This window comes from Cornus florida, unplaced genomic scaffold (assembly GCF_030987335.1).
Source record: "Cornus florida cultivar Cherokee Brave unplaced genomic scaffold, ASM3098733v1 CherokeeBrave_3.0.0_Hap2_Chr01, whole genome shotgun sequence".
In the NCBI taxonomy this organism is placed as follows: domain Eukaryota; kingdom Viridiplantae; phylum Streptophyta; class Magnoliopsida; order Cornales; family Cornaceae; genus Cornus; species Cornus florida.
The window spans coordinates 79,281,913-79,354,001 of record NW_026775571.1 but is presented as its reverse complement, the minus strand read 5'-3'; the positions used below and the strand labels follow the sequence as shown (position 1 = coordinate 79,354,001).

Here is a 72,089-nt window from a genome sequence, read left to right as displayed (position 1 = left end):
AAGTAGGGACCTGAGAATGACTTCCGATACAATTGATTATTGATGATAGAATATTTGGCTACGGTGAGCCTGAGCTTTTGTGCCTCGGCTTTCTGGTTCGGAAGAGTTCCATGCTTGAGGTAAGCTTCCAGCGGATCCATCCAGCATAGTTCTCGTGAAATATCTAGGATCACCATTATCTCCTACCGAGGGCTTATGCTATGTTCATCCAAGATGTCAATTGGTATTATCCGGACCAAATCTTCGTCTAAAGAAGATACTGCGGCAGCCAACTGATCTACTTCAGAATTCTCATCACGAGGTACTTAGTGGAATTCGATTTGATCGAATCCTCGTGTAGCACCCTCCACAGCTTCTTTGTATGCTTTCATTCTTTCTTTTTTGGGCTGATATTTGCCTGTCACCTGATTCAAATAAGTTGGGAGTCATTAAAAACCTTTAGACACCTTACCTGGAGCTGGTTTACTAACCGAAGCTTGATAAGCGCCGAATATTGCATATTCAAGCGCCCTTAATTGCATTATTTAAGTCCATTATTTGTTTAATTATGTAGATTACCTTCATATGCATGTTTTTGCATATTTTCAGGTTCATTGGCCAAAAAGAAGCAAGAAGGATGCTTTGTGGAGTTTTGAACATCAAAGGTCACAATGCTGAATTTCTGGCAGCAGTGGAACCTGGACTTTGCTCGCCATTTTGACCTTGAAAACTCGAGAACTGGACTTCCCTCATAACATGACATATTTAGAGCTCTGAATCAGCTTTCCAAATCTTCAAGCGGTTCATTATTCAGAGTTCGGAGCAGAGAGTTATGATCTTCTTATCATAGGTGCTCAGAACTGCCTGGCAGCAATGAATTTCTGCCTTTCTCTTCAATTTCGACTAACCATCCTTAAGAATTGGATCTCTACCAAAACATGAAGTTTTTAGAGCTCTAAATTAGCTTTCCAAATCTTCAAACGGTTCATCATTTGGAGTTCAGAGCACAAAGTTATGGCCATTTTACCAAAGTAGGTCTGGGCAGAGCAAACCAAGCATAGGGCATTCTGGCCAATTTTCGAGTGCTCGAGGCCTTATTTCGAGTGCTCGAAATTAAGGCAGATTGCTTCACGAGATCAGCAGTGGAGTCAGGACTTTGCTCGTCATTTTGACCCAGAAAGCTCGAGAACTGGACTTCCATCATAACATGAAAGATTTAGAGCTCTGAATTAGCTTTCTAAATCTTCAAACGGTTCATCATTCGGAGCTCGGAGCAGAGAGTTATGGCCTTGTTACCAGAGGTGCGCAGAACTGCCTGGCAGCACTGAAGTACTGCCTTTCTCCCCATTTTCGACCAACTAGACTTGAGATTTAGGTCTTCATCAAAACATGAAGTTTTTAAAGCTCTGAATCAGCTCTCCAAATCTTTAAACAGTTCGTCATTCGGAGTTCGGTGCGCAAAGTTATGGCTGTTTAACCGAAGTAGGTCTGGGCGGAGCAAGGCAAGAATGGAGCATTCTGCTCCAATTTCGAGTGCTCGAGGCCTTATTTCGAGTGCTCAAAATTAGGGCAGAATTGCATCCGTAAATGGCCCATTTTCAGCCACTTGTATCTTGGGTTCCTCAATTCTAATTTCCCTCTTTAATGGTTGGTTGGAGATGTTGGTTGGTAGGGATTTTTTGAGCCTTATCTCTAGAAGATAAGAGAGGGAAGCCACACAATACATTAAGCTTCATTTTGGGAAGATAGAGGAGAGAGAAGAGAGCAAAAAAGGTGTGTTCTTGGAGCTAGAAGAGGGGAGCTCGAAAATGGAGGTCAAGGCTTTGCTTCCTCCTTCCTCTAGTGCATCAATGGGTAACTAAATCTCCATCTAGGGAGGTGATGAAGCTCTACCTTGTAAGCATGTCTAGTTTTTGATTTATTTTGGGGAATGAAATGTATATTTGGCTAGTTCCATGGTCTAGAGCATGTTACAAATTGTAATGAAGATTTTGAATGTTTGAATGACTATGTTGATTTACATACTCTTGTCTTAGATTATTTAATCTCATAGTTGTATGGCTTATAGTTTCATAGTGATAATGGAATTAAGATTATGGAACGGTTTTAATGGCATGGTTTTGAGTAGTTTGTTAATCCATAGCTTAAGAATTTCTTTCGATGAGTTAATCTTGTGACTTGATATCATGTGCTTCCACCAATTGATTAATTGTTTGACAATCTCTAGCTTAGTGAGCATGTCTAGGGTTGCATCTTAGTTTAGGTAACTCAACCATGTGAAGCTTTGATAGGTTGTTCTTACTCTTTAATTAATTGAATTTCTTGAAGATATTATAGTAGTCATGTATTATTATATATCAAGGTCATTTCTACATTAATTCCCCAAATCAATCATATAATTAGCTTGTGTAGAGGTTTGGAGTGGATTCACTTCCCTAGACTTCCTTCTCTAAATCTTCTCTTTTAATCTCCTTCAATTTATTGTTTTATGCATTCTGAATTTGTAGTTTAGTGACAAACAAAACAAACCCTCTATGAACACCCCTTATCACTCTAAAATGACTCTAGACACTTAGGTTGCCATAGATTAGCGTAGTCCCAGTGGTTCGACTTACCCGACCAATAGCCCTATTTTACAATGATTCGTGCTATTGCGAAGGTTGATGTTAGTTGATCAACCGATCAATTTTTGGCGTCGTTGCCGGGGACTGCAAACGGTTTAGCGACCAAAGTTCTAGGGTTAATTTTAGTTTGATTGTGAATATTGTGTCTTGTGAATATTTCTTGTGTGTTTTGACCATCTCAATGTTTTAAGTGTTGTAAGATTCTAGGGACTCAAAGCTCGCCGGGGGAATGCTAGCAAATTGTAAGTCTAGAGGACCCCAGGTAAGTCTCGTGACTTCTAGTTTCGAGTTGTGAATATTGTGCATGTGTTAAATTTAGTTTTAGTTTAGTTATGAAGCCCTTGTTGAGGCTCTTATCCTGTTTTAATTTCGTGTTCAAGCATCGGTCCTTGTCGTGGCCATTTATTTTCTGTCTTGATAATTGAGGAGAAAGGGAACATCGTATGTGGAGTTGTGGTTGATGAATTGCTTTGTTGAGTATATGCTTTGTTGTTGATGTTCGGTCGTAGGTCACTTTCCTTACCCACAATCGATTCTCCCATTGATATTAACTCTCTTGAAAGAACTCTTAGACGGAACCCTAGGAAACCTACTCTTACACGGGATCTTGAAACTGAATTTAATACAATGGGGATAATATAGGAAATCCGGGGAATGAAAGGGCTGAAATTCCTAATATCGAGCCAATGACTCTTAGAGATCATTTCATCCCTACCACCTATGCTTCTCCATCTTGCATAGTGATGCCAAACATCGATGCAGCTCAATATGAGATCAAATCTAGTACCATCCAAATGCTTCCATCTTTTCATGGTTTTGATAATGAAGATCCATATAAGCATCTCGATGAGTTCCTTGAAATCTGTTCGACCATCCGGTTGAGAGGATTTCCTGAAAATGCACTCCACTTACATCTTTTCCCATTCTCCCTAAAGGATAGGGCAAAATATTGGTTGAACTCCCTCGCTCCCAACTCTATTACTTCTTGGGCTCAATTACAACAAGAATTTCTTAAGAAGTATTATCCGGTGAGTAAAACCAACCAAATGAGGCGTTCCATTCTAAGCTTTTCTCAAGTTGATGGAGAACAACTCCACGAGACTTGGGAAAGGTTACAAGATCTTCTTCGGAAGTGTCCTCATCATTTGATCCCAAAATGGCAATTAGTGCAAGCTTTCTATGCCGGCTTGACCGACACCCATAGATTCATGGTTGACTCTTCTTGTGGTGGGATGTTCATGTCCAAGAATGCGGATGAGGCTTGGACCTTACTTGAGAATTTGAGTGAAAATTCACTTCAACACAATTCTCGTAAGGCTCCGACCTCAACCACTCCAAAGAACACCAATCCTTGTCAACAAAAATCAATAAGGGAGGAATCATCTCAAGTGGATGCCATTGCTCATAAATTCTACCAATTGATGGCACCACATCTTCCCCCTTCATTGTCTCAAAATTCGGCAAGTTCGGTTTGTGCTTCATGTACTAGTCCATTCCATCTCTCGGAAGATTGCCCCACACCGGAGCAATTTCCCAATCCCAACCAAGAGCAAGCTAATGCCATGTTCTCAAGGCCCGGGCATAACCCGTATTCCAATACATATAATCTAGGTTGGAGGGACCATCCGAATTTTTCGTGGAGGCAACAAGCCTCACAAAATTCCCAACTTCAAAATCAAGGGCCTCAAAATCAGCCATCTTCTCAATATCAAGGTAGGCCTTTCCAAGCCTCTTCAAGCTACCAACCTCTATACAATCCAAATGTCTCCACTCAACCTCCTGTGAATCCAATTGATGAGATAGTGGCTGCAAACAAGCAAATGATGGAATCATTAAATGTGCAAATGATGGAATCATTAAACAAGCAAATCATGGATTCCAACAAGCATTTCTTGACATCCTTGCAACCTACTCTCCAAATGGTTCACTCCCATACTCAATCCATAGCTAGGCTCGAAAATCAAATAGGACAAATAGCTAACCAAGTGAACCAACTTCTTCAAAAAGACAAGGGTAAGCTTCCCGCTCAACCATTTGAAAATCCTAGAGGAATGCATGTGATTGATGAAACCCCTCCTCCGAGTGGGCCGACTCATGAACAAGTTCAAGCTATCACCACCCTTCGGAGTGGTAGAGTGGTTGACAACAAGGTTGATGGAGACACAAGTGAGAAAAACCCTCCTTTGAAAAATCTGAATTCAAGCTCTTCAAGTCTAAATTCAAGCTCTTCTTGTCCAAATACCATTCACGGAAAGCCCACTCATGTCACCCCAAATGTGGAAACTTCTTATGAGCCAAAAGCTCCGTTTCCTCAACATCTCCAAGAGTCGACACATTTTAGGAATAAGAATTGCAAAATTCAAGACATGTGGGAAGTTTTCAGGCAAGTAAAGATCAATCTTCCTCTCTTAGATGCTATCAAGCAAATTCCTCCCTATGCAAAATTCCTTAAGGATTTGTGCACTCAAAAGCGCACTTCCAGAAGTCATTTACCAAAGAAAGTGAGGTTAACTGAAAATGTTAGTGCGATCATTCAGCACAGCACTCCTCTAAAGTATAAGGATCCGGGTGCCCCCACAATCTCCTGTGTCATTGGTGACAACAAAATCGAGAGGGCCCTCATTGACTTAGGAGCTAGTGTGAATTTGATTCCATATTCGGTTTACCTACAACTTGGTTTGGGAGATCTTAAACCAACTTCGATAGTATTGCAACTTGCTGATAGATCTATTAAGCAACCACGGGGAATCATTAAAGATGTTATCATAAAGGTGGATAGGTTCTACTTCCCGGTAGACTTCGTGGTTCTTGATACGGAACTAGTCCACGACCCAAGAAAACACATTCCCATAATTCTCGGACGTCCTTTTCTAGCTACAGCTAATGCTTCTATTAACTGTAGAACCGGATTGATGGATATCTCTTTTGGGAATATGAATGTTAAGCTCAATATCTTCAATGCTGTGCAACTTCCTTCAGATGACAATGAGTGTTTTGCAATCACTATTGCTGATGAACACATTCAAAATCCAATCCCACCTCCTTCAACGGAGGATCCCCTACATGCTTGCTTGGTCCCTTTTGATTTTGAGGATTTTGGTGTGAACAAATCCATTCGGGAAGTCAACTCCTTGCTTGATATTCCATCACCATTTTCCTCTCCTTTATGGGAAGCACCAAATCCATCTCTATCTTGGGATTGTCCATCTCCTTTCATTACTTCACCGGAGTTACCTCAACATTTTGAAGGTGAACCACCGGACAAGGGTAAGGAGAATGTTGGCAAGTTGCTGGAAATTCTTCCAATCATTCCGGCCCAATCTAGAATCATTGTCCATGATACTCAACCTATGAACAAACCATTTGAGTACAATGAGGTATATGACTTGGAGATTACAAATATGAAAGGTCATGATCCTCCCATTGTTAGTCAAGACAGTGACATTCAACGAGCCTCCATAATCTCGAACAAGCAACACCTTTGCTTAAATCTGAAAATAAAATAAATGAGATTAAAAGCGATGCTCAAATCCTCTAAGGCCAAACTTGTTTCTCTTCAGAAGGATCAATATCCCTCACCATTCATTGATCCAAGTTTGAGACCATATGAAGAAGGCAAGTTGCATACGAAGTGTTAAGGAGCCATCTCTCCAATGGATCCCGATCCTGGTTCGTCTAGCTATCGACATTAAATTTAGCAAAGCAAGGAAAGAAATTCTTTCGATGTTCCAAGCTTCCCTCCTTTCAATTGCCTGAGCCTTGAAATTTTCCGGGAAATGGTTTCGAAAAGCCAAAAATTTGATTTTTCTGGAATGCTCTTCAGTTGTGTTCCACAATTTTAGACCGGCTTCTTAGACCTTCTCAACTTTTGTTTTCATTCCCGGAAGTTTCCGGCTCTATCAGACAATTTTCTCGGACTTTCGATATGGCACTCACATACATAACCTCTCATCTTCAATGCATTGTTGAAATGTCCTTAATCTCATTCATGCATTGAAGAGATGTTCCAAAGCTTGAAAATTTCCTCAAAATCATCCATGCATTGTGTGAGGTTGCAAAAGTTGGGAAATCTTCTTGAAATCATCCATGCACTCATTGAAATTTTTTTTTGCACAGTTTGAAATATTTTCTAAATTTTCCATGCATTGCAATGAAGTGTGAGTTTGACAATTTTCCCTCCTTGCATTAGAATGGATTGAAGTTCAAAAGTTTGAAAATTGTCCATGCATTAGAACGAAGTTGAAAAGTTTTCAAAATTTTCCATCCATGCATTACATTGGAATGAATTTGCAAAGTGCTAGAAAAATTTTTAGAAATTTAATTCATGCATTGTGTGATGAAGTGCAAGGTTTAAAAAAAAAATTTCCTACATTCATCCATGCATTTGAAGAGACCAAATCCCATCCATGCATTGAAGAGATGTTCCAAGGCTTGAAAATTTTCTCAAAATCCATCCATGCATTGGATTGGAATAATGTGTTAAGTTTCAAATTTTCCATGCATGGCTTGAATTTAGGACTGACATGCAAATTTTCAAAAATTCTCTATGCTTAAAATTTTCATTTTTGAGAATTCTATCCATTTTGCATCATGTTGTAAAAAGCTTGAAAATTTTCTTAAACTCATACATGCATTGTGTGCAGTGCAAAGTTTGAAAAAAAAATTTCCATCCATGCAAAAATTTCAATCCATTTCATCCATGCACTCAAAATCTATCCATGCAAGATCTTCCATGCATTCAAGTTGGCTGAAACATTCAATCTCGAAGTGCCAATTCATTTCCAAGCTACTGAGCCAATTTTGTGCCCTCCAAATCCCATTCAGATTGCTCCAAATTACCACACCAATTTTGCATGCTCACTGCCCAAGTTTGGAGCGCTCTAGCTCCCATTTGGAGTGCTCTAAATGTGAACCAATCTCATCCCAAGCTACTGCCTTCATTTAGAGCACTCTAGCTCCCATTTGGAGTGCTCTAAATGTGAACCAATCTCATCCCAAGCTACTGCCTTCATTTAGAGCACTTTAGCTCCCATTTGGAGTGCTCTAAATGTGAACCATCAATCATGCAAGCTCACGATGCATCCATGCAAGCTCACTACCTTCACATTGCAACCATTCAATTTCCATGGTGTGCAACTTCATTTCCGCACCTACTGATGCCAATTTCGTGCACTCCAAAGTCCAGTTGAGTGCTTGAAAATTCCAACCCAAAATTTCGAACCCTCTGCCTCAATTTCGAGCAATCTCAGCTCCATGTTGAGTGCTCGCAGCTGCCCTCCTCCAAGTGCTGCACCCACTGCCGGATCTTCGAGCACTCGAAGATCCCATTCGAGTGATCGAAAAGCCTTCAACCCACAAATCCCGAGCCCTCGAACTCACTCTCGGCATCTACCAACTCATCCACCATACAAACCCCCGAGCCCTAGCAACCCTCACCACTCCCATCTCCCAACCTCAAAACAAACCATCTTGCCCGACACCAAACTCCAACCCATCAACCCCTCCCTAACCAAACCAACCCCTGCAACCCCCACTCAACCTCGGCCGCAACCACAACCCCACCACCTCACAATACTTCATCTTCCTCACTCCAACACCACCTCACCATCACCCACAAACCTTCTCTCTCTCCACCAGAGCCATGCCTTCATGCCAACCAAAAAAAAAATCTATATATATGTGACTGTTTTTCTTAAAAGCCTATGCTTTTACTTGTGTATAGTAGTTGTGTTTTGACAGGTCTTCCTGTCCAAGTTTGGGGGACGCTGTTGCGCACTCACATGGCTGCACATCTACGTCGTCGTCACTCCACTTGGTATTATTGTTCTTTTCCCCCCTTTGCTCTTATTTTGGTATGCTTGTCTTCACACATTGAGGACACTGTGTTATTCAAGTTTGGGGGTGCATTTATACATTTTTGGTTTTGCATTTTTGCTAAGCAATGATAGTATAACTTGACACTAGTTGGAGATGAAGCATATGTTTAATACCTTGTGTATAAAAGCAATGGACATTTTTGAAAATAAAGAAAAATTTGAGTTGAAATGATCATGTGGATTCAAATTAGTCTGTATAAATGTCTCAATTAGATTCTTGCTGGATTTGACACTCTTTTAAGCTTCACAATGCACAGATGCACATTGGAAACTTAACTGTGAGGCATGCAACTTAATCGACCTTGACCTTGGCCTAGTTAATCTGATTTGATGAACCTAATAGATGAATATCTTTGGCATGATTTAAGTTGTCTAAAAAAAAAAAAAAAAAACTGAGAAAGAAAGAAAAAATGACCAGTTGACGTTCGTAGCCTTTCCAACTCGAGCTATTAAGCCCTTTAGAGTGTCTCTTCACTTAACACCCTGAAGCCATATGGTTTGGGAGTTGTTGGCCTAACGCTTGCTACAAGGGTTGGTTAGAAAGCTTAAAGGACTTTAACATTGCACGGTCAGTCAAAAAAATTGTAATAAACATGGTTTGCTAGAGTTTGTAACCTTTCCAACTTGAGCTATTAAGCCCTTTGGAGTGTCTCTACACTTAACACCCTAAAGCCATCTGGTTTGGGAGTTGTTGGCCTAACGCTTGCTACATAGGTTGGTTAGAAAGCTTAAGGGACTTTAGCATTGCACAACCATTCTATGTTTCGCTTATGAGTTACAATAAATTGTTAACAGGCAACAAAAGTTGTTTTGAAAATAAAATCATGCCTTAAGGACTTCATGTAAAGGGGAATTCATTGATTTGAAAACTTGTGCCTTGGAATTGGAAAAGAAAGTAAAAGCCACATGTTGAGAATCCAATTCACTTTCACTGAAGTAGAGTTGATTTCCATTTAAGAGATGACAATTGAGTTATTTACATGGACGATAATGTTGATGCATGCATGTGGAAATGTATTTAGCCAATTTTAGTATCAATGCTTCATATATGCAAGGTAGTCTTCCCAATGACCCCATCTCCAGTTCTTTGCTGTTTCAAATTGTATTTGAGCTCTGTTTGCACTTCATTTCACCATGGATGATATTTTTGTGGTAGCATGCCCATGTTTGTATTTTCATTGAAGTATTCATTTTGGTTTTGCTAAGGGACTAGCAAAGCTTGGCGAGCAAGGCCTCATACTCGACTTCATTGTTAGTAGTAGGAAGAGTTAGATAGATTGATTGTTACAGCTTGGTGCCTTCAGGGGTTGTGATAACGACTCCGGCCCCGGCACTAGTTAGGTTCGAGAAACCTTCTACCCAAAGCTCCCATTATGGTTTGGGAGGGTTTGGTTCCTCGGGCTTATCTTCATACTCAAGGAGGAAGTCAGCCAATGCCTATCCTTTGTATGACACCTTTGGCTTATAAGATATATCGAAGGAACTGAGTTCGATTGCCCACTTAGTTTTTCTTCTGGACAAGTCTAGCTTGGAAAGAATAACTCGCATGGGAAAGTTGGTTAGAACTACGATGTTATGTGACTCAAAATAGTGTCGAAGCTTTCTCTTTGCATACACCAAAGCTAGTATGATCTTCTCTACTTTGTTATATCGTGTCTCAGCATCTTTCATTGTCTTACTAGTATAGAAAACCGAATGCTGATTCTTCCCTTCTTCTCTGATCAGTACTGCACTTGTGGCTATGCCGGAGATTGCTAAGTACATAATGAGAGTCTCACCAGGCTTCGAAGCAGACAGAATTGGAGGTTCAGCCATGTAGTACTTCAATTGATTGAGAGCCACTTATTGTTGAGGTCCCCATACATCCTTGTTCTTGGATCTTATTGCATCAAAGAACGGTTTGCAGTTGTCTGATAACCGAGAGATAAAGCAGCTGAGAGGTGCGATTCAGCCAGTCAGAACCTGTACTTCCCTGCGAGTTTTTGGTTCCTGATTTGGTATAAGGGCCTGAGCTTGAGCCGGGCTTACCTCTATTCCTCTCTTATTGACAGTATGGCCGAGGAACTGCCCTGAAGAGACTACAAAGGAACACTTAGAAGGATTCAACTTCATGTTATACTTTCTCAAAGTGTCAAATACTTTCTGGAGGTACTTGGGATGATCCTCATTTTTCACACTTTTAACCACCATGTCATCGATGTAGGCCTCGACCGTCTTTCCCAACATCTAGTTGAAGATCTTGTTAACGAGATGCTGGTAAGTCGCCCCAGTATTCTTGAGTCCGAAGGACATGACTCTGTAATAGTAAGTGCCTTTCTCTGTTATGGAAGCGGTTTTCTCTTCATCCTCTGGATTCATAGGGATCTGGTTATACTCAGAATACTCATCGAGGAATGTGAGTCTCTTATAACCAGTGGTAGCGTCGACCATCTGGTCTATCTTGGGTAGCGGAAAGCTATCCTTAGGGCAAGCCTTATTGAGATTGGTAAAATCTATACACACTCTCCATTTTTCATTCTTCTTCTGAACTACCACCACATTCGAGAGTCATTATGGATAGTGTACTTCTCGGATGAAGCCTACTTGAAGGAGTTTGTTCACTTCTTTAGCAATGATTCGATTGTGCTCAGGAGTGAACCTTCTGTGTCTTTGCTTAACTAGCTTGAATGCCGGATCCACCTTCAAGCTGTGGCATGAGATTGAAGGATTGATTCCTACCATATCTGAATAATCTCAGGCAAACGCCTCGGCGTTCCGTCGAATGACAGTAACTAACGCTTTTTTCTCTTCTGCTGTGGGGGAGGAGCCCATGTAGGTGATTTTCTGGGGGTTGCCGAGGATAAATTCAACAGCCTCAAGGGATTCCTCTGTAGGCTTTGTAGCTTCAGCTTCATCCTCCGCTTTCAGGTACTTAGACAGAGGGCTCTGTAATTGCTATTTGGACATACCCCAGGAGTCGCAATTGGTTGGGACTGCTTAACTATCTTTTTTGCCTCATTCTGTGTCAACATGTAGCATTCTTTGGCAGCGACCTAATCTCCCCAAAGATTAATAACCTTCTTACCGTCCAGAGATAAACATCGCATCACTTGATGAAGGGTAGATGGAACCCCATTCATTCGGTGGATCCAGCCTCTTCCCATAATGAGATTATAAAGAGGATGAATCTCCGTTAGAACAAAGTTCTCCTTCAGTGTCCTCTTTGCCACGGTAACTGATAAATCAATCACCCCAAGGGGGTCCACCTTTATGCCATCAAACCCCATCAAGGGACTGGAAGTGGGCTGAATTGATGATGACGGGATTTCCAGCTGCTCAAAGACCGCCTTTGTGATAATATTGGAGCTATTACCTGGGTCTATCAAAACCCTTTTGATCATGCAATTTGCCACCAGAAGGCTGATGACTAGTGGATCCTCGTGGGGGAGTTGAACTCTGGATAAATCTCCATCGCTGAACCTAATACTGATACTGCCCGAAGTGATAGTGTTCACCGAGGATAACTTCCTTAACTTATAGGCTGCCCTCAGTCTGGATCTATATACTTCTTCCGACTCTTGGTCGTCCTCTGATCTCCCATGTCTTGCATGGATGACCTTTACTTGATTACCTTCCATTTTCTGAGGATTGATCTCCCGAGGCTTCACGTATGCCTTTGTTGTAAGGTATTCTGCTAACTCACCCTTGATTATCATGTTCTCCACTTGTCGCCTAAGGGATCTGCAATTATTGGTTGCATGCCCATAGTCTTTATGGCAGGCGCAGTGCTTGCTCTTGTCCCTCTACTTCAAGGGTTACCTCATTGGATGAGGGGCTACAAATCTCATCTTATTTTCTTGGAATAACCGAGCCAAGGTGGTGTGAAGAGGTGTGAACCTTTCCTCTATCTTCTGCCTCTTCTCAGGTGCCTGAGCGACTGGGGCTGAGGCATGCTGGCTTTTTTGGCTTTTTGAATTTGAAACTTTTTCCCGAGGCTTATTCTCCACTGTGACGAGGGTGGCATGTTGCGCTCGGTGGGCTACATTCTCCTCAAGTCGGATGTAGATCTGTGCCCTAGCATTGAGAGTTTGCATATCCGGCGGGGAATATTTGACTAGGGAGGTATGGAATTTGGTGCTCTGAATCATTGCAAGTTTGAACGTTTCGATTGCAGTCGCAAGATGGCAATCTACTATTTCCGAGGCCTCCATGTTAAATCTGGACAAGAAATCCTGTAACGTTTCTCATTTCTTTTGCCTTATGGCGAAGAGGCTAGCGATACTCTTCTTTTGCTTCCTGTTTTCGCAATACTGTGCTAGGAACATGGTGCATAGAGTTTCGTAGTCCGGGATGGATTTGTGTGGCCTATTCCTGAACCACTCCAATGCAGCTCCTGTTAGGCTAGTCGGAAAAACCTTACACATGATTGGATCGTTGTGAACGTTCAGAGCCATCTTTTGTGCATAGTAATCGAGGTGACGAGAAGGATCTCCCGTACAATTGAACTGAGTAAAGGAAGGCATAGTGAATTTCTTAGGTCTATCAACAAGGTATATATCATCGGTGAACGCAGTCTTCACTAGAGAGTTCTTATGCTCTCTGGCTATCTCGACGGGTGTCTGAATCCTCAGTTTTTTTTTTTTCTTTAAAGGCCTCCTGTACGCCTGCGCTATCTGGAATGCCATTAAACCATACCGTAAGCTTACGGTTGGACTCGGCCTGTTCATCCTGCGTACGACGAGGAAGATTTTTCGAGGCAACTGCCTCAGTCCTTGTCCTCTGTTCTTGCTGAACTTCATTAGGCCGAGCTTCACTGGGATGTGCCCCATTGGCTTAAGGCTTATTAACTGGAGGAACGTTTTGGTTGGGAGGAGGTGCAGTTGCATCAACTAGTGGTAGCTGTGGTGTTAACTGAGCCATCGTCGTTTGAAGGGTGTCGTTTTGCTGTTGAAGCAATGCAATCTAGCCTACGCTGGCTTCATTCGCCTGACGAAGCGTTTCGACCTAGTGCAAGAATTCTTCTCGTATCTTTTGCATCAACTCCATCTGTTGATTAGCCACTGGTGTAGATCCTCCATTCGACATTCCAGATCGTAGTAATAGAAATGATTTGAAACAAAAGTGAGAGTATATTTCTATACGTTTCTCATAGACGGCGCCAAAGTGTAGGTGCAAAATTTCTCTCTAATAAAAGAAATAAAAAGAAAAATACAACGCATTTAACACAAACAATTATCATACTCAAAGAAAAGCGTATATTGCTCGATGATTTTATTGGAGGTCTAGGCTTCTATTTATATACAAAAAGGTGGTGGAATTATGGTAGGATTTTGCATTGCTTGTCCTCCAATACATTCCATATACAATCTTCCTTCCTATAATGTTGTTTCCTTTTATACTTCTTTCCATGCCAAACTTTCCTTTTTACAAAACTTCCTTGTACATAATTTACCTTCTATGACGAATCCTTCATTGGCAAGACTCGTTTATTCTCATATAGCCTGGGCTGTATGCATCTTGAACTGGCTGTGCTTGAATAATGGGTTGAAAGACAAATGTCAGCGATCTTAATAGAAATGAAGAATCAGCTTGGGCTTGTTCCGGATTGGGATTTTCCAATTCGGGCTTGATATGGATTGGGCCCTCGTAATATAAAGAATATAAATTTACAGTGTGATGATGTGGACGATCTTCATTAAAGGGGGATTTTTCCCTCCACAATGGCCCATCCAATAAAAAAAGCCATGAACTTAATTGTAAATACATTTAATAGATTTTAAAATTTTAAAAATATATATATTGAAGGTTTGCAAGATTTAGCCTCGAAACAATTCTCTCATTCTATTTCTCTCCTATATATGGGAATTTACATTTTTTTTCTCTATATTTTATTTTATAGTACAATTATATATCAAACAGTATCATGATCTTTTTCATTTTTTTTTTATTGACATTTTTCAATTACCCCTGAACTATTTTTTTTTTTTTGGGTTAATTCCACCTACACCCCCGACGTTTGCCCATATTCCACTTATACCCCCTCTACGTTTCATAATTCCACCTACCATCCTTGATGTTTCGGTTTGTGTGGCAAATTACCCCCTACCGTTAAGCAATTCACGGCGTGTGCTGATGTCAGCATCAGCAAATTGTTAGAAAGTCAATTTTGCCCTTCTAATATCTGAAATGACATCTTTAACCTCCTTCACTGATACGCAATTACAAAATTGCCCTTAATTTGTTAACTAAAGTATACAAGAAATCATCAGCCTTGGCATCAACCTCGTCGTCCACCTCCGTCACTTTAGCCTTCCCCTCTTTCATTGTCGCCGTCCAATTTGGACCTTCTAAATTCCCAAAAGCAAACTTCACACTCGCCGACTTCCTTATTTTCGCCGGTAGCTTAGGTAGAACTGATGGTCATCTGTGAGCTGATTGTAAATCTCATCCATTGTCCGTAAATCGTCTCCAATTTTATCAAATGATTTGTTTCGGAACAAAATGGGTCTCTATTTCTAAACCTTATTGTTTTTAAGGCATTGAGGATACATAATCTTCAAACATCGTTACTTAGAGAGAGAGAGGAGAAAGTCAGAAAGGACTGTGGCTTCTGCAAATGATTTTAGAGAGAGAAACAATGCTAGAGAGATGAAAGGAGAGACAGACAGAGAAGATAAAAAATAAAAATAAAAAAAGCATAAAACTTCATATATATATATATATATAAAACAAAGTCAACGCGACAAACCTACATCTACTATGACAAAAAAAAAAAAAAAACAAAAACAAAAAAAAAAAAAAAGGAAGAAAAAAAGAAAGAAAGAGGTAAAAGTGGTACAATCTGGCAATCCAAACATGTGCGCCTTCGATTCTTCGCCATCGACGTCCATTTCGACAGTGGTGGCGACGGAGGAGCAGACATCCACTTCGTTTTTCTTCACAGGAATGGAATTAGATTCTTAGGGTTGTGATGGTGATGGTTCGGATTACAGAGCTAGGCCGAATTCTTATATAGAGCTCTGGCATGTGTATAGCCGTTTTGAATTGGGTTTCACTGAGGTGGGTTAAGGAATCACTGCTCGCCAGACTGAACTGGGTTTGGTCGAACTTAGTTCGTTCTAGCTTTGAGAACGACTGAATCGCTGAACTGGGTTTCGTATGACTGAATCACTGCTCGTCGAACTGAAAAAGGAGGAATCCTTAGTGTAGTCCAAACGTCGGTCTTCAACGCCATCGAATCTACAGCCGTGTAGACACCGTCGTACCGCTGGACAAGAACGAGGTAAGCCGGATCAAAGACGACGGCGGCAAAGTTCCCAGCAATCTAGACCCAGTTCAGTTCGACGATCCCAAGTCCGATGAAGCTCAATTCAATCCGACAAAGCTTCGTTGCAGGCAACAATGAAGAAGAAAGGGGGAAAAAAAAAAAAGAAAAAAGAAAAATGTATATATATATATATATATATATATATAATATAGTGTGTATATATTTATATATATACTGGTGTTAAGGGTATTAAAGTCTTTTTCTTTCAGTTATAAATTTTAATATATAATTCAAGGGTAAAACGATAAAATTACATATTTCCGTTGGTAAGTTTGACGGTGGTTACTAACAGGGGGTGTAGGTGAAATTATGAAACGTAAATGGGGTGTGTGTGGAATATAGGCAAACATCAGGGGGTGTAAGTGGAATTAATCCTTTTTTTTTTTTTATCAAACCCCCCTTCCAACTATCTGATGGTAAAAGAGGAAATATTTGGACCAAAATGCCCTTACAACAAGGATTCCGGAAATTTAAGATTTATGTAACAAGCCACCATATCCAGAGAGAAATAAGCAATCTAAGAATTTGCAACAATCTTATTTTATTTTTTAAAAATAAAAGACTCTAGATATTTGCAAAAAAATTACTATTATTATTCATGCACATATGGAACATAACATATATATATATATATAAAGCATATGTTTTTTTCAACATAAATATAATACATATATATTCTGAAGAAAAAAAAAAAAAAAAGACATATGTTTTAGTTTTTATTTTTTATTTCCAAAATCCCAATATTTAGGATTCAAACGTGTTAGGCATTGTAAGTTGACACATCAAAAATCCCTATCATGAAATCCTGAGAGTTACATATAATCAAAACCTAAGAAATTTTTACAAAATTCAAAATTACATGATTTTGGCCGATCAGACCTCTCGATACGCAAGCAGAAATTTAAATGAAACGAACATATTTACTTGTGTAGTGATTGACCGGGATCATACAGTCTCGCTCCCCGGGCCATGTTAAAATTCCTCTAATATCCGAGCCAGGAGGACTCGGGCCGAAGTGATCTAAGTCGATGATCAAGTATTGCATTTACAACACTTATTCATTCTCAAAATCAATGCAATGGTTGGGCCTGGTAAGCTTTTGGTTGGGGGACCTTGTTTAAATACTCTTGTTTCACACTTTTGGGCTTCAGGCTATTTTTCTTGTAGGCCCATGGGGAGGCCCCATGCCCTTTGATAGTTTTCTAGCTTGCTTTTAAATTTTTATTTACGGGAATTTTTATTTCTATTTTTTTTTTTTTTTTTTTGCAAATTAACAAGATGGGCTTGTATATATAATCCAAAAAGAATATGTAAATGGGTGAAATTTTGACAAGAGTGTTGATAAAATTATGTGTCATATACTATAGTATAATTTATTTAAATATTATTTGTAAATAATATAATAATCTATATATATATTTATATAGTTTAATATCAAGAAAATAAAACTATAAAAGAACCTGATAAAGTCGAGACTAGAATTTAATTCTATAGCTTTAAGACAGATACGCCCCGCTACGGTACTAACGGACTCTTCGGCGTCTATCTCCCAAGATACAACGACTTTTCTTCCTTTGGTAGTAGCACTTCAAACCAATGGAATAGGCGAACCGGCTCGGTGTAGTACTCTCTGTTGAACTCAGACTCGGAGACCAAGATTGAACCCTAACTCGGAGACCAAGATTGAACCGAAACTTGGAAACCAAGATTGAACCGAAACTTGGAAACCAAGGTTCGAACCCAATCCAAACCAGTTTAGGTTGAACCCAAACCAGTGGCTGAACCGAACAAAGAAGAATTAGAAGAAGAAATTCAGAAGAAGAGAAGAAGATTTCTGAACTTGGTGTGTTTTGAAATGAAGACAATGATGGGTATTTATAGGCTTGTTGGTGCCTATTCTGAATGGGTGCACCCATAATCCGAATGGGTGCAACCATTGTTGACCAATCAGAATTAAAAAACTGTTGGTGGTTTTTTAATTTGTAAATGGTGCAACTCTTGGTTCAAATTCTGATCCAGCCCAGCCCTTTAATTTCGTCCAGTCCAGCAAGCAAATAATCCAACTCGGCCATTAATTCAGCCCAGTAAACAGGCCCATTTTGATAAGTCCAGCATCAAAATAAAATTACAACCACAAAGGCCCATTCCAACTTTGGGTAAAAAGTTAAACCCATTTCACAATCAAGCCCCGCCCCACCGTAGCCCGGACCGGACCGGGCGGGCGGCGCGCGCGTGTGGTAGTTGGTTCGGATCCAGGCTAGCCTAGGTCCTCCCCCTCTTAAAAACTTGGGTGCCCTTGGGCCCAAACCCAAATCCCATACTAGACATATATATTCTCAAGATTGCTTTGCTACTTTTTCAATGTGGGACAAGCATTTCCCACTTTATTCACACCCATTTAGGCTTTATAAATCACTTACTTTGGAGCCAATTTCTCATTCACCCGGAAACGGATTTGAGAAAATAAATATACCACGTTCATCTCCTCGCAGAGAGGAACGCGCTCATCAATAGATTTGCAAAAATTCTTAGCGGAATCCTTTTAAAAATCCTTCCAAAGTTTGCGTTTTCTAATGCCGTTTCCAACGATCCCCCACATGAATGAAAATTTTTGCAGATTACAAAAGGAGAAGATACAGACACTATAGAGAGTACTATTGGAAAGTTACTGCATCGGGATAGGTGGCTTTTGGCCTTGAACCTTCCCTAGTGTATTACTATCGGATTTACTAGCTAACCAGTGAACATTATGTCTTGAACTGTTCAGCCGTTGATGTAAACCAAGACAATAGCAAACACACAATTCCTTCCCACACAAAGTCGGTTCTCACGGTTGTGTTCATATGGCTCTGAACAACGCCTAGTATTTCATGAGCGCTCCAAAAAACTTAGCCTTAGAAGTTCTCATAGAAGCAGCCCCACTTCACACTCATATAGGTGACTTCTTATTAAGAGTATCCTACCATACCCCACTTGAATTTTCAAGGTATAAGAGTCATTAAAAGCATAGCTTATCCTACTCATCGCTGTAGGTAACACTGTCTCATCATAGAAATGGGTAGAAGATTGAATCTTCCCAGTGCTTCTGGTGAGCCATTCAGTATTTCTGTTGTCCCTTTGAACCTAGATCTTGGGATCTCCAGTCAACTAGGTTGGGTTTCAATTAAGATGACTCGTTAGCTTTCGGCTTTAATCCCATTCCCCTCGATGAACTATATACTTGCTCTCTTGTCAAACCTTTTGTAAACGGATCCGCTAAATTATCTTTTGACCTGATATAATCTATTGAGATTATCCCACTTGAGAGCAATTGTCTAACGGTATTATGTCGTCGACGTATATGTCGAGACTTACCGTTGTACATATTACTTTGTGCCCTTCCAATTGCTGATTGACTATCACAATGTATACATATCGCGGGCACCTGTTTAGGCCAATTTGGAATATCTTCTAAGAAATTACGAAGCCACTCAGCTTCTTCACCTGCTTTATCCAAAGCAATAAATTCAGATTCCATAGTGGATCTGACAATACAAGTTTGTTTTGAAGATTTCCAAGATATGGCACCTCTTCCAATAGTAAAGACATAGCCACTTGTGGATTTAGAATCCTTAGTATCTGATATCCAATTAGCATCATTGTATCCTTCAAGTACTGCTGGATATCTAGAATAATGTAATCCATAACTTATAGTATATTTTAAATACCTTAGAACCCTAATTATTGCAGTCCAATGGTTCTTTCCTGGATTACTAGTATATCTACTCAATTTATTAACTGAGTATGCTATGTCTGGGCGTGTGCAATTCGTCAAATACATTAAGCTTCCTATAATGCGAGAATACTCAAGTTGTGATATGCTAGGACCAGTATTTTTCGATAAATGAAGATTTACATCAACAGGAGTCTTTACAAGACTACTATCCCCTTTATTAAACTTTTCTAATATTTTCTCAATATAGTGAGATTGAGATAATACTAGACCATCTGATGTTCTAGAAATCTTAATTCCTAGTATGACATCAGCTATGCCTAAATCTTTCATATCAAAATTTTTGGTCAACATCTTTTTAGTAGTTTTGATTATAACATCATTCTACCCATTATTAGCATATCATCCACATATAGGCACACAATGACATATCCATTTTGAGTGTTTTTCACATACACACATTTATCACACTCATTAATTTTAAAACCATTTGACAACATCACTTTGTCAAATTTTTCATGCCATTGTTTAGGTGCTTGTTTTAATCCATATAAGGATTTTACAAGTTTGCACACCTTCTTTTCTTTCCCTGGAACTATAAACCCTTCAGGTTGTTCCATATAGATTTCCTCCTCTAATTCACCATTTAAGAAGGCAGTCTTAACATCCATTTGATGTATTTCTAAGTTTTGCAGTGCTGTAATAGCTAGTAACAATCTAATGGATGTTATTCTTGTGACTGGTGAATATGTATCAAAATAATCCAGGCCTTCTTTTTGCCTATATCCCTTAGCAACAAGTCGGGCTTTATATCTGTCAATTGAACCATCAGGCTTCATCTTCCTCTTGAAAATCCACTTATACCCTAAAGGTTTAGTACCAGGAGGAAGATCCACCAGCTCCCAAGTATGATTTTGCATGATGGATTCAATTTCACTATTTATGGCTTCTTTCCATAAATTAGCTTCAGGAGAAGACATAGCTTCCTTGTAGCTTTGTGGCTCATTCTCCAATATATATGTCAGAAAGTCAGGACCGAATGACTTAGACGTTCTAGCTCTTTTGCTACGTCTAGGTTCTTCCTCATTTTCATCATTTATAGACTCTTGGTCTATATTCTCTTGTATATTGCTATTAGCAGTATCATAATTTCTTTTAAGAGGATTTTTGCATGGAAATATATCCTCAAAGAAATAAGCATTCCTTGACTCAATAATTGTATTGACATGGATATCAGGAATGTCTGATTTATGCACAAGAAAACGATATGCACTACTATTCTGTGCATAGCCTATGAAAATACCATCAAAGGTTTTTGGTCCTATCTTAACTTTCTTAGGAGTAAGAACTGCAACCTTAGCTAAACACCCCCACACTTTTAAGAATTTATAGGAAGGTTTTTGACCTTTCCATAATTCATAAGGTGTCACATTTGATTTCTTTTGAGGTACCTTGTTGAGAACATAATTAGCAGAGAGCAAAGCTTCCCCCCACAAATTCTGGGTTAAACCAGAACTTATCAACATAACATTCATCATTTCTTTTAAGGTACGGTTTTTGCGTTCAGCAACACCGTTCTGTTGAGGTGAATAAGGAGCGGTAGTTTGTTGAATAATACCATGTTCTGAACAAATGTCAGCGAATGGTATTTCGTATTCACCACCTCTATCACTTCTAAACATCTTTATCTTTTTTCCAAGTTGATTCTCAACCTCATTCTTGTAATGTTTAAACATTTCCAAGGCTTCATCTTTACTTCTTAACAAGTATACATAACAATATCTTGTGCAGTCATCAATAAAAGTAACGAAATACTTTTTCCCACCTCTAGTTGGCACAGATTTAAAGTCACAGATATCACTGTGAATTAATGCTAGAGGTTCAGTACTTCGCTCTATGGAGTGAAATGAGGTTCTAGTCAATTTTGCTTCTACACATGTTTAGCATTTTTGATTTAAATCAATATTAAATTTAGGTATAGATTCCATGTTAATCAATCTACGAATAGTATCATAATTAACATGTCCTAACCTACCATGCCATACATCAAATGAGTCAATAATATAAGCAGAAGAAGCACTAGCTTTATTATTATCATTAATAGCTTTGGGTACAACAGTCATTACATTGAACTTAAATAGTCCATTACTTAGATACCCTTTGCCCACATACACCCCATTCTTAGTCAGCACAAACTTATCAGATACAAAGACCAGCTTGAACCCATTCTTGCTTAGTAGTGACCCAGAGACCAAGTTCTTCCTGATGTCTGGTACATGGAGCACATTATTAAGAGTGAGCTCTTTCCCTGAGGTCATTAGTAGCTTGATTTTTCCTTGTCCTTCAACCTTTGCAGTAGAAGAATTCCCCATGTAGAGTTGTTCTTCATTATTTATAGTTTCATAGGTAGTGAACATCCTCTTTTCAGAGCAAACATGACGAGTAGCTCCTGTGTCCACCCACCATTCTCTGTTGTTGCTTACCAGGTTGATTTCAGAAACCACAGCTGAAAGATTTAACTCTGATACATCAGCTGTCAACTTATCTTCTTCAGCTATGTGCACCTCAGTGGTCTTCTTCTTGGGGTTATGATGTGTTTTGCGGCTACGACAATCTTTAACTCGGTGTCCTAGCTTGCCGCATATGAAACACTTCCCAGTGAACTTCTTGTAGTTTCCTTGGCTAGGACCTTCTCCAGAGTGCTTCCTCTTCTTATTTTTCTGTCCTGCTTCCACTACATTTGCCTTTGATACTATTGAAGAATTTCCGGCTCTCTTTTCAGATGTACGGTTATCTTCTTCAATTCTCAGCCTGACAATTAAGTCTTCGAGCCCCATTTCCTTGCGCTTATGCTTCAAGTAATTTTTGAAATCTTTCCAAGTAGGTGGCAGCTTTTCAATGATTGAAGCTACTTGAAAGGATTCACTCAATGTCATCTTCTCAGCATGTATCTCATGTAGGATCAGCTGGAGCTCCTGCACTTGGCTCACGACTGTCTTGGAATCTATCATTTTGAAGTTCAGAAATTGTCCAACCACGAATTTCTTCAATCCAGCATCCTCTGTTTTATACTTTTTGTCTAACGACTCCCAAAGCTCTTTAGCAGTATTTATTGGACTGTACACATTATATAAGGTGTTGTCCAATCCATTGAGGATGTAGTTCTTGCATAGGAAGTCTCCATGCTTCCATGTATCAACAGCTCCAAGTTTGGTAATGTCTGTATCACCCTCATCTAACACTGGAGCAGTCTCAGTCAGATACTTGCTTAGATTCAGAGTTGTAAGGTAGAACATCATTTTCTGTTGCCACCTTTTAAACTCTGTCCCGTTGAATTTTTCGGGCTTCTCCCCATGACTGACGGGAACATTAGGCACGGTAATACTCGTACTTGCCATTTGTCTGTTATATATTGATATACAGACCACGAGTCAAATTATAATTAATTATAACAAGAATAATAATTAAATAATTATTACTATAGTATAAAGATATCTGTCTTAAGATTGTTGATAAAATTATGTATCATATACTATAGTATAATTTATTTAAATATTATTTGTAAATAATATAATAATCTATATATATATTTATATAGTTTAATATCAAGAAAATAAAACTATAAAAGAATCTGATAAAGTCGAGACTAGAATTTAATTCTATAGCCTTAAGACAGATACGCCCCGCTACGGTGCTAACGGACTCTTCGGCGTCTATCTCCTAGGATACAACGACTTTTCTTCCTTTGGTAGTAGCACTTCAAACCAATGGAATAGGCGAACCGGCTCGGTGTAGTACTCTCTGTTGAACTCAGACTCGGAGACCAGGATTGAACCCTAACTCGGAGACCAAGATTGAACCGAAACTTGGAAACCAAGATTGAACCGAAACTTGGAAACCAAGGTTCGAACCCAATCCAAACCAGTTTAGGTTGAACCCAAACCAGTGGCTGAACCGAACAAAGAAGAATTAGAAGAAGAAATTCAGAAGAAGAGAAGAAGATTTCTGAACTTGGTGTGTTTTGAAATGAAGACAATGATGGGTATTTATAGGCTTGTTGGTGCCTATTCTGAATGGGTGCACCCATAATCCGAATGGGTGCAACCATTGTTGACCAATCAGAATTAAAAAACTGTTGGTGGTTTTTTAATTTGTAAATGGTGCAACTCTTGGTTCAAATTCTGATCCAGCCCAGCCCTTTAATTTCGTCCAGTCCAGCAAGCAAATAATCCAACTCGGCCATTAATTCAGCCCAGTAAACAGGCCCATTTTGATAAGTCCAGCATCAAAATAAAATTACAACCACACAGGCCCATTCCAACTTTGGGTAAAAAGTTAAACCCATTTCACAATCAAGCCCCGCCCCGCCGTAGCCCGGACCGGACCGGGCGGGCGGCGCGCGCGTGTGGTAGTTGGTTCGGATCCAGGCTAGCCTAGGTCCTCCCCCTCTTAAAAACTTGGGTGCCCTTGGGCCCAAACCCAAATCCCATACTAGACATATATATTCTCAAGATTGCTTTGCTACTTTTTCGATGTGGGACAAGCATTTCCCACTTTATTCACACCCATTTAGGCTTTATAAATCACTTACTTTGGAGCCAATTTCTCATTCACCCGGAAACGGATTTGAGAAAATAAATATACCACGTTCATCTCCTCGCAGAGAGGAACGCGCTCATCAATAGATTCGCAAAAAATTCTTAGCGGAATCTTTTTAAAAATCCTTCCAAAGTTTGCGTTTTCTAATGCCGTTTCCAACAAAGAGCAGTCTCAATATATCTTGATATTAATACGTGTCCTAAAAATTCCATGGAAAATTATCCAATATTTTCTTGTCCAACCTCTCGGGTTTGTGATCTATCTCTAAGAGCAAATAAAAAATAATTATAAAAAAAATAGTAGAAAAAAATTGGAAAAAGAACTGACAAAGCACTCGATATGGCTCACGTGGCTTGCGAAAATAGTAAAAGTTAAGGTGAAAAATGATAGTAAGCCCAGTGCATCTGGTCAGCCAGTGTAACGATAAGTTGCTTATAGAAGTCACAAATCACGGAAGTGACTTCTCCGCATGTGCAAGTTATGTTATATATATTTGATCCTTCTCAGACTTTGAATTAACGAGAGCATCGTACACTGGGGAATTGCATGTGCAAATGAAAATTTCTGAAAATTTATTTTATTTTTAAAACATAAAATAAGATTGCTAGAACATATTCTTAGATTGCCCATTTCTCTCTGGTTATGACGGCTTCTTGCACAAATTTTATATTTATGAAATCTTTGTTTCAAAAGCTCTATGTGCATATATTATTTGCAATTTTTGGATTTACGATTTGTCAGATATGAATTTTTGAATTTGGAACGCATTAAAATTCAAATAAAATAGCAATAAAGGTATTTTGTGATTTTGGTGCAAATATCCAGTCTTTTACTTTCCTTGAATTGTTGGGTTTTTTTATAATTATTTTTTATTGTTTAATTATAGAAATCTTAAAATAAAATTGAGCTTTATATTATTGTTATGTAGGTGATTATATATATTTAATTTTTACATATATTTATATTAATGCAATATATATATATATATATATATATATATATATATATATATTACGTCCATATTTTATTTTATTGTTCAAAAGGTCTTATATATGTGTTTGTAATTCCGTATTTTAATGATAAAGTATTCGGTGTGCTTGTCGTACCATGCACCAAACATATAAGGGTCGTCGGTGTAGGACATGCACAAAAACAACACTTTGATCAGTGCACGATGCACTACCCAGGGGAACACACCGAATATATTCTCGTATTTTTTCTTAATGTGTAATAAAATAAGCTCATCATTTTTTTTTTCAACAATTAGCTCATCATTCAATTAACAAATGCGGAGTACAACAGTAGTATGGGCAATTTAGACAATTTGCTTGAGTGAAAAAAATTACGCAGCGCGACTCCTATCTCCCTTCTTCCTTCTCAAGTGTCTCTCTTTGTTAATTCTTCTTTTTAGTGTTTGTGAATGTTATTTAAATTATTGTTTGTGAATGTTAGTTGATTTAAAAATCTTTTAGTATTTGTGAATTGATTTAAAAAAAAAAAAAAAAAGAAGAAGCCAATTTGCAGAGCAAGAGCGTCTTTTCAGATGACGATCACCTTGCATTGAAGATTGGCCATATCATACAGTGATTCTCCGTGCCTTTCAAATCTATTTCTTATTTTGATTACGGCCTCGAACAAATCGCTACATTCTTTTTCACTCTCTCTATATCTTTCTATGTATATTATCCTCTGTTTCTTCTATTTAATTTAAAAAGAAATTTTAAAAATTATATAACAAATCTAATCTGTTTCTGTTTACGTGGTGTTTTTGATTATTTATTTTATTTGCAGCCAAATAGAAAGTCTATTAAGTAGTACTTGCAATATATATATATATATATATAGATAATACGATAGAATACCATTGCTTTAAAGGTTTATTCCTTTTTGTATTAGTTTTTGCCTTTAACAAGATTTTAAATCAAGTAAAATTAATGTCTATTGTTTGTGTTTTGTTTCCTAATAGAAAAACTAGTACTTGGTTAATTTTCTTGTATTCCAAAAGCTAAAGCAAGTAATGTATATTGTTTTGGTGTTTTTTCATTTATGTTTTTGCTGTAATTTACTCTCTAATTTAATTTAACTGACAGCTGAGAAGAGGGGTTAGGGTCAATGATTATTTGTGACTCAAGGCTGCCTAAAATATATTTTTTTACAAAATATAATATATATATATATTATATTTTGTTGGTGTTAGATAAATCTCTACTTTAAGGTTGAGGTTGAATCCATCCAGCAGGGCATATAAAATAATTTGTCGAAAGTTAACGGATAAGTTAGTTTTGTTAAATTTTAATATATATATTTTTGTCATAAATATTTTACGACATCAAATACCAAAAAATAAAAAAATATTTTCTAAAAGTTAAAGACTAATTAAAAACAACAACAAAAACTATTTTAGGTACTTCCAAATATTTTGTTTCTTTTCTCCAAGTTATATTGTGAAATTAAATATAAAAAATTACCACGGTATTGAGGAGGGAAGTACTAAAAGTGGTGACGGTTGGGAATCGAATGGTTGATGTGGGTGAGGAAAGAGTAGAGGGACAAATGAGAGAGGAAAGAGGAGAGAGGAGGGATTTTTTTGAGGTGATGTGGGTGAGGAAAGAGTATAGGGTATGTTTATCATTTTATTTATGAAAGGATGATAATTGATTTTTATGCTGTTTAATATGTGATAATTAAACTTTGATGAGTAAAGAAAAATATTTCATACAATCAAATATAATTTAAATTTATTTAAATAAACAACAAATTATTTTTGTAATTTCGGTCATTTCAATATTTTTGTAATTTTAATTTTCTCATACATCTTTGAACACTCGGTCCTCATACTACTACTTGGATATTTTTGTAATTTCAATTTTCTCATACTGAACACAGGCCCTCATACTAGAACCTTAACCGTATCGTCATTATAAATTCTGGTGAATTTGCTGCATTTCCATCTTCACTGCGTTTTTCTATTTGTTTGGTATTCTCACTCAAATTAGTTTCCTCCCATATATCATTGTATATACTAATCATTTCACACATCTATAATTGGTCAAGTAATTAACATTTTCTCAATTTCTCAATTTACTAACCAAGTCACTCAGAGCTACCTTTTATATACCTAACTTTCATACAAATAAAATGTTTTTGTGTATTTACAAAAATTTCATACAAATAATATGTTTTTGTGTATTTACAAAAAAATAAAAAAATAAAAAATGTGATCAAAATTATCATGAGATATTTGCCCCTTTGAACATAGTTGGTACCGCTTCATTTTAATTAGCACTTGTAAATATAAGTTATAATTAAGGCCTCTTACAAATAAAATTACTTTAGTTATATATATATATATATATATAGGAAAATGATATAATATTCCGATTTTAATAAAATATAACGTGACTATTTTAAAATTTTAATCTAGACATTATTGCTACTCTTATTTGTTTCCATAAAATAAGTTTATTTATTTTTCCATTTATGGTTGTACCATTATTTTTTTATTTTTTATTATATATATTTTTTTCACATTAAGTTTCATGGTACTCAGGTATAAGAATTCGATTTGTATAAAATTTACAATAAAAATTACAATGTTTTTTTACAATTTTTCAATCCTTTACAAATTTTTTAAAAAAAATCCTCTCTTTTTTGGGGTCATTAGCTTTGATTATTATACCAATTAACAAATTTCTATCGAAGTAATTGATGTATATTAGTGATCAAAGACGTTATTTTATATACAACTATATATAACTAGGGATACACAATCTAATTATATATAGGAGATGTATGAAGTATCTCAAGAGTTCTGTAATACGGTGTATATATATAATAGATACACAATTTGATATACATGGTAATTGAAACTTTAATTGTAAAAATACTAAATTAAAATGAAACCTGATTATAACTTTTTAAATAATTAATTACTTTATATTTTAATATGAGTCCAATTATATTTGACACATAAATAATCACAAAAACTCGATATAGTAGTAAGTTTATATATATATTTGATATGCTTTTAGTAATTAAGATTAGAGAAATGCTATTCAAAGAGTTACTCATGATAATAAGACTCACATCCGACTTTTGGTAAAATTCGGTTTCAAATTGAGTGGTTAAGTGTTGGACTATGCGCTAATAACATTATAGGTTGATAACAGTGGGCTGAAATTAAAATAGATTGTCCTATGACCAATAGAAGAATTTCAATTCTTTATTAATGTGGTGTTGCGGTTTAAAGTTGGTAAAATGTTAATTTTAATAACTAAAAAATTGGGCTGTTACAATCCTTTTATAGCATCCAATAAGAAAGCCATAAACTTTATAGTCAATACGGTTAATAAATTTTAAAATAAAAAAAATATATATATTGAAGGTTTGCAATATACAAATTCTATTTCTCTCTCCATATATGGGAATTGTAACGACCTAAACCCGAGGTCAACTAAAAACGTTAGCGTCATTTCTTATGTCAATACATAATATACGTATCATCTCAAGGTTTATAAATAATAATAATAATAATAATAAAATGAGATCATAACTACAAAATATGTCAAAATAGTCCACTAACCCATCAAAACCCATAGAGGAACGTCATCCGCCACTTTCTTCCCGTAACCTAAAAAATGTTAAAATGATGGGGCGAGCATAAAGCTCAATAAGAAGTGTCTAAGACGCACCTCTTATAACCCCGTTAATCCACATAAGGAATAGAGTAGAAGTAAATGGGATCATGCCTCGAGGAAAACAAATAAAGTAACGATAATAATCAACAAATACATACGCATGTCGTATAACCACCAAATATACAATGTATACCAATGCAATGTCATGTCATGCAATGTCGCTCCCCACTTCCAAAATAATGTTGTTTCAACTTCTAAACCGTTAGTGCGATTCGACCCAAGACACCTCTAAGGCGTCACGAAGGGAGGGTTGGCTAGCTTTCCGCGACCAAATGGTACCTCCATGGCGTCGTCAGGGCCTAGGTAGCTCAACCACACTAGAGTCTCTCTCTAGACCACACTAACACCACGAACCACTATGCGCCTCCTAGGCGTCCGGTTTTCATAAACACTTTTCAAAAACTTTTTCCAAAAATAATTTCATTTGTTTTTAAAACAAACTTTTCCCTTTACTTTCCCAATGGTGATGCATGAATTATGCAATTTTTTTTTAATGCCATGACAATATAGAAATGTCATACATATCATCCACATTATTTAAACATGTTTAAAACATGAATTTTTACACAATATCGCATTCTCATATTTCTAAATCATGACATTTTACATACTTTCAATTCGTAAATCCGGCCAACAATTAAATTCTACACATTCCATCAACGTCATATTCACATTTTGAGAAGAAATTATAAACATTTATTTCCACAACTAATAATCCCAATTTTACATTTACTTCCACAACTAATAATCCCAATTTTATATTTATTTCCATAACTAATAATTCCAATTTTACATAGCAATTGACAAACATTTTACATACAACTTGTTATAATTGAGCATGCTTTTCATCACAACAAATTAATTAAGTTCATAAGCTCAATTAACATACCACATCACTTATCATCATGAACACAGCTAAATACAATTACCATATTCAAAATAACTAAAACTAAGCATATTTATAACCAATTTTAGAAGGAAAAATTCACAAAGAATCAAATAAATTGTGAATTAAAACACTTCTACCTCAAATGAGAGAAAAACCTCCAAGTTATGCCCAAATATATATATATATATATGTAAATGTATATAATGTTATTTTAAAGAAGATATTTTAACTTTTTGTGGAGCCTATTATTATAAAACAATTTTTATGGCCTAAAGGCCATTATACCATCACCAAATTATATATATATATATATATATATATATATATATATATATATCATAAACATTACAGGAATACAGCCTTATTATTATTAGGCTGTTTTGATCTTTATACTCCTATTTAAGATCTTTATACATTTTTTTTATTGACGTTTTTCGGTGAACCCTCCTAGACTAATTTTTTTTTTTTTTTACCGAACTTCCTCCCCAACTATTTGAGGGGTAAAAGAGTGGATATTTAAACAAAAATGCCCTTGAATCCTAAATCGTTCGAGTTTAAAAACTTCAAATCTTAGAAACCGTACATCCAAAAATTTATAAATAGTATATGCACGAAAAACTTATTTAACAAGGACTCCAGAAATATAAGATTTGTGCAATTAGCCACCATATTCAGAGAGAAATAGGTAATCTAAGAATCTGCTGAAACAATCTTATTTTATTTTTTTTAAATAAAATATTCGGGATATTTATAAGAAAATTATTATAATTATTCATTTGCATATGGAACATAACATATAAAAAATTTAACCCCATTTCATGAGATATCATATTGTGTGTCAAGTTATTTTGATTTTCTTGTAGACTCACCATTTAAAAGACAAATCAAAATGAATAATCAATTTTTGTTGGGGCTAAATTTTTTATATCTTATACTCCATACACAAATGAATAATTCTAAAATTTTATTGTAAATATCCTGAGTATTTTACTTTTTAAAATTTAAAATAAAATTATATGGCGGCTTGTTGCACAAATCTTATATTTCTAGAATCCTTGTTTCATAAGTTCTTCGCGTATATATTATTTGCAATTTTTGAATGTAGGGTTTGTGAAATATGAAAATTTGAAGTTCGGACGAATTAGAATTCAAATAAAACAACAATAAAAGTATTTTGGTGCAAATATCAACTCTTTTACCCCTTTGATAGATATGTTTTTCTTTTGGTAAAAATTTAGTCAGGAGGATTTACTGAAAAAAGGCCATAGTGGGGATGGTTTATTATACTTTGCTCTTAATTTTTTGATAGCCGAATAGCGAGTCTTGAACTTAGTAGCAATTACAAAATTAGTATTCCTTTTTATTTTAGTTTATGCTTTTAGGAAAATGTTAAATTAAATAGAAATTAGTCTCTAAAGTTTTGGTGTTTTGATTCATAATAGAATAAAATACTACTTAATGAATTACTAAATAGTTGGGTCAATTTTCTTGTAATCCAAAAGCCAAATGAAAAAAGAAGAAGAAAGAAGAAAAGAAAAAAACGACAGTGTTATTCCATAAATTCCTTTTCATTTCAGTTTTTTCCCCCTATAATTTAATCTAATTTATCTTTGCCAGTGGCCAAATTGTGGATTAGGGATAAATTATATCATTAAGGTCTAATCAAGAATTAAAAAAAAAAAATTCTCATTCATTTTTATATGATGTGAATATAATGAAGCTTAAAGTACAAAGCGATCTTATTTAAGACGAGAAAATGATGGTTACTTATTTAACACCAAATCCAATTTTAGTACCCGATTTCTCAACACGTTCAAACTAGTTGCATCAACATTCACTAATTTCACTACTTCAACAGCATAAAGAGTCTAATTTTTTTAAATTTCCTATATTTCTTTCTTAAAATTTTCCATACAAGGGTTGAAAATTTCTTTTTATATAAAATTTTCCATCCAAATCATTTTCACTTAAAAAGTACTTCTTAATATATATGAATTTTATTTCTTAATACATGAAAGTTCTTTTGAACTCAAAAAGCGAAAAACAGTGTTCCAAACTCAAAAAGTCAAAACAGAATTTGAAAAGTCAATTCAAACGGAGTCAAAGTATAATTTTATTTTTATTATTATTTTTATTATTTATTTATTTATTTTTCTAGTTGGTGAAGCACCGCCAAGTGACTTACTCACTTTAGCAACCTCTTGAGGTTTTGTTGACGCTGAAATCGGCTCCTAAGATCCAATTTAGAATTGGTATAATGCAGGCGTGCCAGAACCAATATTGTGGTTCGAGTGTGAGTTGCCAATGTTAGTCTCTTTAGGAAGGTTGACTATTAGGCGATGCAAGGATAAAGAGAATAGTAAAACTCCTTTTTGAGTTCAAGAATTGCATTAGGATTCGTTTGGTTAGGCGGAAATTAATGATGGAAAGTGAAAGGAAAAGAAAGTGAAGTAAAAGAAAAGAAAATTATGTTTCTATCATGCATTTGGTTAGCATGATTTTTTTATAAAAAATTTGTGGGAAAATGTTGTTTCATTAGTTTGGTTAGCAAGAAAGTGAAAAGAAAATGATTTATATACCAAAATTACCCTCATGAATTCAATACTAAGTAAAATACATCATACAACAAGGATAATAAAAAATATAAATAATTGTTTTATGAATAAAAATATATGTGTGTGCATATATATATATATATATATATATATATATATATATAGTCCTAATTTAAAAAGTCAGAAAATTGTAACTTAATTAGGAGTCTTAATTTAAAGAGTTAAAAAGTTGTAATATAAGTAGGAGTCCTAATTTATCAAAAAGAAGTCACTCTGAGTCTAAAAAGAAGGAAGAGAAATAACTCCAGAGGGTATAATTGGAAACGAATACATGATTATACAACTTTCACGCGAAACTGAAATTTTCGCGTGTTTTATAGAAGAAACATTTTAAGGAAAATTAACCAGTTACGGGAATATTACTTTCCCGAAAATTTTCCCTCTCCCGCTAACCAAACTACCAAATAATTTAAAAATTTTCCGTTTATTTTCCTTTCTAACTAGTTGACGGAAAATTTTGATAGAAAGTGAAAGTGAAAGAAAGTGAAGTGAAAGAAAGGAAAATCAAGTTTCCATATGCATTTGGTTAGCAGGAAATTTTTTGAAGAAAGTTGTGAGAAAATCTTATTTTGATAGTTTGGATTGCATGAAAAGGAAAAGAAAATAATTCCACTTACTGAAAATACTCTTATAATTTTAAATAGTATAAAAATAAATAAATTTGTATTAGAGGAATAGTATTAGTGAAATATGGAATAGAATAGCATGTGATATCATAATACAATTTTTTGCATTCTCGTTTATATAATTGTGTGTATATATATATTTACTTGAATTCTCAATCTTTTATTTTTGAAGGTGAGAAAATAAGCTTGTATTCGTTTTCTATATATGTATATATCTAATTTATGTTAATTTTATTTATTTTTTTGTTAAAAATTAAAAGTCATGGATGGATTATGTTCATAAATTTAATTATTTATTCTAAGATAATGTTTGATGCTATATAGGAATTGTATTTTTTTTTTTTTTTTTATAGATTTCTCTGTAGTATAATATTTCTTACCGCATATAATACTAAAACATTTCCTTGAACAAAAAATAAAAATATTACAAAATAATGATGATACACACCACTAGTAGTAGCTTTCCATTAATACCAAGTCAAAGGCAAATCATTAACCATAATTTTTGACAATGTCTTTAGTAGACTAAGTAGAAAAAAAGGAATTACATGACCAAATCAAAGGTTCCCAAGTGCTTCAAAAGTATTCATTCAAAGTGCTAACTTAGTTCAATCATTAATCAGTGGTAGAGTGACCATTTGGTATCAGTTGTCTAATTAAGAATAAGTATCGCATCTCTGGAGGATAGATTAAAAAGGCTCTTGCTTTAACAGGATCTGCATTCAAGAATTCAAATGAAGTCATTCGGCTACTGAGATCAAGCTCCTCAACATCCATTATAGCCTTATAAAGTTCCGAATAATTTATACAAGGCTTGCTCTTCTCATATGCATCAGCTAATCTTGCCATGTTATTTGAAATTGCACTCATGGTTTCAGCAACATTATCCATGGTTCGCAGTTTCTTTGAATGACGTTTAGATGAGCTTGAAGTTCCTTGGTTATCTTTACATCCAGTTGGTTGGCTACCTAAAAATAAATAAAATAAAATAAAATAAAAATTTGGTTAGTAATATTAATAGAAGATGTACGTGCAAATAATTAAGGTATTTTAAGTATGGGCCAAAACAAAAGAAAATACCACTCATCATGTTACTTGCGTTACCTTGCTCAGTAGCACAATAATTTTCTTCTGCATCACCTAAGTCATCCATGTTAACTTCTTCGTTAAGGTCCACTAATGGTGTATATTCCTCCCCAGTGTCATTCATTGGTTTTGACTTCTTAGCATTTATATCTTTGGCTGAATTAGCCCATTCTCCAGTTGCATAATCATTGCCACAAACTATAGCCAATTCATCAAGTATGTCAATTCTCTTACGTCCTAAACTTTTTGCATCGGGATTCGCCTAATTAATGTTTTCAAACAAAAATATATATACAAAAGAAAAATATCAATATGAATCCATGTATATCTTTAATAAAAAAAAAACTAAAGAAAAATATCAATATAAATCCATGTATATCTTTCAGTGCTTGCTTTTTAAATATTAGTAGCAACTAATTTATCCTTACAATCATGAGAGACACACATTTAAGAAACTGTTTCATACATAATTGTACTATAACTATGGTTTGAAATGTGCACAACACAATTTTTTTAATCTTCCAAACAAAAACCTACTTTTTGCTTTTATATTCAAGCTCAAGATTTTACACAATATACGAAATTGTGAAAGTTTTTTTACGAAACTGTTTAATTGCAACTTTCAAGTATCACATTCAGGTAGACTCTTTTTGGTCACTTTAGGAACAAGAAGACAAAGTTTTGCATATGGAAGCACCCTTTCATGAAACTATGGAAAGATAAGATTCAATAAGTTCTTGTTGAGTTATGCTTAGAATAGTGACTTGCTCATAGTATATTGAAAGTATAAACAGACATATTGCACCTCTTTTCTCCTTTTATTTATTCTCATTTAATTAGTGATGACTAAAGTAAATTGTGTCATATATTGCAATAAATAATTAAATTGAAAATCACTACTATGTTCAAAATAGCATGCTATACAAATAAACAAAGAAATATATTATCAATTAAAACTTTACTTTAAACATCTACATACCGCAACATATGTAGTCTAGACTTCGTCGCTGCATTCCACCATTTTCATCACTAGATTCCAAGCAAATCCACTTTTGCTTAACATTTCCTGAATAAATCTATACTTTTTCTTGATAGTCTTTAAGCGATTAACACAATGCTCTCGATTTAGTGACAAGTGAAATTTTGAATTTAACACTGAACAAGCTGCAGTATAAGCATGATCTTTAAAACCTTTATCTATCTTATAACCCTCGTTAGCTTGATGCACAAGTTCCAAAATAAGAAATTGATCCATCTCTTTTGACCATATTACATTCTTTCCCTTTTTCTTGGCATCTCCAATGTGACAATTAGACCCGTCTTGCTCCATTCCTAATATAAAATGCTCATAATAATATATTCAATAAGCAATAAATTTATGTTGGAAGAAAAATGACTAGAAAACTACAATTAATATAATCAACAATTAAATACTATGATGATAAAATAAAATAAAAAACATATTTACATTCCAATAATAAAATTGTCTAACAATCAGAACCACACAAGTTTTCAACAAAGAAAAAATACACATCAATAAAAATCCTATCAGCGTTTACTACTAAAATCATTCCACATTTCATTCATTATTTGTGTTCGAATCTCTTTCCTTCCCTTCCATCTTCAGCCCTAGTCAATTGATTGTCAAAAGGATCATGAATATGAGCTGATTGAGTGCCAATCTCGTGATCAACATCATTTAAAAGTGGATCATCTGGCATCACTCCTCGAATGTGGTTGTGTATTATACAACAAGCAATTACCAACTTCACTTGATTTTCAAAGCCAAACATTGGTTCATGCACTAGGATACGAAAACGTTTTTTAACACCCTAAAGGCTCGTTCAATTGCGTTCCGTAAAGAAGAATTGCCATGGTTGAACAATTCCTTTGGCGTTCTAGGTACACGACCTCATATTTCATTTAGGTGATATCGTGTACTTCTGAATGGGGTAATATAATGCTCCAATAGAGGAAAGCCTGCATCTACCAAGTAGTATTTACCTATACAAATTACAACACGTAATTTTAGTAAATTATTATAAATTTTAAAAAAGTTCATGAATACTATTAACTTATATATATACCTGGAGGACATGTAAGTTTATGTCCTCTGTGTGTAGCACAATGTAAAATTCTAGAATCGGCTGCTGAACCTTCCCATCCAGCTAACACATAAGTGAATTTTAAATCAAATGTGCATGCTGCTAATACATTTTGTGAGGGCCATTGTTTTCTACCATGGAATCTTGCTACATATTCAATGGGAACTTTCGCGGGGAGATGTGTACCATCAATTGCTCCCACACAATCCTATAATAAGGGAATGACCTGTGAGTTAAAAAAATATGTATTCTTAATTAATAAGTTAATTTCTTTTAGTAAGAGAATACCTTAAAATATGGCGACATTCTGTTGTTGTCACGAATCTCATTAGGCATCTCTGTTCCAAAAGTAGGTTGTTTTAAAAAGTTGTCTTCCATGCCTATGATTGCATCTAAGACTGTATTGAAATGTCGAGATATGGTTTCACCGAATCGCTTAAAATTAAATTTTGCACTACGATTCTTAACATTGTGAGATACAATGTGGAAAAACATTACAAGTTGCTCCTCAATACTACAATGCACAGTGTCTTTCAGCCTCCCGGTTCCTCTATATATATATACAAATCTTTGAAAGGATTCCACATTCATGCGCAATAAGTTATGACAATGTTCATTGGATCGTGTGACATCATTGACAAATTCACGTTGAGTCAAATAAAAATTACGTTGTGACCTCCTATCAAAGTGTGTTAAATAGTATACCCCATGCAAATAAGCTACAATGCCAACAAGCATTGTAACAATGAGATTAAGTTCTTCATCGTGTTCATCATTCATATCCATCTGTCAAGTTTAACAAAATGCGATCATATAAGAACAAATAATTAAAAAAACAAAATTGGCTTACAAGTGATCTAAAATAAGAGATGGCATTTTTGACTTGGTATACACATTTATATTAATATATTACTATGTTCTATATTCATAAGTCTATACATAAAAATGTGTATAAAACAAAATGAATATAAACCTAATTTATAGTAAAATTTAATCTGCATACACTATAATCCCTACAAGTGTATCTTTCCCTGTAAATAATCAATCTATATATGACAATATTGGAAGCTATATTCTAATTAGATGACATATATGAAAATTTAATTTTACAAAATTTGACATCACTAAAAAAAAATACCTCTTGAGCTGTAGCTGAGATCTGGAAGAATATATTGTATCCTACAATTAAAACATAACAAATTATCAGAAACTAAAAATGGAACCCAAAAATAATAGAAGGAAAATATTACAGTAATTTGAAACAACAACTTAAACTAAGCATAAAATTCTATAGGATAGTACTCATCATATCTTTGGCTCATGTCTTGCATTTTCAAGTTTGGAGTAAACTTCAAGTCATGTCACTGTTAAAATGTGGCAAATTCCTCATTTTACCTCAAGAAACCAAATCTATGGTGTATATTACTATCTCATGGGGAGTGACAGTGGTTTTTTGGTAGTATGCATTTCTAAGCTTGATTTGCGATTTAACTGTTTGGTTATCTGAGACGAACATAGTTGCTTATAAAAATTGGAACTCAGTGATGCAATTATGGGAAGATTCAATGTACCGAGGACCTGTTGTTCGAGTGACATGGGAAATACAATGAAAAACTTTAGTTCCAAGGGGTGTTTGGTTATCTGAGATGAACACATTTATTTGCAAAAATTTCACACTAAAAATGAATCCCCAAAGTTATTCTAAACATGATCCAAGAAAAGACACACGTAACAAAAGCACTAAGACCACATCCAGAAAACAGAGAAAGTTTACCAAAAAAATATTTCTCAGCAAAATTGTACTAATTGATCACAGCCTATGCACTAAAAGTCTCCATATCCACTACATATAAATTTAAGTATATGCAATATTTGATGTTTGTCTAATATTTTCGTGCATATATCGATGAGCATGTGTTTCATTTTTTTTACTGATGCAAATTGTCCTACAAATTTGTATGTATTCTTAAAAACGAGAAACATATAACAAAGGAAAAAAAAAAAAAAAAAACAGAGCGTATGTGATAACCCTCAAAATTATACTATATATATTTTTATCAAAATATATATAGGATGGAGAAGAAAATAAGATATAATATTATGAAGAAAAAAGAAAAAATTGACAGGAAGAATAAAAAATACCTCTCTCTGCTTTCAAACTACAAATTGTTCTCTCCTTTCTTCCATGTTCTTTGCTACCCATCACCATTATAGTATTACCTAAAATCCCCTCTTCCTTCTCGGTCCTCATTAAGGCCGACCCAACGAGTTCACGGAACTATACCTTAATCTCAAACTCGTTCTACGATTCAAGCTACTATCACGAGTTAGGGTTCGTTTACAATTCTCACTCTGTGATTCTTAGTGGCGTAGAGAATGGAGGCTTCTCAAGCCTTCGACTTCAAATCTGAACATAAGAAGTCGTTGGGAGTATTTGTAAAGCTAAAGTTTTGGCTTTAGTTGGAATAGAGAGAGAGAGAGGACGTAAATGTATGGGCTGAGATGTGAATGAAATCGAAGTGAGTTTCAAGGCTGGGCGGAGATGTGAAAGTAATCGAAGTGAGTTTCAAGGCCGTTCTAAACTCGATCTCCTCTAGCCGACAGCTCCACCCCCAACCCTAGTTTTCATCTGACGCTTGCTATCAACAGTTATATATATATATATTATGGAAAAAAAAATACCTTAAGAATTCATAGCTTCCAAAAATATATATATGAAAGAAAAATAATTCCATATTTAAAGAAAAAAAATAAATGAATTTTGGATGCAGCATAAAAATAGAAACAATTAAATTAGTAATACATGATTGTATAAACAAACAATTTACAGTATAAGAAACTCACCTATTTACCTTTTTGCAATTTTAGTGAAGAACAACGTTACTTTCCTTTTTAATGAAGTCTGTAATTTAATGAAGAAGAACGAAAGAGAAAACTGATATGGGTATAATAGGAAACTAATGTATTAAAGTGCACAGCTTTTGCGGGAAAGTGAATTTTCGAGTGTTTATGCGCGAAAATTTTTGGGGAAAATTTTTAGATGCGGGAATCCTATTTTCCCCAAAATTTTCACTTTCCCTCTAACCAAACATGTAAAAAATTTAAAAATTTTCCTTTTCTTTTCTTTTTTGGTTATTTCATGCTAACCAAACGAACCCTTAATTAAAAGGACTTTACAATGAATAATTTAAAGTAATAATTGAGAGAATAGAAAGAGGAGAGAAATAGATATAGAAAGAAATATAGAGAGAAGGAGATAGAACCAGATATTGAGAGAGATAGATAGAGATAGAGAAGAAATAGCAAGGACGCTATTCTAGGAAAGGCTTGAGAAAACGAACAAATAAATTAAAAAATTCTGAGGGTGCTGGACCTCTATCACAGCATGCCTCTTTAATTATTTATAGAAAATTACGTAAAACAAACTCCTACACACAAGCACTTTACTTGGATTATAACTCTATCACAACAAACAATAAATTCAAAATAATCTAATCCTATAGATAGTCCAACCAACTATAAGTTTAAAATAAACTAATCCTAAAGATAAACATAAATATTTAACTTACATCAACTAAAAATAAATACTAAAATTATAATCCCTATCCATTAAATAATTCAAATGTTTTAATCTCTTTTGCCTCTGAATATAGATTCTGTAACCTTTTCCACGTGTCAATTTATACCCAAATTGGTTATCATGTCATTAATACAAAATTTACCAAAAAGGGTGTCAATAATGCCCCCCAATTTTAAATGTCTTATCTGCTGTCGGCCGCCCAAGCCAATAAGATATTTGAAATTTAAAGTACATTGGAAGGAAATTTTAAACAAATGTTGCGCTAGTCACTTGGAATCAGATTGCAAATCAACGAACTCCAAAGCTTTATTTCTTCTGAATCACCTCTAAGATGATCTTTATTTCATATTAGCCAAATCTGCCGATTTAGGCTTCTTCCTAGATTTTCAAATAGTTTGCCGCTATTGCCAGCCCATAAACCCGGGAAAGACTTGCCCCCTATGCATTTTCTAACTCCATTAGCAATTCATGATCATGATCGGCAGGGATTAAATTATTGTGAAGCGTCATTTTAGCCGATCTGCCTATTATCTCTATGACATTGTGCCAGGACGGAGTTTTTTTAACCGATTTCCTTTCTGCCGATTTCGCATTCAGCTCCATCGGTAGGACTATATCGGGCCCAAGAGTCCATTTATCGGCAAGCATGACTTTACTATAATCAACAGGAGTCGAGATATGTCGTAGAATAACCTTTGCCGATTCATTCGGTTCAATCGGCAGAACTGTATCATGCCCAAAAGTCCATTGATCTGCAAGCATGATCTCACTATAATCGGCATGCTGAAGTGGATCATATGGATCAACTAACTTTTGTTGGGGGTTTGTAATCACATGCCCCTCGGCAGCCACTGGCTTTTTAGTCAATTTTGTCTTAGCTGATTTTCTTTTAGTCGATTTTGCCTCAGCCGATATTCTTTTAGTCGATTTTGCCTCAGCCGATTTTCTCAACTGAGCTCTAAGTAACCTTTTGAAATTAACATCGGCTAGTCTTTTTTTTTTTTTCTTTTTTTGAAATTGGGCTAAGGACAGCGAGTTAAAACAATTCTTTTAGCTGATAATTGTTTTTGCCGATTATTAGATGTCACAATCAGCAAAAAATTCTGTTACATCGGCCGTTTTGCTTTCAGCCGATTTGTATCTTTCCATTCATGGCAACCATGTTGAATGGGAGCAAGTAGGGTTTGTTCTATCTTTCCGTCTTGATTTACAGGAGCAATCGGCTGATTTACCACCTGCTGATACTCGACTGTTGGAACTTGCCAATAATCAGCAGTTGGTGACCGATAATATTTTGGGAAACTTTGCTGCTGATTTTCTGGTAAAATTTCCTGTCGAGATCGGCAAGGTTGGCCAATTTCGGTACTGGTTATCGGCAGCCCCTCAGGTAACAGAGGTTGTGATGCAGGGGTGATATGATGATTTACCACTTGGTTAGGATAAGGTTTCCTGTACACAGGCTGATCACGTTTACGCCCTTGAGCTACCTCGGCCTGGATAAGCTGAGCTATCAATTCTTTAATCTCCTGATCAATCTCCCCCATTTCTTGCTGTTTTCTCTGAGGGGGAATCGGCATAACTGGTGGGCGTTGTATTTGAGCCATTAGTGTTTTCATTCTCTGCTTAAATTCTGGCTAACTTTCTTGCTGATTGGCCATCAGCTGCCCCCTGAGTACCAAAGATTGTGATACGGGGGTGACATGCTGATTTACCACTTGCCGATAATCGGTTGCTGGCGTCTGTCAATAATTGGTTATTGAAACTTGCCGATATTCTAATGTTGAAACTTGCCGATAATCAACGACTGTTGGCTCCTCTTGTATTAGAGCCATTAGTGTTTTCATCATCTGCTTAAATTCTGGACAACTTTCTTACTGATTAGAATACTGGTACATCGGCTGAGAAGTTGACTGCATATTCTTTTACTATAAATCACTCACCTAGTGGGGTCCCACCGGGCGTGCCAAGAATGTCGACGCTGAAATCGGCTAGCTAAAGCCGATTCTGAATTTGATATTTACGGACGTGCCAGAACCAATATTGTGGTTCAAGTGTGAGTTGTCAACGTTAGTCTCTTTGGGAAGGTTGATTTTCAGGCGATGCAAGGATAAAGAGAACAGTAAAATTCCTCTGAATTCAAGAATTGCTTAAATTAAAAGGACTTTACAATGAATAATTTATAGTGATAATTGAGAGAATAAAAAGGGGAGAGAAATAGATATAGAAAGAAATATATAAAGAGAGGTTGAGAGAGAGAGAAATAGAACGAGATATTGAGAAAGATAGATAGAGATAGAGAATAAATAGTAAGGATGCTATTCTAGGAAAGGCTTGAGAAAGTAAATAATAAATTAAAGGATTCTGAGGGTGCTGGACCTTTATCACAGCATGCCTCTTTAATTATTGATAGAAAATTACGTAAAACAAACTCCTACACACAAACACTTTACTTGCATTACAACTCTTTCACAACTAACAATAAATTCAAAATAAACTAATCATATAGATAATCCAACTAACTATAAGTTTAAAATAAACTAATCCTAAAGATAAACATAAATATTTAACTTACATCAACTAAAAGATAAATACTAAAATTATAATCCCTATCCATTAAATAATTCAAATGCTTCAATCTCTTTTGCCTCTCAATGTAGCTTCTGTAACCTTTTTCACGTGTCAATTTATACCCAAATTGGTTGTCAATCTCTTTTGTCATGTCATTAATACAAAATTTACCCAAAAGGGTGTCAACAGGTTTTAATATATATATATATATACACACACACACACACATATAACTTCTAATTATTTAAATTCTATGAATTTACTTAATTTTCACTAATTCAATGAATAATTAGATTGAATTTTGTAAATTGATATGTGTACTTTGATGCAATGACTGATTTTATTATTATTTTTTTAATTTATTTTTTCTGAATATCAAAATTGAGCTTGTGTACTCTTATCTCTTTTCTTTGTTGGATATCCTCACCCTTTACACCGATCACTCAGTAATCTTCGCAAGGGCACAAATCCTCTGTGTAATTTTCACGCTGTCTCCTGCAGTGAGTGTTAAGTGGTCTTGGTTTGGCCATATTTTACTTCAATTAATGACACTAAGACTGTATTTGACAATTGCACCACCATTTATAAGTAATATTTCATCACCATTTATAAGTATCTTCCTCCTCAAAATAAGGTATGCACATAATGCATACTAAGTAATGTCACATATAAACTTAATTCAATTCAACATATCATTTACGTTATAATTTGAAATTAAAGTATTTTAAAAACACTTTAACATGTTAATTTAAAAAAATTATACTAAAATTAAAATCACTTGGATTAACTTTAGAAAGCAAACAAAACATTTGTTGTTTCCAAAAATAATGAAAAGAACCACATCTTTTTTCTTTTTCTTTTTTTTTTTCTTTTTTTTTTCAAATATTAAAAAAACATGCATTTAGGTAGAAATTATTTAACATATCTTTGAAATTTTTTTGGCAAAAATTAATATTAATTGCCACACTCGATCACCACCTTCATCATCAAAAGAAAAAAATTGGCAAAATTTAATATTAATTGCCGCACTCACCACCTTCACCATAAAAAAAAAGTATTCACATAGTGCTGAAAACTAATAGTCACACATAAATCTAATTCAATTTAACATATTATTTATATATTTTTTAAGTTAAATTTTATCATAAAAATTAGAACATCCAAAAAAATAGTCACATGTTAATTTAAAAAGGATGTTAAAGTGGATTATAAGGTATTTGACTGTCAACAACCTTTACTTTTTAAGTAGTGATGTTACCCTCTTACAAATGGTGATGTTACTTTTTAAACTCATGTGATGTTACTTTTTAGAGTCCTTTGATTTTACTTATAAATTGTGGTAAAATGTAACTTATAAATGGTGCTATAATTGTGAAACGCAATGATCTTACAAGTGGTGATATTATTTTTTAGACTCCTATGATGTTACTTATAAATGGTAGTAAAATATTATTTATAAATGGTGGTGTAATTGCCAAACATAATTTTAATGTCAATTAGTTGAAGTAAAACGTGACCAAACCAAAACCGCTTAACAGTCACTGCAGGATGAAAATCGCACAGCAGAGGATGTGTTAACTTCACTGCACAATTCTCCAATCTACTAACACAAGTCACATGAGACACTTTATTATATGGCCGAGCCTCATACAAATAATATGATTGTTGTACATGAAGCAAATATATATATATAGACACACATATATATATAATAAATAATAATAATAATTAATAGATGAAAATAATGTGAGCATAACTCTCATGAAAATTATGCTCATTTGAACATGGTTGGTACCACTTCAGTTTAATTAACAGTGTTAAAACAAGTTGTGATGTCGCTTCTTATAAACGATGCTACCTTAATCCAATATTTATGTGAATTAAGATTATATGTCTTGATTAATAAGGTCCATAATACCATATGGTCAATAGAAAATCACCAACTCTTTATTTGTTTGCACTTCACTTAAAATTTCAATCTTTGTGTATGTATGTATTCATTCATGCTCGAAAATAGTCTATTGTTAATGCCTTAATTGTTGGATCAACTTTCTTATAAGCTAAAAGCAAAAAAAGGGAATAGGGTTGTTTCATAATATATATATATATATATATATATATATATATATATATATATATATATATATATATATATATAAAAGTTATTTTTTCTGTAATTTAATCTAATTTTTGTTTAGTTTTATGATACACAAACAGAGGGTTAGGGTTAGTGGTAAATTATGTTGTCTTTATTTTTTGGCACCATTGATAAATTATGTCATTAAGCTCCAATTGAGAATGAAAAAAAGAAAAAAGCAATCATATTTAGATGAGAAAATACTTGTATTTATTTAATCCAAATTTGAGCATTATAAGAAAAAATTTAGAATATTTTACTGTTATGGACATGATTAAAGCTCAATATGCATGCATGGATTGATTTGGAAAAAAAATTGTCTATTGATTTGATAGGTATAAATTATAAATGACAAGATATATGTGAATATGGAGCTATTCGAAAGTATAGTTGAAGAATGGTTATTCAATAAAATATGTCTTCTATTTTTATAATCTAACATAACATTTGTATTTTAACAATTGTTGATAAGATGTCCTCCAAATTTTTATGTAAAATCACTTTTGTAGTTGAACAATTGTCACAGTAAAATGTTTCCGTATTTCTAATTAGCATAATATCCAATTTTAGTGGCCAATTTGTTATTAAGTTGAAATTCATTAACTTATTCAAATGTAGTTTATTAATTATTTAAACTAGGAAAAATAACGTTTATGAACAAGATAAAAAAAAAAAAATAACGTTTATAAAAAAAAAAAAAAAAAAAAAAAAAAGAGCATGAAAATTCATTAACTTCATTACTTAACTGGTGAAAAGAGTGCCATTTTTCAAGTAATTGTAATTAAATATCAACCTTATTGTGCTATGTGTATTGGTGACCGCAGGTAAATACAAGATTCTCTTTTTACTAATATATGGAAATTCTTCTGAAATCAACTTTATATATATATATATATATATATATATATATATATATATATATATATACTGTAAAAGGCACGTGCGATGGATGTGCTGAATGTTTTTTAATTTATATAATTTATATTTTCATATATTTTTTAATTGTTTATAGTTTTATAAATAAAAAAAAATAGATAAAACATTTTCAGATCCAGAATGTCCTAGAGTGTAATAATTGTCGCCGGAAAAGAAGGCAAAATAAAAAATATAAAGGGTTGATGATTATGCAAAACAACAAATTGAAAATAAAATTCTATAATTTATAAAACATTCATAAATAAATACTATATACAAATTCTATATATTATAAAATCCAAAAGGGTACCAACAATTTTTAGATTGTAATAATTGTCACCTCAAAAGAAACAAAATATATTAGAAAATCCAAAACTTTAAAGTAATTAGAATCATAATATATATTAATTGCTCTCATGTTTTAATAAATATTTTATTAGGTAATAATTTTTAGAGTTTCTATAATTTGAAATATATTGATAATTTATAATTTGAATTAAACTCTTTAAATAAAATTTTAAGAATTTTATTAGGTAATTTGTAATTTGAATTAAACTCTTTAAATAATTTTTAGGTAATTTTTTTTTATAAAAACTTTTTTTTTATATTAAAAAAATTTAGTACTACACTTGATCTTAGCCAAAAGTAGGGGTGCAACTTGGGTTGGAAAACCCGAACCCAACCCGAGCCCAGCTCGATTTTTCGATGGCTTGGGCAATTATTTTTACAATTAGGGTTGGGCTTGGATTAAAAATTCTCAACCCGAATTTAATTAGGATTGGGCTTGGGTTGAAGTGCAAGCAGCCCGAGTCAACCCGAACTCGAATTATAATATTATTTTCATATATATTTTTACTTTAAAATGCATTATATATAATATTTAAACTATGATTACCTTTTTTTTTTTTTTTCCTTTTCAACTTCCTTATTAAATCTTAACTTATTGTATATTAACATTTAGGAAACTTAATTTTTTAAAAATTTGTTTGTAATTTATTAAAAATCTACAAATATCTTTGAATTTTTTCTTATTTAAGAGTAATTTAATCTAAAACTAATTCAAGATCATATTAAATTTTCAGTGGGAAGATTAGCCATATGAGTAACCTGAATTAACCTAAAGTTTTAACATGAAATCTAAACCCGAGTTGTAAGCCCGAATTTAAAAGTAGAAGAATAGATTGGGCTCGGGTTGAGTAGTTAGTGTTGAAGATAGGGTTAAGGTTGGGCTTGGGTTTAGCATTTCATATGGTGGGTTGGGCTCAAGTTAAACGTCAAACCCGCCCAACCCGCCCGAGTTGCAGCCCTAACCAAAAGGCCAAGAAAGATTAGCCAAAAGGTCGAGAAAGGTTAAATTTAGTACTACAATTGATCTTAGCCAAAATGTCGAGAAAAGTTAGCCAAAAGGCTGAGAAAGGTGTGACTAATATTTCTTTAGATTTATAGTTTTATAAGAGGCTTCTATGTAATCCTTTATAACTCAAAACCAATGTGGGACAAGAAAAATGAATTTTATTAGGTACACTTTGATTTGGAGGGTATACCAAAACTTGGTAGTAGTGCAACGCCAAGGAAATGCTAGGATCACTAAAGTAGTAACCTACTCTAGTTGACCAGACTCAAAATATTTTAGTACTATACTTGATCTTAGCTAAAAGGTCGAGAAAGGTTAGCCAAAAGGCCGAGAAAGTAGTACTATACTTGATCTTAGCCAAAAGACCAACAAAGGTTAGTCAAAAGGTTGACCCAAAAAAATTTAGTACTACACTTGATCTTAACCAAAATGCCGAGAAAGGTTAGCCAAAAGGCCGATAAAGGTGTGATTATTATTTCTTTAGGTCTATTGTTTTATAAAAGGCTTCTATGTAATCATTTTTACTTAAAACCAATGTAGGACAAGAAAAATGAATTTTATTAGGTAATTTGTAATTTTAATTAAACTCTTTAAATAATTTTTAGGTAATTTTTTGTTTATAAAAACTCTTTTTTTATATTAATAAATAAATACTGAAATACTGGGACAAGAAAAATTAATTTTATTAGGTAATTTTTAATTTGAATTAAACTCTTTAAATTAATTTTTATGAATTTTATTAGATAATTTGTAATTTGAATTAGACTCTTTAAATAATTTGAAAGGTTAGGCAAAAGGCCGAAAAAGTAAGACTACACTTGATCTTAGCCAAAAGGCCGAGAAAGGTTAGTCAAAAGGCTATGAAAGGTTAGCCAAAAGGCCGAGAAAGGTGTTATTATTATTTTTTTAGGTCTATAATTTTATAAGATGGCTTCCATTTAATCCTTTATAACTCAAAACCGACGTGGGACAAGAAAAATGAATTTTATTAGGTAATTTGTAATTTGAATTAAACTCTTTTAATTAATTTTTATGCTGTTTAAATTAATATTTATGAATTTTATTAGGTAATTTGAAATATATTTCGTGTTAGGGTTTTAATAAATATTTTATTTGAATTTTATTAGGTAATAATTTTTAGAGTTTCTATAATTTGAAATATATTTCGTGTTTGAGTTTTAATAAATATTTTATTTGAATTTTATTAGGTAATAATTTTTAGAGTTTCTATAATTTGTGTTAGAGTTAAAATATATTTTGTGTTAGAGCATAATAGAAACTCTTTTAAAATCTCTTTCTATATTAATTAATAAATATTTTTTTTATATTAATAATTCTTGTTTAATTAGATTTTTTTTTATTAAAAAATCATAATAAATAGATAAATGTTAGAGTTTTATAGAAACTTTTTTAAAACCTTTTTTTATATCAATTAATAAATAATTTTTATATTAATAATCCTTGTCAAATTAGATTTCATTTTATTAAAAAATTCATAATAAATAGATAAATAGGTAATTTGTGTTAGAATAATTTTTAGACTTTTATGTTAGAGTTTTAATAAATATTTTATTAGGTAATAATTTTTATATTTTATTTGAATTTTATTAGGTAATAATAAGGCCGAGAAATTAGTACTATACTTGATCTTAGTATCTAGCTCCTCTGGACCATCCACAAAGGATTGCATTCTGCTTGCAACCTATGAGGCACATGAGACTCTTCCTCAGAGTGCTGATTTTCCTGCTGATGTGTTTACATCATGCGTTACGACACCCATCCAGATGGCATTAAGATGGTGACTTGTATTATTTTGTTATTGTCTATTTTTATTATTACTCTTAATGCTTCTTTATTTTTTGGAATATCTGCTAACTTCTAGCGAGACTTATAACTATGGCTATTATGTTCCTTGTCTATGATAGTTCATCTCAACATTTTAATATGTTTCATAACCTTTTCTTTTAGCTCTATTTTAATTTTTATAGTTCTTAATTTATTTAATTTCATTTGTTATATTTTTCTGAGATTAACATCATTTTTTGGACTTTGGGTTAATTGAATTGCTTAGAGAATGCTTGTGTTGCTGCTGTTCAATGAGGACCTGTATTGTCATGATTTTAAAGTTTATATTGTCACATGTTTAAAGTGTTTGCATATATGAAGCATTTGTGGTCCTTAGTCGGCTTATTTTAGAAAAATGACATAGCGAAAAGGCCGAGAAAGGTTAGTGAAAAAGCCGAAAAAGTAGTACCACACTTGATCATAGCCAAAAGGTTGAGAAAATAGTACTACACTTGATTTTAGTCAAAAAGACTAAGAAATGTTAGCTAAAAGGCCGACCCAAAAAAATTTAGTATTACACTTGATCTTTAGCAAAAGACCGAGAAATGTTAGCTAAAAGGTCGAGAAAGGTATGACTATTATTTCTTTAGGTCTATAGTTTTATAAGAGGCTTTCATGTAATCCTTTTTACTTAAAACCAATGTGGAATAAGAAAAATAAATTTTATTAGATAATTTGTAATTTGAATTAAACTCTTTAAATTAATTTTTATAAATTTTATTAGGTAATTTGTAATTTGAATTAAACTGTTTAAATAGTTTTTAGGTAATTTTTTGTTTATAAAAACTCTTTTTTTATATCAATAAATAAATACTGAAAGACTGAAACTCTTTTTTTATATCAATTAATAAATAATTTTTATATTAATAATACTTGTCAAATTAGATTTTATTTTATTAAAAAACTTATAATAAATAGATAAATCGGTAATTTGTGTTAGAATAATTTTTAGAGTTTTATGTTAGAGTTTTAATAAATATTTAATTTGAATTTTATTAGGTAATAAATTTTAGAGTTTATTTGAATTTTATTAGGTAATAATAAGGCCGAGAAAATAGTACTACACTTGATCTTAGCCAAAAGGTCGAGAAAGGTTAGCTAGATGGTCGACCCCAAAAAAATTAGTACTTTACTTGATCTTAGCCAAAAGGCTGACTCCAAAAAAATTAGTACTTCACTTGATTTTAGTCAAAAGGCCGAGAAAGGTTAGCCAAAAGGCCGAAGTAGTACTATACTTAATCTTAGCCAAAAGACCAAGAAAGATTAGCCAAAAGGCTGACCCAAAAAAATTTAATACTATACTTGATCTTATCCAAAAGGTCGAGAAAGGTTAGCCAAAAGGTTGAGAAAAGTGTGATTATTATTTCTTTAGGTCTATCGTTTTATAAAAGGCTTCAATGTATTCCTTTTTACTTAAAACCAATGTGGGACAAGAAAAATGAAAAAACTCATTTTTTATATTAATAAATAAATACTGAAACACTAAACTCTTTACAATAATGGTATAGATATAGATATAGATATAAATATAGAAAACACTGAAACTCTTTGCACATTTAATAATGGTATATATATATATATATATATATATATATATATATATATATATATATATATATTCTAGTTGAACTATAAAAACCTAAAAATAATTCACTAATTCTAATTGAACTACAAAAACCTAAAAAAAATCACTAATTCTATCCTTCCGTGCCCCTCAAATAAATATATATATTTTTCCATCCAAATGGTCTGCAAAATTAATATATATATATTTTTCCTCATATATATATATATATATATATATATATATATATATATATATATATATATGTATGAACTTTTATCTGAACTTAACACACACACATATATATATACACGCACACAATTAATTCTAATTGAACTAAAAAAATTTAAATATTTAAATTCTATAAATTTTATTTAATTTTCACTAATTCAATTAATAATTTTAATTTGAAAATTGCTATATGTATTTTTATTCAATCACTAAATTTTTTCACCTTAAATATCACAATTTGAATTTGAGTTTACTAAATTTAAACAAAATTTGATAAATATTTATTTAATAGAGCTAAAATAAACAAATTTGATAAATATTTATTTAATAGAGCTAAAATAAACATATTTATACCAGTAAGTTAATTGAATAGTTTTGGAAAAATCTTATTGGAAGATCTATTTATAAATTAATCTTTCTTCAAGTTCTACATGCGCATACATGCGCTCCTGAGAGTGAATCCTATTGCATTCATTCCTTTTGGCGCACTCTAACGTGTGAAACTAACATTAGTATAAAAAAAATATAACGTTAGAACCATTTTTTATAAAACAACGGTATACTTGAATCTATCTTCTATTTTGTCGGATGTTCTTCATTTATTAATTTCTTCCAATACATCACTAACTGTAATACTAAGTTAAATAAAAAAATAGAAAGAAAGAAAGAATTGTACCATTTCACAAATGTAATTTGTTATTTCACTTCACAGAAATGTCATCTAATAACAAGATCACATGAGATACTTTATTATATTGGAAAACCTCATGCAAATAATATGTTTGGTGTATATGTAAAAAAAACTATGACCACAACCATCATAAAAAAAATGCTTATTTGAACATGGTTGTCAATACAAGTTTTAATCTTGCTTCTTATAAGTAATGCTGTTGCTACCTTTATCCAATATTTATGTCAAATAGTTTTGATAATTAATGTTATTTGTCTTAATTAATAAGGTCCCTAAAATGGGTGTGCTAGAAATATCCTATGACCAATAGAATATCACCAATCCTTTATTTGTTTGCAATCCACTTTAAATTTCAGTTAATGTTCTGGTCAGTATAAATAGAAATTAGTCTGTTGTGAATTCATTACTTAATCATTGGGTGATTTTCTTGTAAGCAAAAAAGGAATAGTGTTGTTTCATAATTTTTCGTTATTTATTTATTTATTTCTGTTTTTTCTTCTTCCTGTCATTTAATTTATTTTTTGTTTCACTATAGTGATATCCTACCATATGATTGGGGTCAATGATAAATCATGTGGTCGAAAACCTTGATCTATCTCTGGTTTTGAGATTGTGATGAATCGAAACCCATGCCACAAATGTTCAGGGACGTGGTATTGGTACCACAGCACATGGGACCAATTATTCATTTTTTCACTTTTTAGTTTCTCCAATACATTACTAATTACAAGTTATGTAGAAATAAAAAACAATTGTATAGACAAAACATTTCAGAAATGTAATTCAATCTACTAACAAAATCGCCTATACTACTTTATTATATGATTGAACTTCATAAGAATAATATGTTCGGTGTGTATTTAGAAAAAAAATTGTTGTTACAACTGGCAAATTTTTTTTGCTCATTTAAACATGTCCATACCATTTCAACTTAATTAATACTTGTCTTGTAATGTATCTTAGTATTTAATAAGCATACCTTTAATTCAATATTTTTTATAACATGCTTTTGGTAATTAAGATAAGATTGGCAGATATGATACTAGTCCAGTGAAAGAACGTGTATCGTTTGAAGCCTTTGACTCGTGTTTGAAACTCACTAGCATTATTTTCTTTGTCTCTTTAATCTCTAACTTCCTAACCCCGGAGGTCAATAATATAGACTTGCTAGAACTCAAAGGTGGTTTACTTATGAGCTAGAGTTGGACAAATTTATCCCTATCACCATTTGACCAATAGACCAACACAATTCTTTATTTTTTTGCATTTCACATTCAATTTCAGTCATGCATTCATTCATGCTATATATTGCTAAGGTCGTTATTAAGCTGACACATTGCAACAAAGGGGGCAATTTGCAAATTTTGAAAGCACAATGAGATTATTTGGTGACAAAAATGAACCCCCTTCTTAAAATTATAGAAGTTTTAGTGTAATTTGGTCATTAATTATAAGTCTAGCCCAAATACACAATTTTAGCCCAAGTTCAGATACATCTTTCATAGGCCGAATTAGGTTTTAATTTTTGGAAGTCCATTTAATTTAGTCGCCCATTGGCCCAGGTGGGAGTTTCATTTCAGCTATTGAATTAATTGTACAACACGTTAAAAGGGTTAATATAAACCCTAAACCATCTCTGCCGCAGGAAAGCCATAAACCACGCCTCTGCGACGCCAATTTTAAGCCAATTTCTTAGCAACTTCAAATTCGTTTATTTTAATAATTCAGTTCAAAATAAAAAGTAACAGTAATTAAATAGGTGTATATATATATTTTTTTGCTCTCTTTTTGCTTTTGCTTTGCCATATTTTTTTTTGCCAGGTATTTAGAAGATTTTGTTTACTAATAGGAAATTTTATTGAACTAACTTTTATATATTTATATTTAACTTCTAATTGAACTACAAAAAATCTCCACACACACCTATATTGGTTAAGTGTGGAAACTCCCTCTCAAAAAATTGATTTGGTGCAAATAATTCTTAAATTTTAAAGTCAAATTATCCTTATTTATATAGTAGTATTATTTAAAAAAAGATCATTTTTGTGAAAGGATAGAAAAGACATAAAAATTAAATGACCTGTAATCGGTCTTTGTTCAAAAACACATTGATGAACAACGATTACGACAATATTGGTTTTCGATTTTCTCGTCCAGCCGGCGAAGCTCCTCAGCCAATTGGGTTGAGAGTTTAATAGGTGGTGGTTCGAAGTCCATGTATATTGTAATTATAAGAAATTTCTTAATTCTTATTTTCATAATTAATAGATTTATATAATAAAAAATTATATCTATAATTTCTTTGAAAATTGTATTTTTCATTCGGCAATGAAAATTGTATTCTTAACCCCGGCAATAAGGTCATTGATGACGTGGTCTATCTACCGGATGGGCATGATGCCTTTATCATGGAAGCTTCAAAATTTGAGCTTTTGAAGGAGGTTGACAGACTCAAAGGGCTGCTCAAGGCAAAAGACGATGAACTTCAGGATGCGCTCAAGAGGCTCAACCAGCCATCCCTCATGAAGAATGAAATTGCTTTATTGCGGGACATTCTTACAAGATTGGACACTGCTGTACCATCCCCCACCACAAGGACACTCCGGTGCAGGAACAGATCTCAGGAGGTGAGCTCCACGCGCCGTCAGCTGCAATTGTTGGGATCCAAGGTACATCTAATCCAAGTTTGAATTCAAAAGTTGATATGTCACTTCCCTCCCCCTATTTTGTGGCTTTTCCTGCAACTAATCCAGTACACATAGACCTAGATAGACCCAGTCCTAACCCAACTAGCAGCGACTCCTTTTCCTTCCCAACTAACCATGTTGACCCACCCATAACTACTGGCTTGACCCCTACAGTACTGCAGCATAATATCCCACTTATAACTTCTAGTCAGGTCCTCACAAGCCATTATTCTATTTCTTCATCTAACCCTACCACACCCATTCACCCAAACCCCACACCTAACCCAACGGAAGCCACACCTGTGTGCACCATAGGGCAGAATGAGTCCCACGAAAATACAAACTGTAGCTGGTCGTCTATTGCTCAAGGTCCCCATGATAATTGGACATTCGAATTCTTTAAACCCTCCCTCCACAATGACAACCTTCTGGTTGAGCCACCAGACGACATTGATCTAGAAGGGGAAAAATATTGGATGAACTGCATTTTGGGATTCTTTCACAAGAGATTGCCTTTCAAACTGGTATCACGTATTGCTTATAAGCTGTGGAAGAGCAAATGGCTGCAAAAGGTAATTGCAAGCAAGGATGGCACATATGTTTTCAGGTTTAATTCAGTGGATAAATGCAGGGAGATTATCGCGGGTAGGCAGTGGGTATTTGCAGGTAACCCAATCACACTTAGACTTTGGCTAAAGGATACTCCCCCGCCCCATAAAGAGAAATGCAATTCTCTCTCCATTTGGGTAAGATTCTTCAATGTTCCTCTGAACCTTTGGTCCCCAAAGGGGCTCAGTTATATTGCAAGTGCCATTGGGAAACGCCTTTTTGCTGATGCAAACACTCAGGAAATGGATAGGATTGACTATGCAATGGTGTGTGTTGAAATCAACCCACAATCCTCACTCCCAAGTTCATTCCCTGTTAAAACAAAAGGCAACAAATATGAGACTATGAACGTGCAATACCCTTGGAAGCCTCTGATATGCACAGGATGCAGCACTTTTGGTCACACTTTGGATCAATGTGTTGGGTCTGGTGATGACATACATGAGACTGATGATGAAACAGGGGTGTGCTCTCAAGAGGTTGATGGGTGGAAGTTGGTCACAAGGAAGAATGCTCGTAATAACACACAATGCCACCCCATCCCTAACCCTTTCCCTCACCCTTCAAGCTACAGGTCAGCTGGAGAGGCCATATCATCTATCCCCCCTGAGCAATCTCCATCTAACCAATTACCCCTCATACCATGATTGGATAGCAATGCCATTACTGTGGACACAGAAGTGACCTCAACACCTACCTTGCCATTACTGAATAAGCACAATAGCACCATTCCAGAGCCCAACCAAGTTTCATCTCCCCCAAACTCTAACATGTTTAAGGCCCTGAACCTTGTTGTTGACTTATCCCCCCATATGTTGACCTTATCCAATGAGGGTGCCTCCTCCCTTCTACCAGTACCTGTTTCAAATCCATTTGATGCCCTAAATTCTATTACTTGTGATGGTGAGCTTGGTAACATAGAAGGTAATACTGAGCTCTCGGAAGAGGAAGACTCTACCACAGTGGGGAATTATGATCCTGCATTTTCACCAATCTTGAATAAGGCACTCAAGCCTAGTGTAACTACACAAAAAACATACCAAAAATAATAATAAAATATATAAAAAGTCCCTCTACAATTTGTTAAAAAAACATAAAAAAAATTCAATGGCCTCATTGAGCCTTAAAACTATTCTATCATGTCCCAACGCAAAATACGAATATTACATGACATTCTCAAAATGATTACATTTACAAAATATTAGAGTTTTAATATAAAAGATAATAAAATAAAATAGGTCTCCAATCTCATCTAAACTTGTGGTGGATCGTCGTCCGCTACTTCGCTTCCGTATCTCAAAAAATGTTAATAATAAAGAGGTGAGCATAAGCTCTGTAGGAAGTGTCTAAGACACACTTCTTATGACCCCGTGAATCCACGTATAAAATAGAAAATAAGAGAACGGGATCATACCATACCGGGAATGTATACCATAACCACAATATCCAATATAAACACATATGCCATTCAAGTCACAAACACGCCATGTATGCCAATGAAGTGCAATGCCATGCTCATGCCACTCCCCATTTCCGAAACATTTCCGTTTCAACATCTAAACCGTTAGTGTAATCCGACCCAAGGCACCTCCAAGGCATAACGAGGGAGGGGTTGGCTAGTTTTTTCCCCCACGAAATGGCACCTCTATAGCGTCGTTTGGGTAGTTCAACCACATTAGAGTCTTTCTCTAATCCCCCTCTAGATCACACTAACACTACGAACCACTAGGCGCTTCCTAGGCGTCCGAGTTTTCGCAAACGCTTTTAGAAAAAGTTTTCCAAAAAATTTAATTTCCTTTGTTTTAAAAACACTTTTCCCATTTATTTTCCCAATGGATGCAAGAATTCTCCATATTTCAAATCATCAATTCAACAATAAAATTTTCATACATACTATCCAACATAATTTTTCCAAAACACATAACTCATGCTTTCAATCAACATCAATTTGACAAGGTAAACATCTAAAACATAAATTTAACTTCACATAAGTATATATATAATCACTACCCAACAAGTAACAAGTAGTTATGTGTTCCATAACCGACATTTAAACTAGTTTTGCAAGAGATTATACAAATTGAGCATGTTTAACATCAAATTAAATAAGAAAACTCACAAAAGCACAAGAATTTTATGTATTAGAACACCCCTACCTTGAAAAAAAGAATTTTCCTCACTAAATCATCAAAGCCTCAAGCTCCCGGCCTCCTCTGCAACCTCACGGCTATTCTCTGCAACTCTCATCTCTATGTGTCTCTCTCTTGGCTCACTTTGTTTTCCTCTATTTTTCTTTCTCCTTGTATCATTACCAAAGTTGCAAAACAGACTCTTTATAGAGACAATTCCACTGACACCTAACAAAAATGCTCACCACTCAAACAAAATGTCAGCCAACAAAACCCACATGAATAAAGCAATACACTCATTTCAAGCCCACGTGAACCCACGTGAATAAAGCAATACACTCATTTCAAGCCTATCAGACAACCCCCCCCCCCCCCCCCCCCCCCAATCCTATGAAGCACTAAGTTCAAAGAATTTATGGCCACAAAATCAATTTCATGGGCCCCACTAATCATTACTTTTTCCTTTCTTTCTTCTTTTTCCCTTTTTCTTTTCTTTCTTTTTTCTCTAAATTTTCGGCTGGTAGCACCCATTCTTCTTATCTCAAGGTAGATGTAATATATATATATATATATATATATATATATATATATGCTTAGAAGACCACATCAAGCTCCTTAGTGGACCCCACGAATTGAAAACATCAAAACCCATTCTTCCTACATGCGGCTGACTTGCTCCTTCTTAACAAATGCAATGTATATTATATATAATATATATAAATACAATTGCATAAAACAAATCTATTCCCACTAAAAATCTACTAATGGACCTCACAAAATTCATTACCATTTCAAACTTATCTTCCTTTTCCTTCTCTCTCTGTGAATTTCATCCAAGTGCCCATTTTCCTTCACCATATGAAACTGATACTATAAATATATATATAAGCACAAAACTAAATCAATTCTAAAAAAAATCTCCAATAAAAATTAAATACTCAATCTTAGCAACTAAAAATTATGGAATAAATTAAATTAAAATCTTAAAAATCCAGGTTATCACAATCTCTACCACTTAAAAAGAATTTCGTCCCCGAAATTTAGATCCAATAGTCTTTGTATACCTGAAAACACCAATAACCACAAAACCAAATCCATAAATCCTTACCTCAGATGATGTGAGATACCGTGATATGTAGGATGTTGTGATAACTGCCAGTGTTAGTCACCCGCGCACACACACCTGGCTACGAGTGGTAGCTAACCAGTACTACATATTCACCTACTCACGCCCGTCTACATCATCACTACACTCACACTTTCGGCTGGATACAGGTTAATAAAATCCTCAATTCATTCAAACACAAATACATCACTATAATCTCATTAAAAAAAAAAAAAATGCCCTCAAAACAATTTTCTCAAATATACAAAATTCTTCAAATAAATAAATTAATTCTGGCAACGCCAACTCTTCTACCTAAGCCCGAAACTAGCAATCCACATTCATTTTCAGTATATGAAACTGAAGGGTGGTGAGACGGAAAGTCCCAGTAGGAAAAACCATAACAAGAATTTTAATAATCAATGATTGTACTACAAACCCTTTTTCGGACACATGGTAACACCTCGTCACCCGAGACAAACTATCTGAACCTACATTGTCACACCGACACGACGCACAGTACCATACTCTCGCTGTCCCTGACAAAACGAAACAATCATTGACCTTAGACCCGATATCGTGCTAGAGAGGGATTGATTCAGAAGAAATGGTTGGCCAGGCCATTCTCATCATCTGTCCAGTCTCAGCACAGACGTCGTTCCTATCCTCAAGTCCAAACCTCAGACACAATCTCACACAGTCCACAAAACAACCTTGAGATCTACTCACTATTCCTCCATCGTTCTATATAACTCCACAATTATATAGTCACATACCAGCTCTAAAAATCGCAATCACACAACCCCTAACAAGCCGGAAACAACACGGCACCAAACGTCACAATCATCAACCAACATAAAAGATCTCTAATCTCCTTATAACACCCATACCAGGTAAACAACTCATATCATCACTCAATTCAATTCTTACCTCTTCAAAACACTCAATACGACCGTCTCATGCCTGAAACCTCAAAACCAAAGTCAATCATTCTTATTATTCTTCAATGGAATCCTACATTTATTTTCTTTAATCACGTAGTTCTAAGGCGACATCGACACTTGTCCTCAAGACACTGCTCAAATCAAACATCCGAGCACAGGACTCACATCACGTCACCTAACCATCCTCAAGCTTATAATTCATGGCACACCCCTAGCCATCACCAATAGTACTAGACATCGGAAATGCAACCCCTATTGAGCAACTCGTGCCGTCAAAACCACTCTTAAAACAAGCACCACCTAAAACCAATGACTTTATCTCCCTCCGTGGGAGTGAGTCGACTAAATCAACCAACTTTTATCGATAAACTCTAATAACGTAATCAACTACACACAGGTCTGTCCACCCACGGACTCGCACAACTTGTAAACGGAGAACAAGACTCATGACAAACGATGCCCTTACCAGGACTAGAACAAACGGAAAGGGTAACAAACCCCACTCTCATAGGAGATTGATGACTTATAACTGAGTGTACCCAACGCCTTGTCACACATTACACACCAGTCGTCCAACCATGGACACCTAATCTCACCTGAGATGAACTGAACCCCCCTTATATATAGGGAAAAAATCAACTGGAACATATACAAGACTACGTACTCAAATCTAGGTGACCTCGCCACCAACAAATCGTCAAATACTACTAATACGAAACCTCGCATACGCTGCACCGCAATACTCATGCCAACCAAAACCAACCAGACAAGAGTACCAATGTTCACGACACACAAACACTAGAAACAAGTACAGCCCTTCAGACACCGCGTCCTGTTCCATCCGGAAACCGTTACTCCCAAATGACAACCTCTAAGCCATACGATGACATTAGACCACCCATTACATCTCTAACTTTCTGGGTGACATTCCCTCGAACACCGTGTGCACAAGACCCGTGACCTCAGTCACAATATCCCACTGACTCTTCAAATGAAAAAGATGCCTATATGGCAACACCGTTCTTATTGACTCCAAAGACTAAGCCGACCACAATCGCCTCAACTGGCGCATAGTCCCATCACCTACCTGATAATATACAACAATCAATTCATAATCCCTAAACCACATTCGGGTCATACCTTAAACTGTCCTGCTCATCAGCACTAAATATCTCACTATAACACCTCTATCACCATTCTTCCTAAAGGACAACTCGTATCTCTCATCTCACCAGACCTTCAGCCACTACCAAGGGGTTCTTCCTCAAACATCCTTAGGACAACACCATCATAACAAGAAAATAGGCATTGCATTTAATACTTCCCATAACGACCACTCTTTACCATTATAAAAGATCCTCCATACGGCAATGTCATGCCGATAAACCCTCAAAACAAAATGAGTACGAATCTCAAAATGCTCAACACCCAATTGTCACCTCAATACAATCAACGATGCCATCAATCATTAATGCTTAACCGACAACATCAAACCACTCTTTCTAAGCAATCTACACATCCAAACAAGAAAACTTCATACCCTAAGTTCAACATCGTTACTTTTCCTCATTCTCGTTCCTTAAAACATCATTGGCCCCAACAAAAAATCAAACGGGGCTACTAATTAACCTACAAGGTCAACTTCGTCCTAATCACTCCAATCATTAGTCTATCTCTTTGGATTCTTAAACAACAAGCACTATCTCCTGATACTCCAGACGCAATCTAAAATACAACCCTAATCCACAACTTTCAAATTCTAAAACATAATTCATTTGACAACACAATACTCACCAGCTATTACTTCATCCGTAAAAAACCAAACACTCCAATGACCCCATACTACCTGCCTTATTGTGTAATCCTGCACTACACAACTAAAACTAACTACTATACATCACCTCAAGACTCTATAGACAGCCGCGCCAACCCAGAACCCCGCTCATCGACCGAGCCATGCAACTGACTCACCGAGAGTTGATTACCCATAACACACTCTTGTAACTCTTTGAAATGAGAATCATTCCTCGATAAACCAGCTCTAAAATAGACTCCCATAAGACCATGAAAAGATTTACATCCGACAACTGGTCCTAAATCACCATAGATCTACAGAATTCAACAAGTTTCCATGACAGTCAAAACCAACACACTTCCTTAAGCCGTTCCAAAATGCTCGAAATACACATTTACAATCCATAGACTACATTCGTCACACCAACCACGATCGGTTAAAAAAGAACCTCCACACCAAACGGTGACTTATATCGCAAACATTGACCTCCTAAGTTTATATGACCTCCACGGTCACCAGAACCCATACACCAATACATGAAACTTACATACAACAAGGGCACCTTGCCATGAAATATGGAAATATGAACCTGTTCTAAAGTCGTGCTCTAAACACCGCACAAAATGCAACTATGAAGATCGGGATGACTACATGACAAATAGCTCAATCCACGAGCTAGAAGCCCATGCTATTAGTTCGACAAGAACCGGCACCCAAACAAACCTGGAGCAACCGAGCTCTTCACCTACTTAGGTCAAAACTCACACAACTAGCTATGCCATAACAATTACTCTACTATACTAACAACCATCCTAATGCTTCACCGTATAACCACATAAGAATGTAGACATATACATATACAAAATGAATGAAACCCACAATGCTACACAAAACATGTTTGCATAAACCATGCTCATTATTTGTCACATTAGCATTTAAATTAGAACTGCACATGCCATGTGTAATACCCTGTATTTTATTAAAGAGTTTAGTTTATTTAAATTCATTTATGTGTGGATTTCTTTACCTATTATTGTGCATGCTACATTGTTATATTAAGTTCATTTAATGGTGCATGTAAATTAATTGTATATGTTAAAATAGTAAATTTATTCATTTAATTGTGCATGTATTATTATTAATAATTTTATTTGTTGATTATGTTTAATTAAGCATTATTAGTTAATTAAAGTATTATATTTATGTTATAAAGTATTATGATGATATAATGTATTCTTATGTAACAATAATAATTATTATAATAGTTATTAATAATAATAAAAATATAATAATATTAATTATAATAGTTTATTAATAGTTATAATAATAATAATAGTTATAATAATAATAATAGTATTAAATCATAAGTCATGATGAAATTAGAGATTAGGATAGGATTTCATTAATATTTATAGGTAGGACTTGAAGCCATATGGTTGGGAATGTGGTGAGTTTAATGTAAATTTAGATATTTGTAATATTTATATTATTTTAATTTGTATAAATATTAGTTAGTTTGATGAGAAGGTAAGTTAGAAACCAATTTAAAATAGTAGAGAGTTGTTGTTAGAGGAAAGAAAGAGAAGAAAGGTGAGAGAGAAAGAAAGGAGCTTGGACCGGTGTAGGAGAAATTTACCCGACTACGCGCAACCGGCGGATTTATTTTAAATCCAAAAAGGCAAGTTATTATCTACTTTTCCCCTTTGAATTAATAAATTAATTGTTTAGTTTATTTGTATGCATAGAGCCAAGGTTAGTAGATTATTAAATTATTAATTTTATCTTATTAAATTAATGAAATTTTAATTATATAGGATGGTATATATTTATTTAATATCCTATGAAATTAATAATGGCCGAAAATAATTAAATAAAGCTTTAGGGATTTTTCTAGAATTTTCTAGATTTTTCCTGGGCTTTTCTGCAATTTCCGGCGACCTTCCGGCGAGTTTTCCGGTCGCCGGCAATGGGGGAGATGACCAGAGTGATCCGGTGTGATGTGGCGCACCATAGGAGGGTATGCGCGCGCATCTGGACCATTAAACAGCAGCGATTGATCCGGTGCACCGCGGTCCATGTTACCGCGGTACACCCGGATCCGTGAGCGTTGGATGGAGGGAAGGTAGGTGGATTGATCCTGTGTGGCGCGCATGTAGGAAAGCTGATGCAGCCAACCAACTGGAGGACGCCACGTCAGCAGGAAGCCATCAACGCGCGCGTGGAACTCTCCAGACGCGCGTGGGAGCGCGTGCGCGCGCGTGGCTGATGCCAGACGCGCGTGGGAGAGTGGGGAAGGTTGGGCTGCACGTGGGGAGGCTCTGGGAGGCGCGTGAGGGCGCGTGTGGGGTCTCTACAGCTGCTGGAAATTACCAGAATACCCCTAAGGCCTGTTTTGTAAATTCCAGAACCTTCAACTTGGATTTTTAGGTACTGCGTTGGTATTTACGGGTTTAACGGGCCACGAAATTATTATTTTAATACCCGTTAAGTATTATTATGGCCGATTAATATTTCTAAACCTTAATTGGCCCGTTTACCGTACGTATATGAATGTGACTCATTTGACCACATTACTATAGATGGTATTATTATGTTATTAAATGGTATTCATTATTACTGTTCAAATATAATAATGTCACGGTTATCGTCATATAAATTATCCATTATATTATGGGATATTTATACTGTTAATCATATATCAACCATGATTATTATGCTGTGTGCATTTCAGGGAATAAATGGACTGTTTATTATGTCGCATTTATATTATATGGATGTGTTGCCATATAGAACCATGTGAGCTGGCTAATAAGTTTAGACTCATTTATACCTTATGCATTCGTTGCTATAGACAGATGTGTGGCTGTCGGGGTATGTGGTTTAATATTATTGGCATGTGTTGCCTAATTGACATACTGGGTATATTTATTAATATTGTTGGCATGTGTTGCCTAATTGATATGCTCAGTATATTCATCAGTACTTTGAGAGGTGTTATCACTGTGTAGTTCGTTATAGTCAGTGTTGTCAGTACCGTGCACCATGTATAATAGCTGATTTCCCGGGTAGGGAAAGGCGACACTTAACCACCTAGTGTGAGTCTAAGTGATCACCGTCTATTCTGGTTGAGGTCATGTTATACATTGGATGGTTCCCTTAGGATGTATACAGATATAGTACTCATCCGGATATAAATGATTAATTTATTTAATTCTCTGATTTGGGTCATAGTAGAGAGGACTTGCTCGTGGGGTTGACCCACCATTGTTGTTATTTCAGGATACGGTCAGTACCCGTTCCAAGGTTGAGGTTAGCAGTGTGGGACCACCATCCGAACTCATCTACTCTTACGATCCAGTTCAGGGTAGAAGTTTTACGTATTACTTCAGTTTCAGTTTTTATTTACTTTTGACGTTGAACTCTCAGGTTTATATTTAGGGATCCTTGACATAGGATTTCTAAGTTGTAATGGAGTACTGTATTTAAATAAAGGATGGATGGATGTTGTATTATTTAGTCTTCCTTTCCTGTCTAAATTCTTTTATTATCATCATTTTGTATTCCATGCTTGTATATTGCCAATTGTTTTTGATATCCCTCGTTTTTCATGTATAAGCCTGATCAACTTATGCGTGGAAAATGTGGGGGTGTTATAGTTGGTATCAGAGCATTCCAGGTTCGAGTGTCTTAGGGATCTGTGATTACTATACTTTCGCGTTATGTATTCTGATAATTAGAGCCTAAGTATTAGGGTTCTTTGTATTCTTTTAGTCGGTCCATTACAATGTACTGACGTTAGATTTTTCTGAATTCAAAAGAAGGATGTCTCGGCGTGGGACAAGGAATGCGAACCGTCATCGCAGTATTTCCCCAACTCAAAATGAGAATCAGGAATTTTCCCCTCAAGTTGCTGATATCATTGCACGAGCTGTAGCAGCAGGAGTAGCATCTGCTCTACGAAACCAGCAACCTCCTCCGATAGTACCTGTTCCTGAACCAGTGGCGCAGCCAATGTCATGGGACAAAACTCGTCACTCGTTTATCAGAGGGAATCCATCAACATTTGCAGGGTCCACAGGTGTCCTGTTAGCATATCAGTGGAAACAGGAGAGCGAGCGTCATCTTCGGATGGTAATCTGTACCGAAGTGCAGAAACAGATGCTAGCTACGTTTATGCTGATAGACAATGCATTGCAGTGGTGGGAGTCTATTACTACTGTCGAAGAGAGGACCAGATTGACTTATGCTGAATTTCAGACTCGCTTTGACGACAAGTATTTTCCTATGTCAGTAAGATCAGCGATGAAGACTGAATTTCTGGATCTGCAACAGGAGGATATGACTGTGGCTGAGTATGAACAGAAGTTCATTAATTTGTCATTATTTGCACCAAAGGAGGTCAATACGGAAGAAAAGAAGAGAGACCGCTTTGTGAAAGGGTTGATATGGCCGATTAAAGTGGTGATCATAGGTAGTCCTGCATATACTACTTATATCCAGGTGGTTAATGCCGTCTTACAGCACTGCCAGATGAGGAGTGATTACCGGAAGTCCAAGGGAGATAAGCGGGCTAACCGAGACTACCAGACAGTGGAGAAAGGAAGCAGCAGTGGTACAAAGTCCAATGATCGGGGCAGATTTCAAGGACATCAACCTTGGAAGAAAAACAAAGGAAACCCAGATGTGCAGAGGGATGGAGTCCCTAATCAGGGTAGACAAGGTGGGATACCTCAGACCGGACAGGAACAGTGGTCGGGAAGTCAACAGAGGAGGCAGGCAGGTCCTTTTACGGGACGTTGTTATCACTGTAGAAAAATTGGGCATCCGGCCAAGATGTGTCCTAAAGCTAAGCAGGGACAGTATGGGCAGCCGAGACCTAATCAGCTGTTACCTCTACCGGCCCCACCGATGCCACGTGGGCAAGTTCAGAATTTTTCGGCACTTCCAGCACCACCATTTCCTCTGGGACAACCTCCACAGCAGTTGCATCACGGCAGAGTTTATAACTTCATGCCACATAATGCGCAGGCTCCTCAGGCTATTGAGGGTATGTTTTCTATACATGGTAGAACTGCTCATATACTGTTTGACACTGGTGCATCACATTCTTTTGTGTCTAGATCTTTTGTTATCTTATCTGGTATGACGACTCAGTTATGTGACCAACCTCTTAATATTTATACACCATTGGGAGTTGGCGCAATTTTACGAGAGCGTAGCGGTGATATCCTTATAGATATGGGCCGGCTTCGATTTCTTGCAAATTTGTTAGTGTTAGATATGCATTCGTATGATGTTATACTCGGGATGGACTGGTTATCTCAATATCATGCTCAGGTTAACTGTTATGAAAAGTCTATTGTATTTGCTATACCAGGACAGGAGATGTATCTTCTTGTTGTACCACAACCTGATAGAGGGCCTAGCACTTATTTATTCGTTCTTGAGGAGGACTCACAGGAAGCGACTGCGGTATCTCTTGACAGTATTCTGGTAGTACAGGAATTCCAGGATGTCTTCCAGGAGATTCCAGGCTTGCCACCGAGTCGAGAGATAGACTTCGTCATTGATTTAGCTCCAGGCACTACGCCTATTGCTAAGGCACCGTACAGAATGGCACCAGTGGAGATGCGAGAGTTGAAGGATCAAATTCAGCAGTTGCTCAGCCAGGGATTTATTCGCAGGAGTACTTCACCATGGGGAGCACCAGTACTGTTTGTAAAGAAGAAGGATGGATCTCTTCGTCTTTGTATTGATTACAGAGAACTGAACAAGGTCACTATTCGCAACAAGTACCCGATGCCCAGAATTGATGACCTGTTTGATCAGTTGAAGGGAGCTACTTACTTCTCAAAGATCGATTTGAGGTCTGGTTATCATCAGCTACGAGTCAGAGAACAAGATGTTCCAAAGACAGCATTTCTCACAAAGTACGGATCTTATGAGTTTCGTGTTATGCCTTTCGGTTTAACGAACGCTCCAGCTGTCTTTATGGACTTGATGAATAGAGTATTCAGAGAGTACTTAGATCAGTTTGTCATTGTTTTCATTGATGATATTCTGGTTTACTCTAAGTCGGAGAAGGGCCATGCCAGACATTTACGCACAGTATTGCAGACACTTCGAGAACATCAGTTGTTTGCGAAGTTTGAGAAGTGTGAATTTTGGCAGAAAGAGGTCAAATTTCTGGGTCATGTAGTGTCAGAAGAAGGGTTAGCAGTAGATCCAGCCAAGGTTGCGGCCGTTATGGAGATTCGCAGTTTTCTGGGATTGGCAGGGTATTATCGCAGGTTCATCCAGGGATTTTCCAAAATTGCGGGTCCACTTACTCATCTGACTAAGAAGAATGTACCATTTGTATGGGATGATTCTTGTCAGACTGCTTTTGCTGAATTGAAGAGTAAGTTAACTTCTGCACCTGTCTTAGCCACACCTCAGAGTGGAATCGAGTATTTAGTATTTACTGACGCTTCTCTGAAGGGTTTGGGTTGTGTGTTGATGCAAGAAGAGCGACCAGTTTCTTATGGGTCTAGGAAGCTTAAGCCTCATGAGCTTAATTACCCGACTCACGATCTAGAGCTCGCAGCAGTGGTTTTTGCCTTGCGTATTTGGAGACATTATCTTTTGGGGGAGACTTTTCGATTGTTTAGCGATCATAAAAGTCTACAGTATTTGTTCACACAGAGGGAACTGAATATGAGACAGCGCAGATGGTTGAAGTTCGTGAAAGACTATCATTTCTCTATTCAGTATCATCCAGGGAAAGCGAATGTTGTAGCAGACGCACTCAGCCGCCGACCCTATGTCAGCCTTTCAGCTTTGTTTGCAACAGAGTGGGATGCTTTGAAGACTGTTGATGAGTTAGCAGACGCTCTTATGGCATGTGTGGTAGTAACTCCTTCTATCATTCATCAGGTCATTCAAGCGCAACTCTCAAATCAACAGTGTATTGATCGGGTTTCAGAGTTAGCCTCCGGAGATGTTCCTTTTTATTCTATAGGGACTGATGGAGGATTGAGGTACAAGGGACGTTTAATTGTGCCTTCAGCTGACAATTTGAGAAATGTTGTGATGAGAGAGACACACACTTCTCAGTTCTCTGTACATCCAGGGGGAGACAAGATGTATCAGGACATGAAACGCCAGTTTTGGTGGGCCGGCATGAAAAGAGATATAGCTATCTTTGTCTCTAAATGTAGCACCTGTCAGATGATTAAGATTGATCATCAGAGACCGCCAGGATCGTTACAGCCACTTCCCATACCAGAGTGGAAATGAGAGAGTATTTCCATGGACTTCATAGAGGGATTACCTACTTCACAGCATAATCACAACTCTATTTGGGTCATTGTTGATAGATTGACCAAGTCCGCTCATTTTCTGCCTGTTCGTTCAAACTTTACGTCAGAACAGTATGCTAAGCTTTATATTGCAGAAATGGTGAAACTTCATGGCGTACCATTGTCCATCGTATCAGATAGAGATCCGAAGTTTGTATCAGGATTTTGGAGGAGCTTTCAGCAGGCATTGGGTACAGAACTTTATCTTAGCACTGCTTATCATCCTCAAACAGATGGACAGACTGAGCGAGTTAATCAGATTTTAGAAGACATGTTGTGGGCATGTGTTCTTGATTTTAAGGGCAATTGGGAGGAATATTTGCCGCTTTCAGAGTTTGCTTATAACAATAGTTATCAGAAAACTATTGGTATGGAACCATTTGAGGCTTTGTACGGTAGACCGTGTAGGTCTCCTGTCTGTTGGCTTGGAGTTGTTGAGAACAGCTTTTTGGGTCCTGAATTTATTAAGGACACGTCAGAAAAGATCGCTATCATTAGGGATCGGATGCGTACAGCTCAAAGCAGACAGAAAAGTTATGCTGACCGTCGAACTCGTGCTTTGGAGTTTAAGGTTGGAGATCAGGTTTTGCTTAAGGTTTCTCCCTTGAAGGGAGTAATGCGGTTTGGGTCAAAGGGTAAATTATCGCCTCGTTTTGTGGGTCCTTTTATGATTACAGATCGGATTGGGGCAGTAGCTTATCGTCTGGCTCTACCAGATAATCTTTATAGGGTACATAATGTTTTTCATGTATCTATGCTGTGAAAATTTCTACGGGACGAAGATCGATATCAACACATTGATGTGGGTGAGATTGAGTTGCAACCCGATGCAACCTATTTGGAACAACCTTACTGTATTCTCGATCGTAGGAATCAGATACTGCGCACGAAGACTATTCCATTAGTACGTGTACAGTGGAGTCATCATAGTGCTACAGAGTCTACTTGGGAACGGGAAGATATTATCCGTGCCAAGTATCCAGAGCTCTTTATTACAGGTATATAGTGAATTTCGGGGACGAAATTCCGTTATTAGGGGGGGAGAATGTAATACCCCGTATTTTATTAAAGAGTTTAGTTTATTTAAATTCATTTATGTGTGGATTTCTTTACCTATTATTGTGCATGCTACATTGTTATATTAAGTTCATTTAATGGTGCATGTAAATTAATTGTATATGTTAAAATAGTAAATTTATTCATTTAATTGTGCATGTATTATTATTAATAATTTTATTTGTTGATTATGTTTAATTAAGCATTATTAGTTAATTAAAGTATTATATTTATGTTATAAAGTATTATGATGATATAATGTATTCTTATGTAATAATAATAATTATTATAATAGTTATTAATAATAATAATAATATAATAATATTAATTATAATAGTTTATTAATAGTTATAATAATAATAATAGTTATAATAATAATAATAATAGTATTAAATCATAAGTCATGATGAAATTAGAGATTAGGATAGGATTTCATTAATATTTATAGGTAGGACTTGAAGCCATATGGTTGGGAATGTGGTGAGTTTAATGTAAATTTAGATATTTGTAATATTTATATTATTTTAATTTGTATAAATATTAGTTAGTTTGATGAGAAGGTAAGTTAGAAACCAATTTAAAATAGTAGAGAGTTGTTGTTAGAGGAAAGAAAGAGAAGAAAGGTGAGAGAGAAAGAAAGGAGCTTGGACCGGTGTAGGAGAAATTTACCCGACTACGCGCAACCGGCGGATTTATTTTAAATCCAAAAAGGCAAGTTATTATCTACTTTTCCCCTTTGAATTAATAAATTAATTGTTTAGTTTATTTGTATGCATAGAGCCAAGGTTAGTAGATTATTAAATTATAAATTTTATCTTATTAAATTAATGAAATTTTAATTATATAGGATGGTATATATTTATTTAATATCCTATGAAATTAATAATGGCCGAAAATAATTAAATAAAGCTTTAGGGATTTTTCTAGAATTTTCTAGATTTTTCCGGGGCTTTTCTGCAATTTCTGGCGACCTTCCGGCGAGTTTTCCGGACGCCGGCAATGGGGGAGATGACCGGAGTGATCCGGTGTGATGTGGCGCACCATAGGAGGGTATGCGCGCGCATCTGGACCATTAAACAGCAGCGATTGATCTGGTGCACCGCGGTCCATGTTACCGCGGTACACCCGGATCCGTGAGCGTTGGATGGAGGGAAGGTAGGTGGATTGATCCTGTGTGGCGCGCATGTAGGAAAGCTGATGCAGCCAACCAACCGGAGGACGCCACGTCAGCAGGAAGCCATCAACGCGCGCGTGGGAGCGCGTGCGCGCGCGTGGAACTCTCCAGACGCGCGTGGGAGCGCGTGCGCGTGCGTGGCTGATGCCAGATGCGCGTGGAGGCGCGTGGGAGAGTGGGGAAGGTTGGGCTGCGCGTGGGGAGGCTCTGGGAGGCGCGTGAGGGCGCGTGTGGGGTCTCTACAGCTGCTGGAAATTACCAGAATACCCCTAAGGCCTGTTTTGTAAATTCCAGAACCTTCAACTTGGATTTTTAGGTACTGCGTTGGTATTTACGGGTTTAACGGGCCACGAAATTATTATTTTAATACCCGTTAAATATTATTATGGCCGATTAATATTTCTAAACCTTAATTGGCCCGTTTACCGTACGTATATGAATGTGACTCATTTGACCACATTACTATAGATGGTATTATTATGTTATTAAATGGTATTCATTATTACTGTTCAAATATAATAATGTCACGGTTATCGTCATATAAATTATCCATTATATTATGGGATATTTATACTGTTAATCATATATCAACCATGATTATTATGCTGTGTGCATTTCGGGGAATAAATGGACTGTTTATTATGTCGCATTTATATTATATGGATGTGTTGCCATATAGAACCATGTGAGCTGGCTAATAAGTTTAGACTCATTTATACCTTATGCATTCGTTGCTATAGACAGATGTATGGCTGTCGGGGTATGTGGTTTAATATTATTGGCATGTGTTGCCTAATTGACATACTCAGTATATTTATTAATATTGTTGGCATGTGTTGCCTAATTGATATGCTCAGTATATTCATCAGTACTTTGAGAGGTGTTATCACTGTGTAGTTCGTTATAGTCAGTGTTGTCAGTACCGTGCACCATGTATAATAGCTGATTTCCTGGGTAGGGAAAGGCGACACTTAACCACCTAGTGTGAGTCTGAGGTCATGTTATACATTGGATGGTTCCCTTAGGATGTATACAGATATAGTACTCATCCGGATATAAATGATTAATTTATTTGATTCTCTGATTTGGGTCATAGTAGAGAGGACTTGCTCGTGGGGTTGACCCACCATTGTTGTTATTTCAGGATACGGTCAGTACCCGTTCCAAGGTTGAGGTTAGCAGTGTGGGACCACCATCCGAACTCATCTACTCTTACGATCCAGTTCAGGGTAGAAGTTTTACGTATTACTTCAGTTTCAGTTTTTATTTACTTTTGAAGTTGAACTCTCAGGTTTATATTTAGGGATCCTTGACATAGGATTTCCAAGTTGTAATGGAGTACTATATTTAAATAAAGGATGGATGGATGTTGTATTATTTAGTCTTCCTTTCCTGTCTAAATTCTTTTATTATCATCATTTTGTATTCCATGCTTGTATATTGCCAATTGTTTTTGATATCCCTCGTTTTTCATGTATAAGCCTGATCAACTTATGCGTGGAAAATGTGGGGGTGTTACACCATGCCTACCACTTTTCGTCACCATACTCCTCATACACAACCAACATGTTTTCCCTTTATTTATTTTTTATTTTTTATTTTTTCACATTTCATTTACACTGTTAGATCATCTAACTATTCCTCGTTTATGGCCATGTAACATAAACTTTAGCATATAAACATATAAACGTGTAAACACATAGAAATGAAGCATGTCTTTCAAAACCGTAAGCACATAAACATGTAAACAAGTAGACAGTTAAGCATACTTTTCAAACAACAAAACATTTCAGCAAATTGTCACATAAATAATGCAAATGACTTCCCACACAATCCTAGGTAGGCCTCTACCCGTCGTCCTAATGGTATTTGAACCATCGCTCTGATACCAAATTTTGTAACGACCCAAAAAAAATACCAATAATAATAATAATAAAATATATAAAAATTTCATCATGACCTCCGCAGAAAAAGTCCCTCTACAACCTGTTGAAAAACATAAAAAAAAATGCAATGGCCTCACTGGGCCTTAAAACTATTCTATCCTGTCCCAACGCACAATACAATATTACATCACATTCCCAAAATAATTACATTTACAAAATATTATAGTTCTAATACAAAAGATAGCAAAATAAAATAGGTCTCTAATCTCATTTAAACTTGTGGTGGATCATCGTCTGCCACTTCACTTCCGTGTCCTGAAAAATGTTAATAATAAAGGGTGAGCATAAACTTAGTAGGAAGTGTC

General features: G+C 35.2%; 1 protein-coding gene and 2 non-coding genes across 3 annotated transcripts; 1 reads left to right on the top strand and 2 right to left on the bottom strand.

The window, feature by feature from the left end:
* Positions 1–11,212: 11,212 nt before the first annotated feature.
* LOC132275741 (uncharacterized) lies at positions 11,213–12,669 on the bottom strand. Its single transcript, XM_059777023.1, has 3 exons — positions 12,356–12,669; positions 11,536–12,199; positions 11,213–11,413 (listed from the first exon to the last, which is right to left on the bottom strand). Exons 1-3 carry the CDS (start codon positions 12,667–12,669, stop codon positions 11,213–11,215), a joined length of 1,179 nt encoding a protein of 392 aa, XP_059633006.1.
* A 12,950-nt stretch (positions 12,670–25,619) lies between these two features.
* On the top strand, positions 25,620–25,745 carry LOC132284493 (small nucleolar RNA snoR86). The gene has a single exon (XR_009472296.1). It is a non-coding gene; the product is annotated as a small nucleolar RNA snoR86 (small nucleolar RNA).
* Positions 25,746–46,847: 21,102 nt separating this feature from the next.
* On the bottom strand, positions 46,848–47,045 carry LOC132282431 (U2 spliceosomal RNA). The gene has a single exon (XR_009471769.1). It is a non-coding gene; the product is annotated as a U2 spliceosomal RNA (small nuclear RNA).
* Positions 47,046–72,089: the final 25,044 nt, after the last annotated feature.

What these genes read in the sequence shown, in the direction of transcription:
- LOC132275741 (XM_059777023.1), bottom strand. Translation starts at nt 12,669, where the DNA reads ATGGAGGCCTCGGAAATAGTAGATTGCCATCTTGCGACTGCAATCGAA. An exon ending in AGGCAGAAGATAGAGGAAAG is followed by an intron (nt 12,200 to 12,355) that starts GTTCACACCTCT and finishes CAATAATTGCAG; the next exon opens with ATCCCTTAGGCGACAAGTGG. An exon ending in TATCTCTGGACGGTAAGAAG is followed by an intron (nt 11,414 to 11,535) that starts GTTATTAATCTT and finishes ATGTCCAAATAG; the next exon opens with CAATTACAGAGCCCTCTGTC.